General features: G+C 44.9%; 4 protein-coding genes across 6 annotated transcripts; 3 read left to right on the top strand and 1 right to left on the bottom strand.

Annotated features, from left to right (window-relative positions):
• Window positions 1-11,586: 11,586 nt before the first annotated feature.
• ANKDD1A (ankyrin repeat and death domain containing 1A) lies at window positions 11,587-24,363 on the top strand. The gene is made up of 15 exons (XM_054388181.1): window positions 11,587-11,620; window positions 14,149-14,252; window positions 15,003-15,101; window positions 15,688-15,786; window positions 15,957-16,061; window positions 16,871-16,969; window positions 17,376-17,474; window positions 18,606-18,704; window positions 19,045-19,143; window positions 19,378-19,476; window positions 20,376-20,474; window positions 21,835-21,930; window positions 23,106-23,307; window positions 23,965-24,096; window positions 24,302-24,363. Exons 1-15 carry the CDS (start codon window positions 11,587-11,589, stop codon window positions 24,361-24,363), a joined length of 1,527 nt encoding a protein of 508 aa, XP_054244156.1.
• A 1,935-nt stretch (window positions 24,364-26,298) lies between these two features.
• SPG21 (SPG21 abhydrolase domain containing, maspardin) lies at window positions 26,299-35,875 on the bottom strand. 2 transcript variants are annotated; one of them, XM_054387940.1, is made up of 8 exons: window positions 35,813-35,875; window positions 31,508-31,669; window positions 30,654-30,734; window positions 29,921-30,066; window positions 29,320-29,428; window positions 28,741-28,848; window positions 27,859-27,999; window positions 26,299-26,911 (listed from the first exon to the last, which is right to left on the bottom strand). In XM_054387940.1, exons 1-8 carry the CDS (start codon window positions 35,873-35,875, stop codon window positions 26,789-26,791), a joined length of 933 nt encoding a protein of 310 aa, XP_054243915.1. In that variant the 3' UTR covers window positions 26,299-26,788. The 2 variants fall into 2 exon arrangements, with proteins under 2 accessions (XP_054243915.1, XP_054243916.1); XM_054387941.1 differs by lacking the exon at window positions 30,654-30,734.
• A 5,578-nt stretch (window positions 35,876-41,453) lies between these two features.
• CLPX (caseinolytic mitochondrial matrix peptidase chaperone subunit X) lies at window positions 41,454-63,822 on the top strand. Of its 2 annotated transcripts, XM_054388392.1 has the most exons (14): window positions 41,454-41,523; window positions 45,452-45,612; window positions 47,054-47,171; window positions 53,038-53,192; window positions 54,006-54,165; window positions 55,344-55,385; window positions 56,417-56,593; window positions 57,458-57,622; window positions 57,968-58,056; window positions 58,591-58,755; window positions 59,645-59,944; window positions 60,426-60,518; window positions 60,728-60,834; window positions 61,951-63,822. In XM_054388392.1, the coding sequence occupies exons 1-14, from the start codon at window positions 41,454-41,456 to the stop codon at window positions 62,039-62,041; spliced, it is 1,893 nt and encodes a 630-aa protein (XP_054244367.1). In that variant the 3' UTR covers window positions 62,042-63,822. The 2 variants fall into 2 exon arrangements, with proteins under 2 accessions (XP_054244367.1, XP_054244368.1); XM_054388393.1 differs by lacking the exon at window positions 55,344-55,385.
• Window positions 63,823-64,043: 221 nt separating this feature from the next.
• PDCD7 (programmed cell death 7) lies at window positions 64,044-68,737 on the top strand. The gene is made up of 5 exons (XM_054388059.1): window positions 64,044-64,790; window positions 66,051-66,189; window positions 66,506-66,742; window positions 67,401-67,488; window positions 67,866-68,737. The coding sequence occupies exons 1-5, from the start codon at window positions 64,044-64,046 to the stop codon at window positions 67,981-67,983; spliced, it is 1,329 nt and encodes a 442-aa protein (XP_054244034.1). The 3' UTR covers window positions 67,984-68,737.
• Window positions 68,738-68,994: the final 257 nt, after the last annotated feature.

The following is a 68,994-nucleotide window of genomic DNA, read 5'->3' as shown; positions in this document are numbered from 1 at the left end:
AAAAAAAAAAAGGGCTTCTTAAAGGAGAACTGCTAATCAGTTTTAGATGCAAGTCATCTAGCACACCACCTCATATTGGGATACATATCAGTGAAACTGAGGGTCTCCAGAAGTCCAACAAATATGCAAGCCAGCATGACTAACTGGGCGAGCATCTGAGCAAACAAAACTATGAGTTCCTCTGCTATTTCATTCGCAAAAAGAAGTCAGTTTTGAAATACTGGCCAAATCCTCTGGGTTTGTTTAGACCACATCACCATGACAACAAAGCACTGCCCAGTTCTTCTTGCGTTGTACATCTTTGCAAGACTCAGTGGTGAAGGGGAAACGAAGCGCAAAGCAAAAAACATGGCCAGATGTCGTATGAGAGATCACAGGAGATAAGAGATTTGAACCTACACTCTCCAGCACCTGTCCCCAGCACACTGGACAACCTTCCTGTCCCAGCAACTAAGCCTCTCAGCAGCTCTTTCTCTGGAGCAACACTGAATTTTCAACAGCATGGGTTGAATTTCCTGAGCGAGGCAAATAAATTCCACTTGTTTTTGACTGCCAAGAGCTAATGAATGTCTGAAAGGTCATCAGTTCAAACGATAGTTATGGACTCGAATGACAGGATCGCGCTCAGCCTGCCCACGCTTCTGCTTTTCTATCCAGGCAGGTTCAAAACCACCCACCTCCAAGGGTGGAATCAGGGCCCCCATGGGAATGGCTGGTGAGAAATTTGATGACAAAACAGCACACTCAAACTGTTAACAGAGGGCTGCAGATGTGGAAAAGTGTCTCGGGCTAAAAAAAGAAAAATTAAAATGTAAAAAACAAAGCTCTGAAAAGTTGACATTTCGAAAGGGGAGAGGTCTGCTCTGCAGCATGAAAAGGCAATTTCAACACTGCAGTTAATTTACAATTTTTAAAGTGATTTACCCCAGAAGTATGAAATTACATATTTTGATGGAGTTCATGTGATTGCTCCCTGTCTGCCTACAGAGGTTTTGAAATTCCATCATTTTTTTGCCTTGTTCTAGATAGGGGAAGAGAATGCAAACCCTTGGGAAGGCTGAGAAGATGGGAAAGCTCTTTCAGTCCAACCTAGACAGATAGAATAAGATTCCTGTGCATTTCACTCAAAATGGGGCTCAGGGATCCAGCCTGGCTCCTTTGCTCCTCCAAGGAGCATCAAGTCATTTTCAGATGATCCAGTCAGACTATGGGCTGTGGTCCATTTGGTTTGGCTCAAGATGACAGTAGCTGCAGAGGTACAGGGCTGTTTTATTAAATGAGTCTGTCATTGCCCAGAGACAAAGTGCCATTTTCAGAGACAACCACTGTAAATTTACAGATGTCAGAAGAAGCAGTCCCTAGAACTTCTTGAAGCAGTCTGCTCTCATTCCTGCAACAAGTTTGCATTCAGAAATGTCATGTTCTTCTGGTAAGAGCTTGTCTGGAACTAAAGTATTTTCAGCACTAAACAGATGTAAATTCAGGGGCTTGCAGCCAAAGCCACCATTCCTATAGAACAGAAAGGGCACAGGCTTTTCTCTACAGCTCTGCACACTCCTGCTTGTCACAATAGTGACAGAGGCAGAGGGCAACTTCTGCAGCAGCCCTGTCCCTGTTAGACATCACCCTTGTGGAGTATGAGACATGTCAGCAGAAGAGAAGGAATTTTTAGGCCTCTGAATCAGGACCTTTGGAGCACCCCTCCCATTCACCACCATGAATAACAGCAAATTGAAATGCAGCCACTGCCTACCCCAGTTTCCTGGCATCTAGTGGCCACTTGCATTGGCTAATTATCACCAGTCCTGTATACCCACAGCTCCCCAATATTGCAACAAACTCCTTTAGGGCAGAACATAGTATCTACATACCATGGGAATAGCATCTGGGTTTGAAGATATAACATCTACAGCTTGGTTCTGTGAAACTGTGATGATGAGAGGAGTCAGTCCTTTGGGGTTTGACCGCAATTTCTAGATTCAGCAAACAACAGAGGCCAACAGAGTTGATTTTTTTTTTTTTCCAGAGTGGATGAGTTCCTCTGTCTGTAACTCAGCTGTGTTACAAGCCATCTCCAGCAAGAAGGCACTGGAGCAGGAGGTAATTGAGGGTTGGCTCCCAGAGGGAATTTTCCCTTAAAAGGATAACTACATTGTCAGGATGAAACCAGCTTGCTTCCACTGCAGACACGGCTGCCAGAGCTGGGGGCGGTGGTGAGTATTAACAGCAGACACAAGGAGCAGCAGGGCAGTGGATGCTCCTCTCTCAGCCATGATCTCCTGTGAAAGGCAGCAGGACATACAAGCAGCCTCAGAAGGTCACTTCAGTGCCACAAAAACAAGAGACCAGCCCCTACCTTCTGCTCAAGATGAAAAGAAATCTAAGTGAGGGAATGCAACCAAAGAGACCAGGCTCACAAAAAGCTCTTGCACTGAAAATCAGCAATATTTTCAGAGAAGGGCAGGCAGGCTGCCAACTGAAAGCATACCAAGGTGATGCAGGAATTTTTCCAGTTAAATATTTTTCCACGAGAAAATAACCGAAACCCCAGCTTTTCATGTGACAGACCATGGAACAACTCTGATCAGTGCTCTTTAGATGGGATCGAGGAGAATGATGAAAGAGCAGGGCCCTAGTGCGGCCTCTCACCCAGCAGCAGGCTACTGAGGAAAGGGAACCAGATTTCAGGCCAAATCCTCCTCTGGGAGACTCAGAACCAGCAACTTGAACTTCACCTTCCCATAATCCAGAGGAAAACAGCTTAACACAAACCCAGCTCTAGACCCAAGATACCTCCCTGTCCTCTGGACAGCCCACCCACCTGGAGCTTTGCACTGTACTCTCCTGTGCAGTGCAGGAAGGGCTGCACTGTGGTTTTGACATGGAATGAGGCTGAAATGGGAAAGGCTGGCTTGGCCCAGCTGTAGTGGCAGGCACTGATTCCCACCTCACAGCTAAAGCCTCCCTAAGCAGACCTCGGGCGAGGTTTTCAGATCTGACTCATGCTCATGCGGTCTCTAGCACAGAACAACCCACCCACCACGCTGCAAGAGAAGGAACCAGGACCCAGTGTTTCCTTGCACCCCAGCAAACAGACAAGATATGTACAAGTGAGCAGCAGCCAGGTCTTAAATGAGAAGAAACTCCTGAGCTGGCATTGCAACAAAGACTTACACAAAATAAACCACCATCCCTTCCTCTGAGGCAGGTTGCAGAACCTCAAGCAGCTCTGTATTACAGTGGGCAGTCATTACACAGAAGCCCAGAGAGCTAGTGAAACAGATTACTGGTCACCAACAAGCCATCATGGCAAGAAGCATAATCTCCTAGCACTCAGCACCACCAGTGACTCCCTCCAGAACACAAGGGTCAGCTCAGGAGCTGTAGGACCTCTGCAGCTCTTCCCAGCTCTGCATGGTGGTTGCTCCACCTGGTCACAGTCCATTGCTATCCTTGAAATGTTGGCTTGAGACAGTCCAATTTCAGGAACTCCATGAGATTCAGCACACTTTCTCTTAGCTCTAGGGGCAGAAAACTTGATTTTCTAATCAGTCTGCCTCTGTAGAGAGAAGCGTTAAAAGCTTCAGCAGGGTAAGTGTGTTAGTGCCGATAAACAGAAACTCCTCCAGAGATTAACAGCAGAAAGCTGGAGAATTACAGGTGTCTACAGGCACAGACTGGTTGCCATTTGGCTTTCCCTTTCTATGAGTAACAGCAAGAAAATGAGTCAGGCTCTACAACTGAGTCACAGTAAGTGAATATAAACTTCCCTTCAGACCAAGAGAACCTGGGCAGGTGGAGGAAGAGCTCTGTATATTCTTCTGCCCTAGATAAACACAGCATGGTACATCCATTGAGCTGCACAAGTCCTGCTGCTGGAGCTAGGATCTGCAAGCCTGTCCCAAAGGAAGACCCTGTGGTGGAAGCATATGATAAACATAGGACAACATCTGTCCTCTGTTTCCTGTACTCTGTAGAGATTATCTCTTTCCACAGATAACCTTGTCCTCAGCGAGAAGGCTGGGGGTTGTGCTTTTTTAAACGCTGCTGACACCAGCTACTATTTGCACCAGCTCATTCTGCATCTGTTCTCAGACCATTTGCACCACCACCTCTCAGCATCCTCAGCTAAACACTCAAACAACGTGATTACACATCTGCCTAGGGCTGTTTGTTCCCTCATGCCTGCTTCCACGAGCACTCTGCACTGGAGCTGGAAGGGGGACAGGCACGTTGTTTTCTGTGTTCATGTGTGCTCGCCCCACAAACAGAATAGAGCTGACGCCCAGCTGAGCTCCCCCACCTCCTCTCCACTGATGTCATTATTTTCCATGTTGCTTGTTGTGCCCAGAAGTGAGGAAGCCCCTGGAATGCAGCAGCCTGTGTAGGAGCTGTTCCTGCATGGACCACCAGCAGCTCTAGCAGCAGACTTTAAATGGAAGCCCAGTGGGCTGCAAGCAAATAAAAGTCACCGGGCTGTGATTTGACATCGGCAGAGCTCCTTGGAGAGCACAGGACTCCTGCTGCTGTTCCAGCCCCCTCCCCCTGCCTGCAATTCCAAGACCATGAAATTACTCATTAGGCTTGGAACAAAACTCTTTCAGTGCACTTGCATGTGGCTGGAGGCAGAGACAGATGTTTTAGGCTCTGGAAGAAAATTGCTGAGAGAGAGAAATGAAATGCTTCCAAAGCTGCCCTGCTGCCTCCTAACAGTGCTCTCCTGCTCCTGTTGCACTCCATGCAGATGCCATGCTCTCACTACAAGAAAGGCATCGAGGTGCTGGAGCTGGCCCAGAGATGGGCAATGAAGCCGCTGAAGGGTCTGGAGAACAGATCTTAAGAGGAACAGCTGAGAGAACCAGGGTTGATTAGTCTGGAGGAAAGGAGGCTGAGGGGAGACCTTGTCACTCTCTGCAGCTGCCTGAAAGGAGATTGTAGTGAGGTGGAGGCAATTTTTTTCTCCCTAGTAACAAATGATATCACCAGAGGAAATGGCCTCAAGCACCAGGGGAGGTTTAAGTTGGACATTAGAAGAAACTTGTTCATTGAAAGGGTTCTCAAACACTGGAACAGGCTCCCCAGGGAGGTGTTTGGGCTGGAGATGTTTCAAAGTGTGAGAGATGTGATGCTAAGGGACATGGTTCAGCACCAAATTTGGGAGAGTTACTTACAGATCTTCTCCAGCCAAAATGATTCTGTGATTCTATGGTTCCACAGTGCAGGGTGGGGTCAGAGACAAAGGGAGCAATAGCATCACAGCTTAGCGATGCTTTGCTTCCACTTTGCTTTCATTAAATGCCCAAACACAAGATGTTTTGTTTTGCATCAGATTTTGTATTGAGCCTCACAGCACAGCACAAGAGCAGCTCAGGGCTGTGCCTCTGGCAGTAGGTTTCAGCACTTCATGTTTATGGTTATAAGATCCTGCATTTCAGATGCACTTTTGTCCTAAAAAAAGCATGGAAGAAATTGCCTTTATTTAGGAGCCAGACAGTCCTCAGTGGCCCTGAAAGCAGAGGATCCTCCCTCTTTTTACACATGCAGGAAAGATAGAATAAAAACACTGCCTGCAGGCATTCCAGCTAGGGGATTAGGATTCAGTGTCCGATTATTGCTTGGTTTATATGATGCAGCCGTTCCCACCTCCCATAACCAAGCACTTGCTAAGCTAACCATCACTCGAAGGAGAGGGTTGGGACCCCAGCTCCATCACACCATTTCTCACATTCAGGAAGGAAGATTTTCTGCCCTTTAGATCCTTCCCTGCTACATTTGCTATCTTCCACATAGTAGATGTTTTGAGACATATTAGTGATCCTGGTTTTGAAAGACCAGTCTCCACTATTCCAGTAAGGGCTACAGTTCAAAGCAAGGCCAGGGTAACCACTGCAACCTGATCTTCGCTGTGAGACAGAGGTTGTCACACAGTAATCACAGAATGCATTGGGTTGGAAGGGACCCTTGAAGGTCATCGTGTCCAATCCCCCTGCAGTGAGCCAGGACATCTCCACCTAAATCATGTTGCTTGGGGACCTTCATTGTCTCCATGAATGGGGCCTCCACCACATCTTTGGGCAACCTTTTCTAGTATTGCAGCACTCTCACTGTGGAGAATTTCCTTCTTATGTCTAGCCTAAATCTCCCCTGCTCTACTTTCAAACCATTGCCCCTCATCCTATCACTATGAGCCCTTCTAAACAGTCCCTCCCCAGCTTTCGTGTAGGTCCCTTTCAGATATTGAAATGTAGGTCTCCCTGGAGCCTTCTCTTCTCCAGGCTGAACAACCTCAACTCTCCCAGCCTGTCCTCACAGGATAGGTGTTCCAGCCCTCCAGTCATCTTTATGGCCTCCTCTAGATCACTCCAGCAGGTCCATGTCCTTCTTGTGCTGAGGGCCCCAGAGCTGGACACAGTGTTCCAGGTGAGGTGTCATCAGAGCAGAGCAGAGTGGCAGCATCACCTCTCCCCATTTGCTGGCCATGCCTCTCCCAGCTATTGGTCAGACCTGGGCTTCATGCATTAAGTTTGAAGCCAATGGGCTCATACAGACCTCTTCCAGCAAAGTATCACAGAAATGAATTTCTCCCCCCACCACAGTATTTTTCTAAGATATAATTCGGGTACAAATGACAATTGGCATGTGGGTTTTGGTTTTTTTTTTTTTTTTTTGCTTCTCCTGTATTCCTGCAGAATAGATGTCAGCTCAGTTCTCTGCAGCTGGAAGAATATACTGAGCTGCTCAACTCAGTGAACTCATGTCAGCCAGCTCTGTGTGAAGGTCAGGGATCAATGGGAGTGACCTGATGATCAGGAACAACTCTGGCAACAGTGCTAATTGAGTGTAAGCTTCACTTTCAAAGCTACATAGAAGCTTAAGCCCATTTATCTTTTCAAGGGATTTAAAGGCCTATCGGCTTTGGGAAGTGAGAGTGATGGGAGGGGGAAGTTCGAAATCGCCAGCTGAAACTTCCAGTTGCTGCTGAGAAGGGTTGAACTATCAATGTCAACTCCATGCAGCAGCATCTTGCCAGGCAAGCCTAGCTCCCCACCCTCTCTGACATTTCCTTGAGACTTCTCCTTACAAATAAACAAACCCTTCAATGTTTCTAACACGTGGTTTCCTCCCAATCCCATAATACTGGATTATTCCTAAGCCTAAAAGAGAGAACATCCCTTTGTGATACAGGCTGCTTCCTGAGCTAGGAGCAGCAGCTCTGCTGAAATACCTCACTCTGTATGAGGATGAGCAGGGAAGACAGGAAAAACAGAATTACAGGCTCATGAAATGGACACTGACAAAAACCTGAAGTGTTGAGCTCATTCAGATGCTGTTTGTGTTTAATCCAGTCATCAGACAGTCTCTGTTTAACTAAATATTTGACCTAAGAATTGGGCTTGAATTATTATTGGCAGAGCTTCCAAGCTCCACAGGTCCCTCTAACAAGCTGCTCCTCTGTGGAAGTCTTGCAAGGAGCTGAATACAGCCTTTGAGGAAAGTGCTGGATCCCTTTGCAAGCTTCCAGAGTAGGTTTGTGGAGTCCCATTAGGTGTCCAGGGTTTCTGAAAGCTTCATATGTAGACTGTTAGAAGCTACAGGGCTGATGTTTGTGTGCACTGCTGGGATGTTCCCAGAGGAGTTTTGGCTCTGCAACATGTCACAGCTACAGACTTATCAAAGAAAGCACAAAAATAACCTAGTCTACAGGACAACTAAAAGCACAGCCCAGACAAAAAATAAATAAGATGGAGCCACATATGAAGTCGTGCAGCCAGAGCTGTAACGTGTGCCCCATTCTGTTGGGATGGACATGAAAGTGCAGTTTGCAAGCCAGGACAAGGAGCTGGTAAAGTCAGTCCTTTTCATACCCACAGTAGGAACATAAAGCAGCACAAACATTCAGTTCCTCACAGCATCAGTAGCAGCCATGTGCCACAGTGCACATGTGGTTTAGGTGCTGCCATGCAGAGCCCCTGGTTGCTGTCTCAGCACAATGTGCTCTTCGACACCCAGTCATGGAAAAAAGAATCCATCAGCACCAAAAGAGGAACATGGTCATTCCCCCTCCCATGTAATATTCAGTTTCCTGACTGTGGCCAGAAAAGACAATCCTCAAGGGCTGGAGGCTGTTCCTCAAGCCAGGCTCCCTACCGTTGCCAGCTCCAGGCTTGACTTCCTGGTCTACAGGCAGCTGCAAGCAAAAGAAGTCACCTTCCAGTTCTGTTTCCAGAGGAAGTTTATAAATTAAAGTCCAATTTGCTAAACCTTTAGGTAAGCAACTGTTTCTGCATAAACACATACTGGTTTGTGGGCTGTGTTACATGGCTAGCTGCAAATCTGACCGACTTCAAAAATCACAGTGTATGCAACCGAACCAGAGAACAAACAGAGGTGCATCTGAAAATGACACGGATTCAAGCAGCCTGACTCACAATTTTTGAATGGAAATTGAAAATAATGATTATCCTAAACTAGCAAGGCAGGAACACAAAATGCTGTCAGAGAGCTTCACTTCCAAGTGAGAAAGGGCACGGGGCACGTAGCTGGCTTAGCTAAAATTATTCTTCAAGTGAAATAAAGTCAAAGACTTTAACACTTTTCTGAAGATGGGGTCAATATGTGGAATATATGGCAAGAAGAGCTCAACTACTACCTCCCCTGTCATTCTTTATGCTACAGCATTAGTGGAAAAATCCAACAGCTCTTTTAGGTCTGTTAGCTAAGAAATGGATGGCTAGGCAAGTATTCAGTGTCATTAATAAATCTTTACAGCATTCTGCAGCTGGTATCAGCAGAAAGTCTTTGTCCCTTCCATCCCTGAACACGTACCTATTTAGTAAGGACAGAAGAACTGCCTACATGGCCTTTTTTTCTGCCTGCTGGAAACACCCAAGCCCTGAAACAGATGTGAACTTTCAGTGTTACTTCTCCTCTGAGGTCAGCATTAAGCAGCAGAAGAGCCATAGGGGATCAGTCCTGGCTGATTCAAGCTCTGGAAGAGGAGCAGAAAATGACATTAAAAGTGGCAGGCTAAATCCAGACAGCTTTCCATCCAAGAATCTCTTACAGTGTAACAAAAGACTAGCAAGAGCCAGTGGTCCCACCCAAGGCTGGGATGCATGGACAATCATGGATTATTCCCTGCCCTATTCAGGGCTGTGTCCCCAGCCCCCAGGCGCAGAGTACCCAGTGGGAAGGGCTCAGCCCTTCTCAGTCATTCCTTCTGGCACCGTTCCAATTTGTCTAACGACACTTAAATATTCATTGTGAGAGAGCAAGACTCTGTCTCGCCGGGTGCACACACTACTCTCTGGGGAGATGGGACACCTGTCTTCTCCACTTTCTGCTCCATCAAATCATTAATTATTTAAAATAAGAGGAAAGAGCAAGAAAAACTCTCTGTATCAGACATGCTCACAGCCTGCTGTTCACAGTACTCTCTGGGGTGTTGTGGAGACCAGGGTTTGCATCTCCCCTCTGGCAGAAGCAAGGATCAAACCTAGCTTTCTCCCTTCCTCAGGGAGGATGATTGACCCACTGACAAAAGAAGGGCTTCTCCTTTATCCAGACAGACCTTATGTTTGCTTTTCCTACCAGAGAGGGTGTCTTCTTAAATTCAATTTGAATAAAACAAAACACAAATCCCAAGCTCTGAAACTGGCAGCTGGCCACAGACCCTCACACAATCTGTGTTTGCTCAAGAACTGAGGGTACAAGACTCCAGCTCACCGAGCCCTGCCTTTGGTCCCTCCAGTGGGTCAGCTGCACCAGCACGGTGCTTGGCTACAGAGACTCTCGGCAGTGGGCTTCGATGAGGTGGAAACATCAGCTCAGGCCTGCTCCTTCCTACCCTAAAGATTGCCCTGGAGTAGCTGCGCTCACAGAGAGACATTGCTCAAGTAGCAGAGGGTCTCTACATCCCTCTGGGACGCTGCCTGCCTCCCCACATCTCCCACCACACGCACATCTCTCACAGGAGCAGCACAGAATCACAGAAGGGTCCCTGGCACAAGAGTGTTCCCCGAAAACAGCCCTGAGTGCAGGGAATAGCTCTAGCTAGACCCTGGAGATCATTGCTCGCTGCAGCAAACCGTGGCCGGTGAACTGCACTGGCACCCTCATGTGGTCGCTGGGTTTGATGTCTGCTTGCAAGCAAGACCCGCAACAGAGAAGCTGGAGAGCACGGGAAGAGCCCTGCTGAGAGAGGGATCCATGCCAACGACCAAGGCTGACCCAGGCCTGTAGACCAGCACGGTACATGCAGGGAATGAAAAGATGATGCTGCAGGAAACATGAGATGAAATCAGAGTAGCAGGGTTGGAAGGGGTCTTGCAGGGTTGCAGAATCACAGAATCTCAATATGATAAAGTTGGAAAGAGATCATCTAGTCCAGCTCCCCTGATAAAGCAGGGTCACCCAGAACAGTTTGCACAGGATCACATCCAGGTGGGTTTAGAAAATCTTCAGAGAGGAGGATTCCACAACCTCTCTGGGGTGCCTGCTCCAGGGCTCCGGCACACTCACAGCAAAGTTTTCCCTCATGCTCAGATGGAATATCCTGGGTTCCAGTCTGTGCCCAGTACCCCTTGTCCTGTTGCTGGGCACCACTGAAAAGAGTCTGGCCCCATCCTCTTGCCCCACCCCCTTTAGATATTGATAAGCATTGAGAAAATCCCCTTTCACTCTTTTCCAGGCCAAACAGCCTCAGGTCTCTCAGCCTTTCTTTATCAGAAAGATGCTCCACTCCATCTTTGTAGCCTCTGTTGGACTCTCCCCAGTAGTCCCTTGTTTCTCTTGAAGTGAGGAAACCAGAACTGGAAATGGTACTCCAGGTGTAGCCTCACTAGGGCAGAGTAGAGTTGGAAGGGAACCTCCCTCCACCTGCTGGTCACTCTCTTCTTAATCCATCCCAGGATACCATTGTCCTTCTGGGCCTTTGCTGGCTCACAGTCACCTCTCTATCCTGTGACCAGCAGCAAAGCACCCCCTTTTCTGCAGTCACCTCCTCTTTGGTGTCTTGGCCACTGGGCAGTCCTACACAGGAAAAACCGAAGTCTTGCCTACCATGATTAATGCTCACGTCTCTAAGTCCTGCCCATCCTGGGAATTTTCTCCCAACATCCAACCTAAGCCTCCCCTGGCACAACTTGAGGCCATTTTCTCTTGTCCTGTTGCTTGTTACTTGGCTGAAAAGCCTGATCTCCACCTGGCTCTAACTTCCTTTCAAGGAATTGTAGAGAGCCAGGAGGCTTCCTCTCAGACTTCTTTTCTCCAGGCTAAACAATCCCAGCGCCCTGAGCCGCTCCTCACGAGATTTGTTCTCTAGACCCTTCACCAGCTTCATTGCCCTTCTCTGAGCCCCCTCCAGGACCTCAGGGTCATCCTCAAACGGCCCGAAAACAACCTGTGTGTCCGAAAGAGGCTTTATTTCATTCCGTTTTCCTTTAAATAACAGCTGAAGAGGCGCTCTGCGGCAGCGAGGCGGCGACAGTGACCCTGCCTCTCAGGCGGCGGAGCTGCGGCTGCCAACCCGCCCCGCGGCCGCCAGTCTACCCTGCGGGCGCAGTGAAGGGGCCGGCGGCTTGCGGCATGGAGCACGACCTGGCCTCGGAGGACGACAGCCGTGAGTGGGGGCTGCCCAGCGGGGCGGGGAAAGCCCAGCTGTGAGAGGGGATTTGTGTGGCGGGAGAGGGCAGGCGGAGCACCGGCCGCAGGCGGCCCCGCGGGGGGTCTGGGGGCGGGACCGAGGTGCTTTAAAGAACGACAAGACATACAAAAATCTATTCGGAAGCAACGTAGGTGATTAACCCACGCGGGAATCGTGCCTGCTCTTACCTCAGAGCATCCTGTATCCTTAGGAGGCTTCATACAACGCTAGTACTCTCTATTTCGGCCTTTTTGGCCCCTTTATTGACCAGTCCCCGGCTGTCCTGGATTATCTTTGTGTCCTGCAGCCTCAGGCAGCGCTCAGCAGACAGCTTTAGCGCGTTCCTTTGGGTGCCTTTTGTTTCCTTTGCTGCTTTCTAAAATCTCTTGCATAATAAACTGCTAGTGAGGGTAAATCACTGAAATTATTTTCCAGTGCTGTTTGGGATAACTGAAGTTCTGTCTGAACATGAAGAGAAACATCTTTGCTGTGAGGGTGCTGAAGCAATCTGCCCAGGGTGGTTGTGGAGTCTCCTCTGGAGAGATTCAGATCCCACCTAACATCGTGATCCTGGGCAACCTGCTTTAGCAGAGAGGTTGGACTAGGTGATCCCCAGAGGTTCCTTCCAGCCCCCACCATTCCACAATTCTTTTATTCTGTGATTTTTCAGTGCCATGAGGTATGAAATACCCTGGAACTGGAACTAAAAAAAAATTAGGAAAAACTGCTAAGTATCTGCTGAAATGGTGCTGTTGGACAGGTGCATGCCATGATGAGGAGTGCATTTACATTTACAGGGCTAGCTTCACCAGGCTGACCACTAAGTGGGAAACACAGACCATCAAATTGTTTCCCATGTGCGGCTGAAAATAAATAAATTGGGATTTCTACAGCCTTAGCAATGTGAGGTTTGTTATTGCACCTTCACAGGTGAAGGATAGAATAGACAAATCCAGGAGCAGTTTGACATCTCTTGACAGTGATGTTTTGTGTGATCATAAAATGTAAAAAAATAGATTTCTGTCATCTGAAGAGCAGTGGCAGCAATATCTGCTTAGATGAAATAGAGGGTCTACTCCACTGAATAAGGTGGTATATATGTAGCAATTGGTGTTAATATTTGACACAATCTCCACAGGTTTTTCCCAAGTTCTCCTGATATTTCCTCTCAAATGAAGGGTCCATGTGGTGTGGAAGTGCAGTCCTGTTAGCACACCTGACCAGATGAGAACAGGCTCTCAATATACAGTACAGAAAATCCTAATCCTGCAGAAATCAGTATCCAAATCCTGCTGCCCTCATTGTGTCAGCAAGTCCAACAGTCTTGAATGATCCTATCTTGAATTATGATTAGTGTTATTTGTGTTTTTCTTGAGTTAAATGTTTTTGTCTGAAGGTAAGTGGAATGGAAATTGGAGGATGAGGTTATACCTCTGCTGCCCTGGGAATCCATGGAGGAATGCATTCCTTCTGTGCTCCCAGAGAGGATTGGAGTAGTGCTATTATAGACAGCAAGTTTCCTTGTTTATCTCCTCAGTATGGTGGAACAGGAATATTAATATATTTTGATGCCTATTGTATGGCATATAGTTAGTGTCCAGTCAATACACTGATACAAACTGAAGTTACATTGAGCCTCTGCTACCCTCAAACTGCAGCTTGAAATCTGAAAAAATGTAGAAGTGAGCAGAGCATCCAAGACAGCTCTCCAGCAGGATGTGACAGGTTGAGGGTCTGCCTGCCTCAAGCACCTCTTGAAAGAATTCTCCAAAAGCCCTAGGGCAGAGACAGAGTCACAGCCTGGCTCTGGTTTCTTGGCAGGAAGGTTTGTCCAATCAAGGAGAAGATTGCTGGGACAAGGTTCAGCTTGGAGAGTAAACATCCTTAAATTGTGCCTAACTGTGCAGGACAAATACTGCCAGTTGTGACAAATTATGCCCAGAACTGCCATGGTTTATTATGAGTTGCAATACTAATCAGAGGCCAGGCTAGTGGTTTTGTGCTGCTTGGCTGATTCAGGCTGTGTGGAGGTGTGGAGGGACACAGCAGGACCATGTGAAAAGGACTCCTTGTAGAGCAGCAGGATGTAAGTGGGGAGGGATGGAGGAGTGGCTCTGGGTCTGTGTCATCAGCCCAAGCCCTTACACTGGCTCTTACTCTCATCATCTTCAGATGATGCCCAGAGGACATATACCTAATGAATCAAAAAAGCTTTGGGGCTGGAGCAAGCCTGTGCAGAGAAAGACACTGAACTGGAAGAGAAGCTGGTAGGACTGAAAGAGCACTGATGTGGTACAAGGGTGCTCAGGGAAGGGAAGACAGTGGGAGGGGACAAATCCAGCAAACATGCCAGTGTCTCTAGGGCTGGAGTTCTTGCTCAAAGAATCTTTCTACAGTTATCCTTGGAGCCACTGGGGCTGGTAAGATGAAGGGCAGGTATGTTGGGGCATGCTGCTCTGTGCTTCTTGTCAGCACTGTTGTCCACTCTTCTCTGTCTGCTGCAGTGCTTCATTCAGAGAAGGAGTTCCATGATGCAGCAAAGCGGAATGACATGGCCAGGATGGAGGAGCTTATCAAGAGAGGGGTTGACATCAAAGCCAAAAACAGTGTAAGCCCAGGTTTTTTCCACCTCTGAATGATATGGCCAGGATGGGAGAAGCTTAACAAGAAAGGGGTCAACATCAAAGCCAAAACCAGTGTAAGTCCAGGTTTTTGCCACCTCCGAGCTGCAGGAAGAGCTGAGGATGTGTTTCAGAAGTGCATCTCCTTAACACTACTCATTTCATCAGCTGCTTGTTTGGTCAAAGCTTTTGGATACACCTCCCAGTGCTCAAGAGTGACTGTGGCCACTGAGCAGTTTCACAACCCACTGAAACCCACAGCACTATCATCCTGGCCAGACTGGAAAGTTGCAAGCACTGAGAGAGAGTGATAATTTATTGTTCTCTTTGGAACCCGTGTGCCAGATACAGCTGCAATGAAAGGCTTTGACTACTACCTCTGTACACCAAGGTGGTTGGAAGGATTTGGTTCCTGGTGCAGATCTCTTGTTGGGCAGGAGAGTCCTAGAAATACAGGATTGCACCTATCCCTGCTGTTTCAGTCTGTCCATCCCTGGATGTTTCTCATTCCTTTGTGGTTGTTATAGTCCAGCACTGCAGTGTCTGAGTAGAAGGTGACGAGCACCTGTCTGCATGACAGGAGAGCAAGGAGGCAAAGGGCTGTGCCCAAACAGAACTTTGCACAGTGTGTGGATTTCTGGCTCCATGGATGGCAAAGGAGACTCTGGCCTTCAGGAAGGCTGGTGGATAGACACTCTGCATACATCAGCCTTTTCATCTCCTTCCTTCCCTTCCAGACGGACCGGACTGCCCTGCACTGGGCTGCAGGAGCAGGGAACGTGGATGCTGTGCGGCTGCTCCTGGATCACGACATCCCAGTGGATGACAAGGACAGTGTAGGAAGGCAACTCTCCCTTGTGTGTCCGGCAGATGTGGTCTGTGTCTGTGGAGTAGTGGGGACTGGGTGCTGGGCTGGCAGTTACAGCCTGCACTGAGTGGTACAAGACATTGCTGTGCTTGGGAAGCTGCTGAAGCAGATACAGCACATTTCTGGAGCAATCCTTGTTTCCAGATGTATCTCTGCTCTGTCTTTTGGCCTTTTCCTTGGACAGTGACAGGGAAGTAGGCTGGTAGAATCTGTGGGGTTTTCCATATAGCATGGGCATGCTTGACTTCCAGTCATGTTGCTGGGGTTTGTGGGGAGATAGTGACAGCCAGCAAGTTTTCTCTCCCCCATAACAACAGGCTAATGCACACCATTGACAAGGAAGTGGCAGTCAAGAGGCAGGTCTCTGCTCAGCTGCTGCAACCATCTGTGGCAGGAATAATAGTAATAGCAGAATGTGGTGCTAAAGAAAAAAAAAATCAGAGAAAGCCAAAAGTATTTGGGAAAATTCATGAAGCTAGAGGGACACCTTCTCTCTAGGGTGGGGATGATGGTGGCTGCATTTTAGGTCTAAGCATATCTTCTCTTCTGTCCAGTTTGGAATGAATGCTGCTCTCCTGTCTGCCTGGTTTGGCCACCTCCATGTCCTGCAGATCCTCATCAATGCTGGGGCCAAGACTGACTGTGCCAATAGGGTGAGAGAATCTCCCTACTGCGGTCCATCATGTGGCTCTAGACAGCGATGGGAGGGAAAGAGGTGCAGGGAGGCATGGAACAGGTCTTTGCTAGCAGGAATAGGTTGTTCAAAGAGACTTTTCCCCAGTCTTGGACTTGTTAAATGAGTGATCTTTTATCTCCTCTGCAGGATGGCAGGAACCTGCTCCACTGTGCAGCTCAGAGGGGGCACATCCAGGTAATGGAGTTCATCATGGAGCACCTGGAGGACATGTGTGTGGATGAGACAGACAAGGTAGTAAAGCTCTTAAGTGCTTTGTTTCATGAGGGGTAAAGCTTTGCTGAGCTTAGCAGAAATGTTGTCCTTGGTCTTTGGAAGAGTCTCATGCTACTCCCAGAAGCCCTTGTGCATTGTGGGACTTAGAGATGATGGAAATTGTGGCTCTGGCCAAGCTAGGACTTCCCAATGTAGCCTTTTGCAGAATAAAGTCCTCCTCTCTTGCAGGTGATGCTCCAGGGTGTATTTGTAGGTAAGCAGTAACCAAGGGTAACCTTCTCCCAGTGTATTCCAGCATTGGTGATATGCTCCTGAGGACAGCATAAGAACACACAGGAACTCACACACAGGAACTCACACACACTCCTCTGCTCCATGACCTTCACAGATCCCAGAGTGATCCCCACTCTTATGCTTGGGAGTTAAATGAAACAGCAAGAGGTCTGCCTTTTCCTCCCAAGGGCTCTGAATCACTTGATAACTGGGGGCTCAGATAGTAATTAATTTTTTTTATCCTTAGTTGCTTTTAGCAAACCATTGTCCTCTATTTATAAGAAACCAACCCTGGAAGGCTCTCTTTTGCACTGTTTGGAGCTGTTAGCCTCAGTGGACAGCTCTGTTCATCTTGTTTTGTTAGGGTCATCCCAAATGTTAAGCAGAATAAAACTTGACAACAGTATAAAAGTTAACTATTTTTGAAGTGCAGCACTTTTTCCTCCCAGTGGGCTGGCTTTTCACCAAGGCATTATTACCTTCCTTGTAGCAGATGATGTAATCTTGTGCTTTCTGAGCCTTTCTGGACTCTGTTCCTTTGTTTCCTTTCAAAGATGGACAGGACAGCGTTTCACCTGGCTGCAGAGCATGGGCAACTGGAGGTGGTGGAGTTCCTCATTCAACTGGGATGTTTTCACAGTGCCACAGACAAGGTATGGGCACAAAACCACACCAAGAATTAAAGGATGTGAAAGTCAGGGATCAGGATACTAAATAAATACTAAATAAGGTTTATGCAGGCAATTGTCAGCTGTTGTAACAATGGTTCTGGTATATTAGGACTCTTCTTCCTATCCAATTCCATGCTACTTGGACCACAGTCCATGCTGGGTTTTTCTCCAGGACTTTTCAGGCAGGATCCATTACAGTATAGGATGCACACCTCCAGTTGAAGGTAGCTGGGTTTCTTCCCTCCCTGCTGCACCTTTAGAAGACTGTTTCAGACTTGTGCTACTGGTCACAGCCTCGGTTTTGGTCCTGCTGGATGTACTGTGCATGAGGTTGTGGTGTGTGAGCGCTCATCCTGTGACACACATATGAAGTGATGTTTACTTTCAGGAAGAAAACACAGCCTTGCATTTAGCTGCTAAAAATGGACACCTCTCTGTACTGCAGAAGGTTATAGATGTTGGAGTGGACCTTGATGAAAAGAATTCAGTAAGTACATTTCAATGAAATAAAACCCACATCAGTTTCATCCTCTGCCTCCCTAGCAATGCCCTCCTGCCACAGACTCCAGGCTGAGTAGTGGGAGGTCTAGGGGAGAGCTGATTTTATCTAAAGCATACGTGTGTAACTGCAGGTCACATTTGCTGAGTTTCTGTGAAAGACAACATCCTTCTTGGACCAAAAACCAGTTCTAAAGTGTTGCCATTCCTTCCTGCTCCATCTGCTGACCTGCCTTATTACTCCATTTAATCTCCCTTTTTCTCCCTAACCCTTGTACATTCAAGTGCCTAAACGGCTGTTGAGTGTGTTTTAAACTAAACTTTACTGTGCTTTATAATATTGACTTAGTCACTGAACATATGGACCTTCTGTTTGAGATCTCTCTTTGACAGACCAGCTTTGGAAAATGATGTGGCTGGAACACAGTTAATGACACAGATAGCAAATATTGGCTTAGTAATGCTGTTATTTATGCCAGAGCACACTCCTAATGAACTTTATCAGCAATTGTTTTAGTCTTACTTAGTTACTGTCTCTGAAAAGTGTATTTGATTGTGATTAAGATCTGAATGAAAGGAGAAACCACCTTCTGTGGTAACTGGTAGCATTTGTCTTCCCCTAGATGAGCTGCCTTTTGTGCAAGGAGCAATAATAAAACCAAATTAAATCACTCAGGAATTCTGCTTGTTTCAGTTTTCTTGTAAAGAAATGAGCTGCAGCACTCAGAAGGGAGAACCAGTGCTTGAGTGTCACAGATTTCTAGTCTGCCTATGGCTGTCTCTGGGCTTCTCCAGGAAAATTATTTGGCTTCAATGTCCACAGGAAATCCTTTTTTGTTTGCTAATGAACTGAAGAGAAGAAAAGATAGAGAACTCAGTGTCTGCCTCCTGAGCCCGTGGGCAGTTCCCAGTGGCATAAGGACAGAGCAGTACTGATCTATCAGTGGTAGACAATTGTGTCCTTTATTTTCCTAACAATTGGCTAGAGATCCCTGGCCTTCAGGACTGGTATTTTAACATGTCATAGATTCAGAAGATAGGGTAGAGGCTTACTTGTTCTACTGCTTTGGCCTGACCTTGTTACAGAAATACTGCTTGTCATCTTCTTTGCCTTGTCCAGGAAGGACTTACAGCTCTGCACCTGGCTGCTGAGGGGGGTCACAGCGACTCTGTGAAGCTGCTCTTGGAAGCTGGTGCTGATGTCAATGCCCAAACCCAGGTGAGCTCTGTGGAGGTGATTCCATTCCCAGACACTACTTTGTGGATTTTTAGCCAGACATGAAGCTCCCAGTGAGGCTCAGCTGTTACTGGGGGGCTGCATGGAGCCCAGCACTCCAGAAATAGCACAGGAAGCCCAGAGAAAAGTACATGAGTGCTTCTGGAGGGTGAAGCTCCATGACACCAGTTTGGCTGTGAAGACAGTCTATGAATTTGTCAGGACAGGGACATGTGGCTCTTGCAGGAGGGAAGCAGGAAGATCTCTGTGGACATTCTGTAATAATTGCAGCCTCTGAGAGGAAGGCCTGACTAATACTGATTTCTTCTGTTGTGCCTCTCAGAAGAGGATGAATTGCCTTCATTATGCAGCACTGCATGGCTATGAGGAGATAGCCAGGATCCTCACAGATGCAGGAATCCACACAGATGCTGTTAATCATGTAAGCACCACTTAACTTTCTCATCCCTTATGGAAAGGCAAAGCTGGTTTGTGGAGCTGTTCAAGAGCACAAAGCAACTCTGCAAGGACCAGTGCTGCTGTTGGGGGCTGTGCTTATGGGCCAGAATCTCCAGACCAAGCTGGCAGATGGGTTAATAACACATGCTGGACACAGCATGGTCCTTTTGGTACCATGAGCTAAGCTCTTTCTAAGTGCAGGGTCTTCTTCCCACAGCAAAATGCATCAGCAACACACATTGCAGTACTGCAGAACTTCCCAGCCATGGTCAAGCTCTTCATTGATGCAAAGTGTGACCTTGACATTCCAGACAATGTAAGACTGCAGCTTCTGTTCACTGTCTTTGAAATGTGAACCTGTTTCATGAGGCATTTGATCACCCTGGGGACAAGATTAAAGAGGAGTGCTTTAGAATGGGGAAAAGCTGGAAGCACAGCTTTAGGAAATGTGAAACCTGTGAAATGATTCTGAGTGTTGCAGTGAGTTGATGGCATTCAACATGTGGGCTGTGCCATGTCCCGGGATCTGTGTGCAGTGACATGCTATAGTCAGGCTCTCTCTTCCCTGCTGGAAGCATGTGAGAGACATTTGAGGCCAGAAGATGTTCTAGAAAATGTCTGGGGGGCTGAGAATGGGTGGCAAGCCTGGAGGTAGCTGGTTGTCCCAGCAGATTTTACAAGTTTTGTGAATGAGGGGCTTTGTGTGGCTGTTCCAATTGATGTTTGCTCTCATAGAGATGTTCCCTCCTGAAGGACACCATCAAATTGCCACATTTTGTGTTTGGTTTTAGTTGTTTCCATTAAACAGCTGCAAGGCATGCACAGTTTACAGTGCACACAATTTAACCCAGTCTTGTGTCTCAGGAATTGGCAGAGGTCCTTTCCTCCCTTGGCCAAATCGTCTGACTACAGAAATTATTTAATTAACAGGAAATAATATAGTTCTATAAGTGACCCTAGGAAGCTTTATGGAACTGAAGAGGTTCCTTCTTTGGACTGAAAGGCTTCTTAGTGCTGATGCTGGGACAGGGATGGACCCAATCCCAGTTAGAGGCAGGAGAGTGTTTGGCCCTCAGTTTAAAAAGGATAGAGAGGAAAGGAAGGCAGAGCCGACAGCATCCTTACAGTACTTCCTCCTGGGATTGTTCTGTCCTACCCTTCCAGCCTCACACTTACCCCTCTCTGAAATGTAGTCCTTCAACCCTCCTTCTTCAGAGGCAGCAGACTGCACTCCACATCGCTGCAGAGCATGGCCGGCAGGACATTGCTGAGATGATTCTCATTGCGGGAGCTAATCTGAAGCTAACAGACAAGGTAAATGTCTGCATGGGTTGAATAGATTCTGTGGAGGTATGGAGGGGGATTACAGATGGTCTCCACCACTGGGTTTCATATTTTCAATGAAGGCTTATGATAATATTAAATCTGGATATTTCCAGGGTTAAAGCCTTGACACACCGCTGAGTAGGTTATTTTTAATGTGTTTTCCTGGTTTTCAGGAAGGTAGAAAAGAGTTCACCCCATGAGCAAACCCTTAAAGTTGTTCTAGTTGCTCCTACTTCTCCTTGTCCTAATGTGCACCATAATGATCTGGTGGACTTGGCAGTGCTGTGTTAACTGTTGGACTTGAGGATCTTAAAGCTCTTTTCCAACCTAAACAATTCTAGGATTATTCTCCTGGAATAATGATAAATAATGTACCTCAAGGATTACAGGACACATGTTTTAATAGATTAAAAATAGCTGGTGGCTATAGACCTGGCACCAGTGTTCAGGGCTTTTGCCCTCTAATTAAATCAACAAAAGGAGTTCTAGAGGACCAAACAAGATGGTACAGACTGAAAGTTTGGGATATGCCAAGAAGATGCTGAAGGGGCTTGGGCAGAGGTGAAAATAGCATCTGCCACTTGCGATGGGCTAAAGCACGTACAGACCTGAAGCCACCCAGCTGAAACAGCCTCCCAGCTGCAGTGAGTCCTCCAGCAGTCTGTGGAAACACACTGAGACTCAGCACAGGGAGCACACTCACACTTTTCTGGGTTTCTGCTCACATCTGAGGCTAGAACTGTTCTTCCTGACATGTCTGATGGCTGGGCTGGCTTGCTTTCCTTCATGTGACTTTCCAATCTTGCTCCTTTCTGCCACGTGCTTTTAGATTTACAAATCCCCCCTGCCCAATCCAAAATGATGTTCATGTAAGGAGCACAGTTACACTTTCATGGTCACATGAAGGAGCCTGTGCTCCTAGGAGGCCATTTCTAATCATGCATATGTGGAGCCTCTAACATTAGTGAGGTTGCATAAATCATCTCAGTTCCATGTGTCAGCAAACCTGCTGCGCAAAAGGCTATAAAGTGCCTTGGATCCTGGTGCTGAGCTCCACTGTGGGTTACAGGATATGTTCCCACCCACTCCTGCCGAAGGGGCAGATCTCTGTGGAGGGAGAGGAGATGCTGCAGAGCCTGGAAAATGTCTCCCTGTGCCCTGTACAGGGTAGCTCAAAGCTAGCTCACATCCGAGGTATTTACTAGAAGAGAACCGGGGTCCTTTGTCCCAGTGGGGTGTGTCACTCAAAGGCCGTGCTGCTTGCGACTACAGACTGCCAGGGCATCCAGGTTGTACCTCCTAAGCATCCAAGATCCTTTGTAGCTCATTCTCCCTCTTCTCATTCCAGCAAGGGAAAACATCTCTGGATGTCGCCGTCCGAGGCAATCACATCAACTTGGCAGACATGATTATCAAAGCTGATCGGTTTTACAAATGGGAAAAGGTGAGCAGGTTACACCGCCCACCCTGCACCTCCCAGGGCAGCTGTAGCTTTACCCTCTCCACTGAGACTCCACATTAACAGCTGTCAAAAGGAAAAGAAATATAGGACATCCTGTGACAGGCTGACCTCAGCTTTCATCACCGTAGTTAAGAAAAACAAAAGTCCTCACCATGCCAACAACATCTCCTTAAGGCTCTCCTTATTTAAAAAAGCCTCTATTGTTAGAAACCCCAGGCAGTGCTGAAGGGAACAGGTTTTGGAGATCCTTTCTCAGCTGTTCCCAAATCCCTGTGGGATAGCTTTAGTTCCTTTTCCCAGAAGGAGACACTGAAGTACTGAGTAGGAAAATGCTTGGCCCAAGGTCACCAAACAGGATGTGGGGAATTTTTAAGCAGTGAAAGGCAGCCATCTCATGAGAGCAAAGCTGAATATGAGCCAGCAGTGTGCTCAGGTGGCCAGGAAGGCAAACAGCATCCTGGCTTGGATCAGCAGTAGTGTGACCAGCAGGAATAGGGCAGGGATCATCCTCCCCCAGCACTCAGCACTGGTGAGGCTGCACATTGAATATTGGGTTCAGTTTTGAGGCCCTCACTACAAGAAGGAGTGTATGCAGAGAAGGCCAGTGAAGCTGATGAGGGTCTAGAGCAGAAGTCTTGCAAGGAGCAACTGAGGGAAGTGGGATTGTTCAGTCTGGAGAAAAGGAGCCTGAGGGGAGATTTTCTGTGTCTCTACAACTTGCTGAAAGGAGGTTGTAGTGAGCTGGGGAGTCAGTTTCTTCTCACAGGGAGCAAGTGATAGGAAAAGAGGAAAAAAATTCAAGTTGTGCCAGGGAGGTTTTAGTTGGATATCAGGAACAATTTCTTCCCTGAAAGGCTTGTCAAGGCCTGGCCTAAGCTGCCCAGGTGGTGGAATCACCATCCCTGGAGGGATTTAAAAGCTAGATAGATGTGATGCTGAGGGACACAGTTTAGTGGTGGACTTGGCTGTGTTGGGTTATTCACAGTGTTTGCTAGCATGCTCCATTAGAACAGAGTGAAGCAAGAGAATAAAGAGAATTAAAAGGTGTGGTGCCAGAATGAGCCCCCAGCCAGCTGCAGCACCAAGGGTGTGGGAGGCTGCAGAAGGATAGATATGTCTGCAGCATCCCAACCAAAAACCCTCTTCTGGCTCTGCAGGACCACCTGAGCAGTGACTCCCACTCCTGGGTGGCAAAGCCCTTGAGCTTTAAGCAGGATCACAGACTGGAAACACAGCACATCCGCTCGGTCATGTGGAGATTAGCTACCAAGTACCTCAGACCTGGGGAATGGAAGAAGCTGGCACATTTCTGGAAATTCACTGATGCCCACATTCGGGCCATTGAGCAGCAATGGACAGGTATAAACCACCACCCAGGTATTCTCCTTCATACACTTGGGCTGTGTTTCTAAGAGACAGGTCTGTGGTAATAGCAAAGCTTGAAGAAAACCAGATATCTCATTTGAAACAATAACAAAAATAGTTTAAAAAGTCCTAGTTTTGATAAATTTGAATTATTTACACACTGGGGTTTGTCTAGGAGTAAAGTACACAAGCATGGGAGTTCTTGCCCCAGTTCTTCTCCAGGACAGCAGAAACTTGCTGGGTTTGCTTTTGGCTTTTAAGGAGCTGAACCAAGAGAGCTACAAGGTCCCATTTAGCATTGAAGAGAGAAGTTAGCAGAGGCAGGTTCTGTTTTAGAATCAGGTCACTGCTGACTCAGTTACTGCAGGGACCCCTGTAGTTTGTGTGATGCAAGAGGCTGTGCTGGGCTCTGTATCACCATGAAGGGCTGTCTGACAAGGCCACTCTCACCCGTGGCCACTCTGTTCAGTTTCACAGGAACACAGCAATCAGACCACAAGCAGGAGTTATGCTGAGCTGTACTTTAGAGCCTCCTAGTAAAAAAAAAGAGGAGAGAGAGTTGTCCAACCCCCCCGCCCAGGTCAGAAGTGGGCTCTGTCAGGGCCACACATGGTGAAGAGCAGGATTTTAGTTGTGGTTTGGTCTTGCCAGGCACCAAAAGCTACAGAGAGCATGGCCACAGAATGTTGCTTATCTGGCTCCATGGCGTGGTCACAGCAGGAGAAAATCCAATCAAGGGATTGTACGAGGGCCTTGTGGGGATTGGAAGAAGAGATTTAGCAGGTAATACTTTTGTCTTCCTTCAAATAACACACTGAGCACTGCCTGAATTCTGTGGTTACAAAGAGGAGTACTTAAGTGTAAGCCCATTGCTCTGCCCCCTTGCTACCATTATGTGTAATTCCTTTCTCTTCCTTTTATTTTGTTGGAAGCACACATCCTGGCACAGCTTGACGCTTCCTGAGCAGCAGAACCTTCTCTTTTACAGAAAGCATTCGGAAAAAAGCCAATGCCGACTCTGCCTCCCCTCGGAAGTGTGTGACAATGTAACAGCAGGACGGCTCCGCTGGGCCCTTCAGCTGCTGCGTCCTCGGCTCGTCTTGGAGCTGCAGGGGAAACACCTGCTCTGCTGCTCCTCAGAAGGCAGCTGCAACTCAAGGGCTTGTCATCAACAGCTGGAGAAGTCTCCTTCTCTGGAGACTTTCAAGGCCCGTCTGGATGTGTTCCTCTGTGGCCTGACCTAGATTGTATGGTCCTGCAGGGGGGTTGGACTCGATGATCTCCTTGGGTCCCTTCCAACCCCTAACATTCTGTGATCCTATGATCCTGTGAATGGCTGTTGCTTCTTTCTTGGGCTGAAATGTGAGGGTATCAGCAAACAGCCATGGTTTAAAATGCCTCTGTACGCAGAAGGGAGATTTGGCTCAGCTCTTGGGTGTGGTCTGAGTTCAGTGAATCAGCCTCACTGGTCAGACCGCGAGAGTCAGGAAATACTGGGTTACTGTAACTTGTTTACATCACTTTTTTGTATATATATTTTTAATTGTCAATTTTTTAAGTTATTGAAGGGAAAGCCTTTGTTTTCAGCAATGTTCTTTACTTACAGTTTTTGGGGCAGCAGCATCTGTGACTTGTGTCTTGGATATTTTCGCTATTAAAGTGGGAATTTAAGAAGGAAAATCAAGGCTCCACTTGGTCATTCTGGAGGCTTGAGGGTTGTGGTCTTTAATGTTTTGACTCTTCACAAAGTTGCAGAGAAGAAGGTTAACAAAGCCAAGTGCAAGGTCCTGTGTCAGGGTCAAGGCCATCCAAGGCACAAATGGAGACTGTCTGGAGGCCAGATAGAGAGCAGTCCTAAGAAGGACTTGGGGGTACTGGCTAAGGAGAAGCTCAACACGAGCAGGCAAGGTGGACTTGTAGCTCTGATGCTGCCTTGGGCTGCACACCCAGCAGCATGGGCAGCAGGTCAAGGGAGGGGAATTCTCCCCTTCTACTCTATTCTCATGAGATCCCACCTGGAGTACTGTGCCCAGCTCTGGAGCCCCCAACACAAGGACATAGAGCTGTTTAGAGGAGACCACAAAGATGATTAGAGGGCTGGAGCACCTCTCCTATGAAGGCAGGCTGAGGGAGTTGGGGTTGTTCAGCCTGAAGAAGGTTCCAGGAAGACTGTATTGCAGCCTTGCAGTATTTCAAGGGGGTCTGGAAATGGCCTTTTTACAAAGACATGAAGTGACAGGATGAAGGCTAATGGCTTCAGCTGGAATAAGCGCTATCTAGATTAGACATTAAGAAATTCTTCCCCATGAAGATGGTAAAATATTGGAACAGGTTGCCCTGTTGTGGAGGCTCCAACCTGGAAGTGTTCAAAGCCAGGTGGGATGATCTAAGTAGGTGTCCCTGCCCATAGCAGGGAGCTGGAAACAGACAATTTTTAGGGTCCCTTCCAAATTCCACAGTCCTGCGTATCTGTGACATGCAGTTTGTAAATGTATGTGGACAGATGTAGTGTTGAGACCCCAAAGAGGTGATTTCTAGAGCCTGACCCCAGGCTACAGCTTGAAAAGTGTGAAGTGAGGTGAGAATGATCATTGGTATCTATTCAGCCTCTGATGAGGACAGATTTCCTTACATTACCATTAGTCATGTGAGCCTTGATATGTATTTTTCACCATGCTTCAAGGGGAAAATAATGCCTCCATTTCAATAAATCCACCTTTTACCCTTGAAGGTGGAAGTTTTATCTTAGTATTTTGTAATGAAGAATGACTACAGGAATTTTACTCAGCCCTAAAGCAGTGCAACGTGGTAGTTCAAGCTGGAGGTGAGTTCCAGCAGAAGGTGCTGGTTTTCACTTCTAAAGGTGGCTGTAGAGGCAGACCAGGACTGGAGTGAGGCATACACTGCTATCCTCCTGTAGTCAAAACAACAGCCACTTAACTGGAAGTGTAGTTTTATTGAAAACCATTTTTAAACAGCCAGAAAGTTAAAAATTGAACTGCTTTATTTCAGATAGAAACTAACTTACAACACAACATATGAAGCGAGTAAGGGATGGCAACATTGGCACTTGAACATCTTTTAAACCAAATAGTCAACAAAAATAGAGGTCAGCTTCTAAGTACATGATCTGCATGTGGCAATATATACAGCTGAGTGAAAGTATAAAAAGAAATCTTGTTCTGTGTAAGAACGTGAGAGTGAGGACTTTGGTAGCAAAAATGTCTTTGTTTTTTTCTTTTAAAAGTGTAGTCTCCAACTGTGTTTCCTTGAATTCAAAGACTAAAAAATGAAGCAGATCTATTCCATCACACTGCTGGAGGTTGCCATCTGTGGGTCCTTCACTGACCATTGACCCTGTTGGAATCACACAGTGATCATCGGCTAACGCTAAGAGGAAGGCAGAGTGGGAACAGTTGATTGTACACAGGAAGACCACCAAACTGATTCTTTGTTTCCACCAGCACTCCAAAACCTACTGCTCTTCTTGCTCGTTGCTGCTGTGAAGGCTGATCTTCTGGACTTCCAGCTCTTCTGCACTGACCATGGAGGGATCAATGGCTGCATAGCGGGTGCCATGGAACTGCAGTAAATGGATCTGTTGGACACGGACAACAACCAGAAAATGGGTAGAGAAGCAAAAGTGTCTGGTGAAAGAGAAACATTCCTTCCAAGTAATTTTTGTGAGGATGAACTCATAGTTCCAGAGGACTATGCAGAGAGAAGATAGAGGAAACAGCCAACAGTTATGGTTTGTGTTGGAAGGGACCTTTAAAAGGCCATCTAGTCCAACCCCCTGACAGTGAGCAGGGACATCTTCAACTAGAGCAGGTTGCTCAGAGCCCCATTCAACCTGACCTGGAATAGTTCCAGGGATGGGGCATCTACCCACTTCACCATGCTGCATAGAGACATTTCAAATCACAGAGCAGATGGTAGGACCTGGCTAGCACATGCAAGCATTGGCATGCTCCTCCCAGGCTTATCTTCAGCAAGCCTGGTTTTATCCCTTTCCTCCTTCAAATCTGATTTAAAGCTCTTTCAATGAGCCCTGCTGACAGCTTTGCAAAGATCCTTTTCTGCCTTTGAGAACAGTGCACTTTGTCTATTGCCAGCAGGCCTTGTGTTGTGTGGACCAACCTGTAAATCAAAATCCCCAAAGTTCTATTGGTGACACCAATTTCAGAGCCAGGTATTGATCTGCTGGCTCCAGTTAATTCCCTCTTCATTCCCTGCAACTGGGGGGGGGAATTGAGGAGAGCACCACTTGTGCTCCTGACCCCGTAACCAGGCACAAGGCATTGAAGTCTCTCTTGCTTGCCCTTGAACTTCTTACAGCAGCTTCATTGCTGCCTACATGAAAAAAAAAAAATTAAAATCAAGACTAGTGTGCCCCAAAGCCAGCCCTCCATAAATGTGGCTCTCTGCTTCTGTATCAGTGATCTAGGAGCCAGGCAGGTTAAGAAGAGCAGGCACAGAAAAGGAGTCTCCTACTGCAGTTCAGCTATACCTATTAGTGGATGGGGTTGGAATGCAGAGACTCACTTGAATATAGAGGTTGACCTCAGCACTCCTGCAGAGATAAGGGAAGTTGCCTCCTGTTTTGAGATGAGCTCTTCTGGCATTAGGATAAAGCTTATACATTTCTTCTTTTGCCTCAGTCGAAAGTGCGCTTTGGTCAAACACCTGCACGACAAGACACAGCAGTTACTTCTGAACCTCATGAAATCAGTGCTGCTGCTCCTCAAAGCTGTTCTCAGCTTTGCTTGTTCCACAAGCACATTGGGCATTGACAGCCAGAAAGCTAACACTAAAATGTCTAAACATATGGCTGTGATACTGCACAGAATACCCAATTCATGAGGTAGCACAGAAGAACCAGTGTTGCCCAGTCACTAGTAGTCTTATCTAAATATGAAGCTAGATGCTGCAAAAAGGATCACAGGATGTTAGGGGTTGGAAGGGACTTCTGAAGATCTTCAGGTAAAACCCCCCTGCCAGAGCAGGACCATAGAATCTAGCACAGGTCACACAGGAATGCATACAGACAGGTCTTGAAAGTCTTCAGAGAAGGAGACTCCACAACCTCTCTGGGCAGCCTGTTCCAGTGCTCTGTGACCCTTACAGTAACGAAGTTCTTCCTCATGTTAAGGTGGAACTTCCTGTGCTGTAGCTTATATCCATTGCCCCTTGTCCTATCACAGGGCACAAGCGAGCAGAGGCTGCCCCTTCCTTCCTTACACCCAGCCCTCAGATATTTAGATATATTTAGATTCCCCTCTCGGTCTTCTCCTCTCCAGACTAAAAAGCCCCAGGTCTCTCAGCCTTTCCTCATAAACACTCAGCTGCTAACAGAATATTCAGGGCCCATCTAGCAAAGGGAGAAAATGGTGTTTAAATGAAAGGATGAGGTTGAGGTTAACTTACATCCATAATGGTTACAGGGATGTCTCGGATTTTATGAGGTTCTACATAGGAGTTCTGGCAGTTGAGGGTAAGTCTTGAAGCAAGCTCACTCTGGCCCAGACTCTCCAGCTTTCAGGAGAGAGAAACACTGATTAGCAACATATTTCACTGCAGGCCTTTAATGCAACAGTAATAATACAGCCAAAGAGAAGTTAATTTTAAAGGGACACAACTGCACTGCAGATGAAGATTAAGAATTCCAGCTTGCTATTACTCTGCATGAGACATGCTTACAACATGTTCTGTTAGCAGCTCCTGCCTCTAGAGCATGGCTTGCAAACGTATCCCAGCACTTTCTCTTCCTCCTCCACCTCAATTTCTTAACTTCCTCTGTTCTGGCTTACATAAACAGAACTGTAAGGTCACAGCACTGGTTAAATCATGGGGGCTGTGACAGTCAGCTCCTGATAAGGATCCACTTCTTACTCCTGCCCTCTGGGTAAGGATATGAAGAAAGCAGCAGAAATATCTACAACTTCCTGCTAAGCAAATCCTCTACAGAGATTGACACCACAGCCACCAGAGGACACAGCTACCTACCCTGTCCACCATGAAATCAATTCCATCAGCCATCTCAGGATCTAGAGGCCCAGATGCAAAATTCCCAAGGACAATTTTTTTCAGCATAAAGGCAGGCATCAGCCAAAAGCTAAAACAGAAACAAGATGTAACAATCTTCGAGCACTCAGGACTCCAATATTAAGATGCTTTGCTGCAAGCACTCCTTTTCCTTGTACCAACTTTATGCTTTAGCTTCAAATGAAATCCTGAAGGAGCTTCAAAAGTACAGAGATGGAAAACCTGGCAGTTAGGTCCTTGAAATGCTCTGGGAGGAGTCTTACATTGCAAGAGTGGATTTTAAACATACCAATAAAAACTTTTCTCACTCCAAATGGTTTTGCTAGAAAACAGAGCTCTTAAATCTAATCACACATCTGCAGAGGATCAAATTCCACACTCCCAAAAGTGAAAATTTCCATTTTACTCATGGTGTGGCTTTAAAATCCCAAATAGTCCATCCTGCACCTCCCTCACCCAGGCTGGAAACAGGTTTGCCACATGCCCCAACCAGATCAGTGTCACAGTTCACTGCAAAAAGATTAATGGTATGACTCTGATTGCTTGTCTACATCTTCCTTACCTGTTTGCTGTCCATGTCTGATTGAAGATAGAAGTGTCACTAAAGGAATTGCATAGGATCAGAGACTGAACTCTGGGAGATTTGTGTGTGTACTCTGCAAATTTCTGAGCTAGAAATCCTCCCAGAGAAGCTCCAAAAAGGTGAACCTAATTCAAGGAAAAAAAAAAAAAACAAAACACCACAACCAACCAAACACAGATCATATTACACTTGTGAAGTAAATGACCTGTAAGCACAAGGTTTCATCACAAAAAATAAGTCATTCAAGTTCTACCCTGCCCTCATAACCCAGTTTTTTAGAAGAATAAAGCTCTTCTATTTAGCTTCTGGTCTTGTGTGTGATATAAACATGATAAATACTGAAAGAAGGAAGTGTTCCAGGATAGCAATCAAATTCTGTTTGCTCATCAAGATTAAGAAAAACCCCAAACATTTCACTTGTGTTCAACAGTTATCCCAATCCAAGACACTTCATTGCGGTATTCCATGAGTTAAGAAGGATAACTACTTAAGCAATACTTTTTTAATAGGCTTATTAAGTTAAATTTAAGCCAAGTATGACAATCTTCAAGCGTATTCACCTTCAAAACCAAACAGGTTTCAGAAGTAAAATTGCCACAGCCTCTTCATTTATAGGCTGCATTTTTGTGTCATATTTGTACACTTTAGACTCTTTCAAACATTAGGTTTTTATGGCAGCTAACTGTCCATTTCCCCAGCTTGAAGCACTCACTTTATCCAGCTGAAGGTGGTCTAACAGTTTCCTGAACCCATCACAGAACTCAAGGTGATCCCAGTACACTGGATACTGCAACTAAAATAACACACAATTAATAAAGCTGGTCAAGTCATAACAGTTCTCTAACATTAAAGTGTTCCAAGACAGCAACCTGCCTTTCCTGTACCGTGAGGTTCCTCAGCAAGGTGCCTACTGGCACAAACACCTCCCCTTTGCAAAAAAATACACAGGTGAAAGCACTGCAAGCAAGTTTGTTGGGGCAAACAGCACTGCTTCCCTCTGTAATCAGGGGAAAGAGAGGCTGGAGTGATTTTTCAGTGATTCCACAGCATGCAAAGGTACAGAAACCACTGAGTGCTGTGAGAGGAACAGCAGCACCCCTAGAGCCATGCTGTTCAGCAGAACTGTTACACAAATCAATTGTGTCAGTGAAGCCACAAAACAGCATGCTGTGAGGATTTAAGGAGTGACAGCACTGGCAGCTATGCAGGTTAAGAACCAGGTTATCCACCATCCCCCCAGGGCAAACCAAACCCCTTGAACCAATACACTTGCCTCATGGCTAGCAGATCCAGCTGGAGGCAAGATGACTGGTGTCCAGGGCACACAAGGGAGAACACAGGCTGAGAAGTTAACAATGTGCATGCATAAGGCTCTGGGTAAATGCTGCCATGAACATACAGCAAATTTCAGCCTGCACCTGCATGCTGCACACTCTGGAGTACAACTTCACACAAGGGTTTTGGTGGATTCGCTTAGACAAATGAAGTTCATCTTCATTATCTAAGCTCTGATTAGAGCAGCAAGCCCAAGTACATGAACTTTGACACAGGGCTGAGAATACTCACAGCAATAACTCTGTAACCCCATCCAGTCAGTGCCAGAATTTGCTGGAAGAACACGTCTGCAGTCCCACTTACAGGAGGGAGAAAGATGAGCGGGCACCGAATGCTCCTCGGTCCCGCATCATACAGCGACCAGACTTTACTGTCATCATCATCTACTATTATCTGCAAGAAGAGAGGCATAGTGGGGAAAAGAAACACAAGACAAATGAGGTTCTTCAGCCAGCTTCCAGCATTCCTTCTACACAATTTCTGTGATGTAGTAAATGTTGTAATACTCAAGACTCCTCTGAACAAGACCATCTTTTACTCCTCTTCCCAAAAGCTTTCTTCTAAGGCTGTTTACTAACTACAATTACGATGTCTGTGTGGATACAGCTGGAGCAGAACTGCAGCCATGCACTTTCAGACCTAATGTTCAGTGTCTAGCAGACAGGAGCAAACAACCACCACACCTTGAGAAAGGATTGACCGTGGTGCCATGGCCCAAGGGAGGCCCAGGAGGTCAGTTCTAGCTACTGGAAGCAATAACTATAGGCTGGAAGAGCCAGCACTGCCCCCAGGGACAGCTTTTAAACAGTCATCAACACTTACATTCACCAGACAAAAGATGTTAGGGGTCTGGATAACAGGGAAGCCTCCTGAATTAAGCAGCTAACACCACACATTATTGATCTGAAACAGTTACAGCTGTCTGCCAGAGACAGAGGCACACACAGCTCCCAGAGCAGCACTGCCAAGCTGACCTGGAGAGAAAAATGCTTCCATCATCTGGCAGCGTCTTGGGAGTGTCTGGCATGTCGAGGACAGGAGCTGGCTGAAGCAGATCATTCACAGAAGAGCTGTGATCCTTAATGAGCAGCTCCTCATGCAGTACCCACAGAATCACAGAATTGTTTTGATTGGAGGAGATCTTTTGAGATCATGGAGTCCAATCATTTGGACTGCCAGCTCACCACTAAATCATGTCCCTCAGCACCAGGTCTACATAGCTTTTAAATCCCTCCGGGGATGAGGACTCCACCACTACCCTGGGCAGCCTGTTCCAGGGCTGACAACCCTTTCAGGGAAGAAGTCTTTTCTAGCAGTGCTGGAGCCTGATTTGTTTTCACAGGGCCTGTTCTACCAGCAAACTGGTTTATGTATTTTGGGTGCTCTTTCAAAGCTCCACAAGCCAGCAAAAGTGTGCAGCTCATACAAGATCCACAAGCACAAACCTCTGGGGAAAAGCCTGTGGGAATCCATCTCCTCTCTGTCAAAGTTTTATAGCTTTTTGAACAGTGACATACAAGCACAATTCACTCTTCCATCACAGCAGCTAAGCTGCTTAGGGAATGAGAGGGCAGTGTATCACAAATCAGATTTGCTTGACTAACAAATCTGCTTGTAATAAAGCCACTATTGCAGACTCTGGGAGCATGTGAGGAATCACATGATGCTGTTGTTCTGTAAAGTCTTTGCAAAAATAAACATCACATACCAGACCTTCCAGATCACTGAAACCAGTTAAACCTTATGCAAAAGCCCCCCACAAATTGGCACTTGGTACCCAGCTCCAGAGCTCTAGGCCTCACTGCTCTCAGCTGTCATTCCAGCAGTAAAGCTGGATCCATTCAGGGTGCCTGTTGGTGGCTACTACAAAGTTTTACCTTTTAGGAGTATTTCCAAAGGTGAACCATACCCCTTGAAGTCACAAAACCGAAGTTAGTTCATGCCTGGAGAACTGAGGCTCAGAGATAACATTTCTTTCCTTACATCACAGAAAACATCCACTTGGAAGAGACCTCAAAGATCATCCAGTCCAACCTTTGACCCACCCAGATGATGAATAGATGAGTTCAGACAATTTGATCTCCAGCCACACACTGCACCATTTAACTCCAGCACCCAGACAAGGCTACGTGCTGGGCAGATAGCAGCGAGGTTAACTGCCCAGCTGGTGGTCACCAGCCGCCTTCTTGTTCTGATGGATCAATCAAGCATGCCTAGATTACATAAAGGGTAACATCTGCACTGCCCTAAAACAAGTGGCAGAACTTATTCCCCATCTTTAGCAGGGCCAGGGTGTCCCAGTGAGGAATTCTGAAAGGACTTTTATCACTGCAAGTGTACACAAATAGAGGCTGACAGGCAAAAGCTAAAGACTCAACTCCAAAATGTTCTTTTCTATGCTGTACTTCCTCTATCTGACAGAAACAGGAAGGGTGAAGGAGCTGTGCATTTCCTGCCCTATCAGGAGCAGCATTTTAGCTAGTTTTCAAGCAAACAGCTCTGGCTCTGCTTCCTTAGGTCAATCTGACAGCAGTGACATGCGCTCACCAGCAGTAAGAACGGTCACTCATTCCTTCCTCTGTAGTGCATGTGCTTCACCTGCACTTCAGGGGGGATAACACAAGCAAATGTATTCCTGAAGGCAGCTCCAGAGATTAATGACATCTTCAGATTGGGGGGGGGGGTTTTTTGGTTGGTGGTTTGTTTGGGGTTTTTTAGGTTGTTTTTTTTCTCCTCTTTCCGGAAGCGAGGACTAATTTATTTCTACTTTCTTCATACCCCACGTTCATCACTGTAGCATCATTTTATCAGGGAATCAATCAAGAGGGTCAGGTATTCCCTAGTCTGAAGGTCACCAGGTCACCAGCAGCTTCAGTTTACACGTGTCCCTGTTTATGAAATGCTGAGCAGTCAGCAGCAGCTGCAGGCAGGGGCTCCTGGCACTGAGCTGCAGTGTCTGTCACACAGTCCCCATGGCAGCAACCCTGTGCTCTGTTGTAATCACAACCTCCAGCTCCTTCCATTTACCCTACAGCATCCCATAAAGCAGCACCTCAGACCTCCCTCCCCCTGAAATACTGCTCCTGGCTTTGAAAACAAGTGTGGCACAAACAGACTCAGCAGATCTACTGCTGGCCAGAAAGAGAGAAGCTGGACAGCCAGAGCCTAGGCAATGGATCTTATTTACAGAAGACACAAACTGGCAAAAAAAAGAATAAGAAACTGAAAATCCTGCAGCCCTTCCACAAGGTAATTTCTTAGAGAAAGCAACACACTACTCAGTGGAAACAATGCTGGGCACATTTAAGCTTTGTTCCCTAGGTTTGGGGACACAGTTGGGCCCTTTGGTTTGATGTTGAAAGAGGTAATGCTGCTCTTGCCTCTGCTGCCAGAACCACCCTGTGCTCCTGCAGCCTGCACAGCCACCCAGATTAGGGAGCTGAACCAGCTGGAAGGCAGCCTGGCTCAAAACCAAGCTATAAACCATCACTCTACACTCCCCAGAGCTGTCCAGGTCACTGACTGCTTGGCTGGTATGGTCACATGAGCAACCATTCTTGCAGGAGCAGCAGCCTGGGGTTGGGGGGAAGGTGAGACTGCCTCTCACTCTGGCAGGAGCCTGGGCTGCTGCTGCACATTAGGCTGTAACCACAGCCTCAGCAAGCCTGCCTGCACAGCTACACAACAGCTGGCCCAGGTCAGGAGCTACCTGCTCATAGTGGTACACTCCATGCCCTCTACCACTCAGCAGAAGCTGGAGTACAACACACCTCAAATACTCTCCTGGGGTTTGGTGAAAGGAGATGGAGAAATCCAAGTGAGAGAGGAAAACAGTTGAACAGTGTTATCAAGCAGAAGATACTGTACCAGGGGATGTTTAGTTTGAACTTTACAAGAAACTTCTTCACTGAAACAGGCTCCCCAGGGAGGTGCTTAAAAGATGCAGAGATGTGGTGCTAAGGAACATGGCTTAGCACCAGACTTGGTTGATTTAGATAATGGTTGGACTTGATCTTGAAGACCTTTTCCAACCAAAACAATTGACAGCTAAAGGACACACAGAGGAAGAAACAGTTTGGTTTTTTCCGCTGTGGCTAAGACATCTCTCCACTCTCAGGAACCCTGCAAGCAGCCCAACAGATGAGAGCTGCCTTCAGATGCTCTGCTTTGGTCTGAGGACAATGGATAGCAACTGTGGAGGTGGCTTGCAGCTGGGCCAGCTGTTCTGCCTTGGCTCAGTGCAGGGCACACAGGCAGCTCCACAAGAGGCCATACACATGGTCCCCACCACGCCATTTCCTCTGAGTCTTCTCAGGCATGGCTGGCACCAGGACTCCAGGCACTGATGTGCTGGCTCACAGCTGTGAACCTCTCTGCTCCCCACCACCACAGGTGGAAGTGACCTCCGAGACACATGTGAAAATCAAGAGTGTGCTTCCTGCAATCACACAACACGTGGGACAACAGCTCAGGAGATAAGCCAGGTCCCCTCCTACACAGCAGGAGGAGCTAGAAGTCAGTCACAGCTGTACGCACCTTTTTAAGGGGAACTGTGCTTCTGAACCAGTTGTAGTCAGGAGAGACTTTAATCTCTCCCATGATGTTTAGAAAAAACCCTCAGTTTAGGTCAGCCTGGGGGGATAAAAAAAAAAAAAAAGAGAGAGAAAAAGGCAGAAATCAATACAACAACTTTACTACAGGCACTGCTCAAAAGCAGTGCATGAAACATTTGCAAAGGTGAATTTCTCTTATCAGCTGATTGTGCTACCTCTGTGTCACACCAAGTTTACTTACCCTCAGTTTTCACCACAAACCATTTAATTATTCTCCCAAGGGGCAGTCACCTGACTGCTATACCTTATAATGAAAGGATGAGGCTTTTGTAACAGCATTCCCTTCTAACAGCTCTGGAGAAAGACAACTGTGTGGCTGGCTGCTAAGTGGCCTATAAAGCTACAGCACTTTTCCAGTTTGTTTTTAACTTCTCAACTACTCCAAATTTATATCTAATAAACATTCACACAATCCACTCAGCAGTTCACATAACAGACTTGCATTATCTCACAAACCTACAGCCCAAGTATTCAGACCATGTTCTCCCTCCTCAGTATAACTGACCCAAAGGAGTCCCACTGCCCACTGGGAACATCAGCTGACTGAGGCTTAATTTACAGAAGAGCACTGAGCTTTTAATTCTATTCACACAGAAGCTGACTCTTGTCAGGAGTTACCAACAAAGGTGTCTTTGAAGCACACCAATTAACACAGAACAAAATGATTCAGAGTTGAAATGCCACTAAGTCACCCTGAAGTCTGAATGTCCTTGCTACACAATGTCTTGTAATTCTCCACTAATCTGTAACAAACACTCAAGTACCCTCTAGCTTTTAACTATTTTAAAGCAGCAAGAAACCATCATCTTCCATTTGTACAATACCTGGTATCAAACAGTTTGGAAACTTGCAGACTCAAGAGCTTTACCTTGAAAGCCAGCTGCTTCAGGAGATTACTTTCATGTGTTCACACACAGCAGCAAGTACAACCAAAGCAACTTTTGCTCTTGCAGTATACTTCACAGTTGCCAAGTATAAATCAATAGGTTTTGTTTCTTAATTTGTCATAAAACCAGACCTTGGTATGTTCTGAGTCTGTTCAATTCATTCCTCCCTGTAGGAAAGCTGATGGTGTGCAGGCTTAACTAGCTTACTGGGTTACAGATGGATTAACAGTTTGTTACAATTTCCTCATCTTTCACTCTTTGTTTGCTTTGTCTTCAGCTTTTACTTCCAAGCACAGAAAATGTGGATTTTAAAAGAGAAATTGCAAGACAGGACACATCTTCCACAGAGCATATGAAACACTTCTTGTGCTCAGCAAGGCTTTTGAGTGAGGAAATTCAGCTGCATGGCCACTGTTTCAGCTTTGTGTAGCTCAGTTTTGGTGCTTGATCATTGTTCTGCTCTTTGTCACAGTCTGGCAGCAGGTAAACATACAGTGAAGGTAAAAAACATCTCTTCCAGCAGCCTGCAAGGCAGAGCAAGTCCAGAGATGTGTTACTGAGCTAAGAGAGGCAGCTGGGTCTTTAGAAAAACAGCAGCTTAGTCTAATTCCTCTCCATAACCATTCATTAAATGGTTATCAGAAAGCTTTTCAGCAAACCACAGTGTGACAAAATTACAGCAGAAATAAATGATAGCATATGCTTTAAACCAAAACGTCCTCTTTGAGTGTCATATTACAGCAGGGCCAAGAAGCACGAATCATGGTCAGGCCTCACTACACTGGGCAGTGTGCAGACATAAGAAAGCAGGGAGAGACCTGCTAATAATTTGGGTTGTCATAAAGAGTTTGCAGTATCTTCCTGCTCTGATCACCTCTTTTTCTGCCACCCCAGCCCTTCAGCACCGTCAAGCTCATTTTTGTGGGCTGGCATATCTCTTGGGAGCACAAAGCTGTCCATAGTTAGGACAGGTAAGGAAAGGGCATGATGCAGATGAAATTTGTCCTTTCAGTGTATTTTGGCTCACTCCAAAGTAGGCTGAGTCCATCTGAAATCTAAATAGTGAGCTTTCCAGTTCACCTCTTACCACTCAAGGAAGCAAACTGCTGGTCACCTGGGCTAATGTCCCCCAGCTCCTTGCTAGCTGATTTCTCCCAGCTCCTTTCTTGCGGGAATGCCTCTGTGACCACCACTCCCAAAGACTGCCCCACTTCTAATGCAAGAGTAAACAGTTTTTCTTTATTACAGAAGTTTTTGCTTAAGTCAAAGCCCCATTACTAAGGCATTAAATTTGCACACACAAATAGTCATGTCAACAACAGCTATGATCTCTTCCAGCCACAGAAAAACTGGACCATGAACTCGTAACAGGGAACCAGCCACTGAAGGGAACACAAAGAGCCTGATGCTGTTCATGCTCTAATGACCCAAGTTTCATTTTTAGAAAAACCAAACAACCTGAAGAATTCTAACCTCTTAAAAACGATTGTTCTAAAGGAAGAATCACCTATGGATGTGTTCAAAGCATTTTATATTAATCTCCTTTTGAGTTATCCCCATTGCACTACTGCCATGATTTTTTGCTCATTATTGATTTAGTAAGACATTGATCCTGCTACTAGAGAGGAAACCCCTGTCAGAGTGCATTAGATGAGCAGAAACTCTCATCTGTCTCGCATGCCATGTCCGTATGAACCAGGGCTGCTGCGCAGACGCTCTCCCACTGCACTAGCAACGCAGCACCCACTCCCATGGGCCAAGAGACCTGAATCAGCAACACCAGCACCAAGAGCCGATGGGGGCTGCAAGCAAACACCAGGAGGTGCAGGGGAGATGTCAGAGCTACCGGGGTGGGGGGGGTGGTGTGTGTGTGTGTCTGAGAATAATTATGGATATGCAGCAGAGAATAATAATTGGGACACAGCAGTAGCGATTTTTTTCATCCCCAGAGCTGTGCCCACTAACCTTGACCCAGCCTGGCCGTCGACTCCAGCCTCTCCTCCGTACCCCCTTCCCCAACCAGAAGTTTGCAAAGAGAGGGAGGCAAAACCCCATTCAGCACCCCCACCCTAGCCTCTTCTCCCCACAGCACAGACTGAGGCTTCCCCTTACCCTGAGAGTCCCCCGGGGAAGAACTCGCAGGGCTGAGCTTTGGGCTCCTTGCAGGACCAAGTCCGAAGCGCCTCTCCTTCAGCCCAGGGCCTCTCAGGGGTCGTGATAACCTTCCCCCGGCCCGATACCTACTCATAGCCTCCCGAGTCCTCGGGCACAGCCTCATCCATGGGTAATGCTGTACCGGAGCTTGAGAAATGTACATACACACCGGTCTCTCCAGGCTCCTCAGGGACCACCCGGCCCCTGAGAACTCCCTCCCCGGTACGGGGCTTTGAGAAAAAGGGACAAGCCTGTCCCCTCAGCGACCACGCCCCCCACACAAAGCCTTTCCCTTTCGCTTCTCGGCCCTCACCGGCTCGGCTCTGCTCGGCGCGACCCGCGGACAGTGGGGACGAAGAACTGCCGCTCTCCTCCTCCCGCGGCGCGCCCAAGCCGGGGCACCCGCCGCCGGACGCTACTTCCGGGTGCTGCGCCCGCGCCGGCCAGGTGACCGCGAAAAGGCAGGAAGGCGAGGCGGAAAGCAGGCAACCGCCATTGCTGCTGAGGCGGAAGTAAGCGCCTCGAGCGCCATCGCTACCGAGGCGAAAAAGCCACCCGCCCTCGTTGCGGGGTGGTGATTGGTCAGCAGGCTGTGAGGGGCTGCGGTCGCCATTAGCGTCCCTCAGACCGGAGCGTATGAAGTGTTGGTTGCTGCTGTTGGCCAGTTCCTCACAGAATTGGGGTTAAAGCTAGAAAAAAAAAAAAAAAAAAGGCATGGAAGCGCTCTATTCCGCTTTGTGCCTCCGCTGTGCTTGGCGCAGGCGTGGCAATAACGGGCCGCTGCCATCCAGCGGAACAGAGAGAGCATCATGGTTTCGATAGATACGGTAAATCCTGAGTGATTTCAGTGAAAGCGCTGGTGAGTGAAACGTGTGCTGAGCTCGGGACCTGACTTTAAATACAAGAGTTTTTTTTCAGCTCCATTAGTCTTGGGTATTTTCATCATAGAACTGTTTAGGTTGGAAAAGACCTTTAAGATCATCAAATCCAACCTTTAAAAAGGCTGAATTCAAGGCTATGCTAAAAACGGAGTTACATACGGTCAGATAGAAGGTGCAATAGCACAGCTTGCCTTTTGTACACAAAGAAATATCTGCAGTTAAAGCACTGAGCTAGGAAAATTACATGTTTGGGTAATTTTTCATGAATTGCATTTTACTGGTTTTATTTTCAGTATGCCAAGTTTAAGGGGAAGCTCACAGGAGCAAGCTAAGATCACAATGGGTTACTGTGAGTGTTCCAGATGTGCTATGAACCAGGGGACAAAACAGTGTGCAATCAGTACCCACTGGAGATGTCACCACCCTGCCCTCTGTACTTTCAGGAGGTGTGATCACAAGGAAAATGTCTTCAGCCAACGCATGTCAGTCTGTCCCTGATCCTAACCTGCCATTCGTGCCTGACTCCCTCAAAAAGCTCCTAAGAGAAAACACTGTGGTGTGTTTAATGCAGATTAAAATCAGCAGCTATCAGGCTGTAGGTGGTGGCGTTAAACCTGTATTTTACAAGAGCTTGGCAGAAGTTAAAAATGCTGTTCAACACTCCTGCTGCATGCAGCCAAGCAGCACAGTGTGTATTGCTTGTTGTTAGTGTGGTCTGGTGGTGGTGGTTGCTACAGGGCAGCTCAGGATAACTAAGGAGAGTGACAGGTGATGTGTTCCTGTCTCTGAGTCATTCCTCAGACCAGTTGGGATAAATTAGCTTCATTTAATTGGTATGTGTTAAATAGGAGTTAATTCATAAAATTATTTAGGTTGAAGAAGACCTTTAAGATGATCAAGTGCAACTACAGACGACACAGAGCTGTGTCCACACTACGCCGTGTTACTCAGTGCCACATCTACATGGCTTTTAAATTCCTCCAGTGGTGACTCCACCACTTTCCTGGGCAGCCTGTTCCAGGGCTTGACAACCCTTTTGGTGAAGCGTTCAACTCACTCTTCAAGAATCAAGAAGGTTGGAAGAGACCTCAAAGATCATCGAGTCCAAGCTGTCACCCTACACCTCATGACTATCTAAACCATGGCACCAAGTGCCATGTCCAATCCCCCCCTTGAACTCCTCCAGGAATGGTGACTCCGCCACCTCGCTGGGCAGCCCATTCCAATGGGCTAAGCTGAAAGGAACAAACTGATATCTACCTGTTCCAACTGGAACGATTCTGCGGTCCTACGACTTGAGGGATCTCCTGAGGAGACAGATAGCCCTTGCAGGCCCGCCGCTGCTCGGACTACATTTGCCATGATGCAGTGCGGCCAGTGACCAGGCCTCCTCTCACCCCTAGCACTACGTTTCCTATGACACCCCGCGCAGCTGCCGCAGGGTAGAGGGCTCGGCGTTCCGCAAGGTGCCCGCTGGGAGCAGCAGTCCGTGGAGTGTGCGTGGTGACGCCAGGCGGCAGCGCACTGGCGTCAGGGAGGCGGCGCCGGGCGTGGGAGGGGGTGTTTACGGCGCGGGTGGGGCGCGCAGCGAGGCCTAGTCGGCAGCGGGGGGAGCGGGCCGGGCCCGGCCCGTGGCAGCATCATGTCCGCCTGCCACAGTTGCGCCGCTGCTGCCCGCCTTCTGGGCTCCACGCTGCCCTCTGCGCGGAGAGGTAACCGCCGTCCTCTCCCCTCGCCGCGGTCCGGCCTGACGCTGCTCTCCGGTGGGGCTGGGCCCTCTGGGGCCCTCACTGGGCCGGAGCGCGGTGGCCCCTTCCGCTACTCTTGCCGCCTCCTTGAGGGCTAATTCTGTTCCCTGCTGCCGCCAGCCGGCTGTCAGCTCTCTCCGCCCTTCCAGTCCGGCTCTACTTGGGGGGCCTGGGAGCGGGGCCCGCCGGGTCACCGACGAAGCGGTGTCAGCTGGGAGCAGCCGCGCTCCCTGGGGCCGAGAGACGGAGCCTTCCCGCGGGGCCTGGGTTGTTCCGTGCTGCAGCGCTGCGATAAGGGCTTCGGTTTGGCAAGGGTGGCTGCTTCGGCCTTTTCTTTTTCTTTTCTCTATTAATCTTCTGCTAGTCTCACCCTGGGGGGTCGGTATTACATGGTGTGAAGTTCTGGAAAATTAGCCCGCACTGGAGTATCTTTTGGGAAATGTAATGCGAGAACAGAGTTTATTTCAGTGGGAGTGATTTTCAGCAGCAGTTGTACAGTGTGTGTTACCCTGTACTGCTACTAAATGAACTTAATTATCACATTGATTAAAATCCTGCCTTGTTTGCAACCTTTGCTTGAAATATTTCTCATGAAGACTTGTGCTCAGTTAGCAAAACAGTGATTTGTTTGAAACTTGGAAGAGTGAGGCTGTGCAAACCACTTACTGGGAGGGAAGCTATTACTTTTTAGTACTTTTCTCCCTTTCCTGGTGATTTTGAGGATAGTAAGAGATGACATACCGTATGCTACTTTTGGTGGAAGGCAGACCACCTCCAAACTGTGCTGAAAATGTACTACTGCTACATTTGCAACAGTATTTTGAATGATGATATTCCCAGCAACAGCCTGACCAGTCTGAGGTGATTAATTACGTATGTGAGGTGAGTTAAATAGGTGCAGTTTACTTTGCATTTCCATGTCTGATGTCACCTGTGATGAAAGACTTAAATAAGTACTTTCAACTCCACCCTGTCTGGCCTCATGTCAACCCACTGAAACAATAAACTTTAAAGCAAGTAACATTCTGAATCAACTTCAGAATTTTCCTTTTCTGCATTTGTATTTTTTTGTTAGAACTAAGATTTAAAATGGATGTACAAAAGGACAAATTAAACTAAAACACAGATATAGCATAATAAGATTGCTTATACATCACCTTCTAATGAAAGTTCTTTTAAAAATTACCTTTTTGGTGTGTTTTTGTTGTAGCAGATTCTTTTCTGCGAGATACTTTGCTAATTCTAATTGGTGCAAACTTAAAGAGTATGTAGAGCAGATGGATCGGTTTAGTTGATCAAGTGTTGTGTGGGACAGGGAGGAAACTTCTCTTTGGCCCTGTCACTTCCTTGGGCACTAGATTCTGCCAAGATATTGATGAAGCTTGGCCCAAAAGTTGGTATTTCTTTCCTTAAGTATCAATAAAAGGCTAATAAGGTGTAAAGGAGCCTCCTGTGGATTCCTAACACACTAATCTATTTGCTGAATCAATGCCATTGCTGCTATCAATATTTTCATGTGAGATACATGTCCTTTAGTTGTACTCCTTCAGAACCCCACCCAAGCACTGACTGCTGGCTGTGTGTGTGAGGAAACACTGCTGTGCTGACCAGCAGCTGTGTATTTGAGCATTTATCAATATCAGGATTATGCATAGGAAGTTGCCAGGCTTGGGGATGGAATGTTGATTTCTCCTGAAAGTCTGCCCCTGGGTTTATTCATGCAACAAAGTAGCAGCCTTAACTTTCTTACTGCTTTGTTCTTAAATTGTACAATGATACTTTGTCCAAAACAATGCCACTCAGACCTCATGATAAGTGCAGGAATGAGGCTTATGTTTAGCCACAAGCTGATGCAGCAGTAGGACAATATTTTTTTCCCCCTAGTTTAGTCCTTCTACACCATTTAGAGTTCACCACATGCAGCAGGGTGCATTTGATGTTCCTCAGAGGCTGGCAGGCTAACAGTAGATTTGGCAGCAGTAGAAGTGCAGGTGTAATGGCTGCTGGCTGGCCTGGATCTGTGACCAGTGTCCAGCTAAGTTCTGAAGGTGAAGCCCCACAGCTGCAGTATTTCTGATCAGTATATGGGCACAATGTGGCACTTACCAGCGCAGCACTTGACACTGTGATAGTTTCTTCATACAATAGAGCTTTTGTTGCATTTCCAGTGTTGTAGGGACTTCCTGAATTACAATTGGTGATCTTTTACCGGGTGCGGTGCTTAGTGGTAACATGTTTCTCTGTTAGTGCTTCATCCTTTATCCACGGGCCAAATCTCCCTGTATTGCAGGAAAGTTGTGACTTCAGGTTCTGACCAGGTGGTTTGGGTTTTGATTTTTGTTAAGGAGTGTTTTCTCAGTTCCCTTTTGAAATGGTAAACCAAATCTTGGTGAAGGAGCCATCTGTGATGAATAAGCCCTGAAGACAGGGAATTAATGCAGAACAGCTATTGGCATTGTAAATGCTCACCACAGCTTATTCCCTGCTGATGAACGCACTCCTGTGCACGTAGTCATCAGAGTGCTCTGCAGATTCAGTTGGCAACACAACTACTTGTGAAAGTGAGCCAGTATTTTTGTTTACTGTGGTATTTCCATGGTTTATCCTGTGGAATCTGAAGTGTCTTGCCGTGCTGCAGTGGCACACAGCAGAGGAATTTAAAATTGGAAAGCACATTGATCATTATTCCTCCCTCATGTTTATAGACAGGAGTAATGCCATGGTAGCTTTTTTAAAGGATGACAGTTTTAGTTGTGTTACAAGTAACTGCAGATCATCTTCAAGTCCAGGAATCTTAAGCAGCATATGAATCAATTAAAAAAAAAATCTTAGAATCTTGAGACTGTGGTCTTGGTTGTGACTTTGCAGAAGCCTTTTTGTTATCCTGTTACAGTAGCAAGGTGAATTTTCTCTCAACTAAGATTCCAGCTCCTCATTGTCATTGTTACCTCTTTCTAAGCAAATGAACTCTACTCCTCTCTCAATTCTTGCTGGTTTTATTCAATTTCTAGAAGTGTTTTGAAGTTTTCTCTAGAATTCTTTCATCTCTAACAGTAAACCCATGTGGTATAGCAACAATTTGCTGATACAGCTATTCTGTCTGTAAGTCACAGAGTTCTTCTCAAAACCAGACAGCAAGTGAGAAATTTGCCACTTTAAATGAGCAGTGAGAGATGTTTAAATCACAAGCATGACATATGCTGATTCACATCATACCTAGTCATGAAATGTAATCCTACCCACTGTTGCAAGAGGAGGAAGAGGCTGGTTAGTTTCTTGCAGATGTTTTGGTCCTGTTGGCAGTAAGTTATTTCAACAAAGTTGAAGATCAGACTGAATTTGTGTGTGTCTGTCAGCACTTGCCAGATAGGACACTACCTTTCAGTTTTCCTCACGACAACTTTTGTCAAGCAGTCCCTAAAATCCTTGGAAACTGTTTTTGAGTGGAGTTCACAGGGTAAAGCCCAGTCCAGATGTACAGTCTATGACTCTGAGATACTTCTTGGGTGATTTTTGCATAAAAAGGCGATATTTCAAAGTTCTCTTTTTCACTTTGGGGGCTGAATTAGAATCATGGAATTCTTTCACTATAACTGCTGGATGTTGATTCCATTTATTTATTCTGGCAATCAATTTCATAACTGAGATGTTATCTCTTTTGTAATACTCTTGATTGCCTGATGTTAGAAGACCTGGAATTACTTTTGGGTCTCTTCTGGACAATCCAGGCAGCTTTTGGGAGATAAACATAGTGGTGAAGAGAAATTCTTTTGGATAGCTGAAACTGGGTGTTCAGAGTTGATTGAGTTCTGTTGTTGAAACCTTAGAGCTTTGGCATTAGAACTGGAGTACTTTTAATGTTTAAGTGTCATGTTTTCATGTTTATTTTTAGGTATTACTTGTGGTCGTACACGCATCCCTGTTTTAGGAAAACTTGGGACTTTTGAAACTTGTTCCCTACGACGAATTCCTCTCAGAAACTTTTCAGAAACACCAGCGTACTTTGCTTCAAAGGATGGTGCAAGCAAGGAGGGTTCTGGAGACGGAAACAAGGTAATCTCCACAACATGAGGTTTTTTTCAGTAGTTTATAAAAACATTTCTCAAATGTTTTTAGTGGATTTTTTCCTTAGTTAAAATTAACCCTCTTGAAATCTGTTGCTAACTGTTGCCATTTCTGATCCTTCAAATTGCTACAACTGGCAGAGGAATGAAAATGAGCTTAGTAGCAGATGGAACTAAAGCATCGCATAATGCTTTTCCCAGTTGTATAGATCTTAGCATAAAGGAACGCTTGAAACTTTGTAGAATCTTATAAATCCACAACAGGTTTGAGGATCTCAGGGAAAAGTAGCAATCAGAACTGTTCTCCTTCAAAAGCCTGCTGCTCCCAAGTGGGCTGCTGAAAGTTAAAGTACATTTAAAAATGGTTGTTTCAGCACTGATTCTGCAACTGTATTAAGCAAGTCAAGTTCATGAGGAGACGAGCTTTATTGTTAGTAATCTGTTTTCCTCCTAGGTTTTCTATAATTATAGTTAATAAACAGCTTCTTCAGATAAATGATTACCTGAGGGTAAAACTGCTCTTTAGTCGGCAAATGAGATTTTGAGAGTTCACAGCCAATAACTGTCCTAGTATGGTGTGGCGTGATGCCTGAGGAACTCTCCAGGTGACACAGGTGTGTTCTGAGGGTTCAACTTAAACTTCTTTTAAAAAGAAAGAAGGAAGATAAAAATTGTAAAGCTTTTAGAAGGGTTGCAAGGAGAAACGAGTAGGTGAGCAAGGTTTAAAAGGAATGAGGAACTGCCTTTGAAAAGGGAAGAGATCTTTGCTGTTTCCTAAAGTGTGATCGCTTTTATAAAAGTACAAAGACAGAGAACAGATATAGATTTAAATAATGCTAACCTTGAACATCACTAAGCAGGACAGCATGAAGACAGACAAGTAGATCTTTGGCAGGGAACTCTGCCTTAGAAGTAAAAGAAAATATTTTCAAGCAGTTTGATATGCTTGTTTTATAGGCCTTATGTGTCCTACAGCCAACTGCCAGCAAAACTATATCCATCAAGGACATGAGTTTTAGCTTCAGAAACCTTTAGACTCAACACAGCTGTGATAGTGAAATTGCTCTCTAAGTAAGATTTTTCTTGTTCTCTGGAGTTATAATAAATTACATTGAAATATATTATTAAAACATTCTTGATGTGTTTTAGCTTGTTACTGAGCATCCCAGTTGAGCAGTTCCAATGTTTATGGAATACCTATAGAAGAGGTATTCCAAGTGGGCAGACCTGAGAAATGCAGATATGTATACGCTTAAAAATGTTTATATCTTGCTTTTCTAACTTACTGAAGCCTTTAAGAAGCCTTGTCAGTAGTTATTTTGTCATTCAGCTATTGCAATGTTGACATGGCAGGATTCCATAAGCGCTGCTAAATACCTGATGTAATGACTCCATTGTTTGGGGCTAATTGTCTGAAAATATCTTTTCAGAAGTCTGTCAGTGAAGGGGGTGGTAAAAAATCAAGCTCTGGAAACTCTGGGAAAGGAGGGAACCAGCTGCGCTGCCCGAAGTGTGGTGACTTGTGCACACATGTGGAGACCTTTGTGTGTAAGTTTCATTGAATACTTTCTTTAAATAGATGCAGATGTGTGTTTCAGTCTAATTAATACAGCATCAAAATGCTTGTTACACTTGGTTTGGCCATGTTGGTGTAAGCATGGATTATCTGTGGATACATTTGTCTAGTTTACTGTGTAAACTAGAGCAGGCTGTGGTAGTGGAATTTGGACCACAGCTGTCAATATGCAGTTGTGAAGTAGTGTATTGTGTTTTATGCAGTGCAAAGGATGCTCAGATTTAAAAACTAAAATCAAACAACCAAAAAAAACCCAAAACCCAAATCACACTTTAACTACTGAGAGTAATTAAAATGCATGTTTATCTATGTTTTGTGATGTCTGCCCTTTGTTTACTGTATAATAAAACTTTGATCCTGCCTGTACTATAACCAAAGAGATTATCCAGCAGAGGAATTGGTATATGACAGATGGCTTGCTCAGAATAGTCTCCCATGGCAAAGTCAGATCCCTTAATACATTCCAAAAATCCAAACAGGAAATCCAAAGTGTGTCAGACACCTGGTGTCCAGCAGCAAAAGCTACTTTTATGGAAGTGCAGCCCAAAGTGCTACCTTCGGGGTCTATACTAGAACCAGTGCTGTTTAATATCTTCGTCAGTAACCTAGTGGGATCGAGCACACCCTCAGCAAGTTTGCAGATGGCACCAAGCAGAGTGGTGTGGTTGACAATGCTGAGGGATGGGATGTCATTGAGAGGGACATGGCCAGTCTTGAGAAGTGGGTGTATGTGTACATCATGAGATTCAACAAGGCCAAGTGCAAGGTCCTCCACCCGGGTCAGGGCAGTCCTTGGTATCTGTACAGGCTGGAGGATGAAGGCTTGAGAGTAGCTCTGCTGAGAAGGACTTGGGGGTGCTGATAGATGAAAAGCTGGACATGAGCTGGCAATGCACGCTTTACAGCCTGGAAGCCAACCGTGTCCTAGGCTGCATTCCCAGCAGCGTGGGCAACAGGTCAAGGGGAAGGGATTCTGCCCCTCCACTCTGCTGAGACCCCACCTGCAGTGCTGGGTCCAGCTGTGGAGTCCTCAGCACAGGAGAGACATGGGCATGTTGGAGCAGGGCCAGAGGAGGCCACAGCAATGATGGGAGGGCTGGACCCGCTCTGCTGTGAGGCCAGGCTGAGAGAGTTGGGGTTGTTCACTCTGGAGAAGAGAAGGCTCCAGGGAGACCTTCTTTCAGTACTTAAAGGGTACATCAGAAAGATGGGGCAGACCTTTTAGCAGGGCCTGTTGCAACATGAGAAGGGATGATGAGTTTAAAAGAGGGAGATTTAGACTAGATAGAAGGAAGAAATTTGTTGTGCTGAGAGTGGACAACCTGGGCCACTGTCTCCTCAGAGAGGTGGTAGATGCCCCATCTCTGGAACTGTTCCAGGTCAGGTTGGCTGGGGCTCTGAGCAACTTGCTCTGATTGCAGATGTCCCTGCTGACTGCAGGGAAGTTGGACAAGATGACCTGTAAAGGTCCCTTCCAACACAAACCCAGCTGGGATTCTGAAATTAACGCCAATTATGCTCTAGTTTGTATCAGACTTGGAGGTATTTCTCCTTATTTCAGTGCTAATGAGACCCGTCTAAAAAGTCAGAAAGCCATTGTTAGCTGATAGGGCTCAGGGAGGAAGTATCAAGTCATAATCAGACTTGTGAGCTAAGAAGCTTAAGACAAGGTCAGTATAAACTTGTTGAGCAGCTGGTGAGAAGAATGAGCAGATGTGCTGTTACTCACTGCTCATGTAGAATAATAAAAAAGATAGAATATTATGAACCAAGAGAACACTATAGCAGCAATGTATTTGTTAGATAAAAGGATCAGGCCTCAGCTGCTATACCAACAAACAAAAAAGCTTATTTCTGTGAAAAAGAAACTACAGGCAACAAGGTTTTCTGACAAGTCTGGCACAAGTTGTTAGAACTAGAATCTTGTGTTGTCTGCAATATGTTGGCCTCTCCCTGGCCTAGGTGTGGTTGAAAACAGTGGGAGGATTTTCACCCTCATTTACCTTCTTACCAGATGATTCATGAGTAGACAGACATTTTGAAACTGTCACTTCACTGGTGTGTTTACTTCTTATTACTGGAATTTGTGCTTTTATCTGGAAGCACAATTCAAACATTGCCCCAGAGTGGAACAATCACTGTGCATCCCAGGAAGGCAGAAGCATAATTTAGTGACTTTTATTAATCTTGAAGACAGCAATCTTCAGTTTTCTGTTAATTGGTAACTTAAACCAAAGATTACAATGGTTTTGAGTTCACAGAAATTCCTGTGAATCATGGTCAAGTTTTCTCTGGACCTGTGTCCTTCTGGTTTAATCTGTTAATTTGAGTATGTTGTTTCCCAGCCACACTGTAGACTATAAAGTGATAGGAAAACAAAGAGCTATGTTTTAATTATCTCAATTATTAGTTTTGTTTTCTTTTTAAAAAATCTCTTCTGTTCTGCCCCAAATGAACAGATTGCAGGTTACACTATACATACCATAACTTGATTTTCCAGATAAGCCTTCAGTGTTGCTTTGTCAGGAAAAATGATGAATTCTTTGAACTGCTGAACTTCAGAGCCCTAAATAAATATCTAAAGGCAAAGGAAAACATGCAATGAGCATTTCAGTTTTTAAACAGTGGGATTTTCAGTCAGTTTGAGAGAAATAGGGCAACAAAATACTAAATAAAAGCCACATTTATTAGCAAATTAATTGCCATTGAGTGGCAGTGTGACAGACTGGTTGGAGTCTGTGGAGTTTATTAATGGGGCTTGACTTTGTATCTGCAAATCTTGCACAAGGATTTGCTTGGCAATGGTTTTCCAGTAATTAACAATTAAGGAAGAATATGACACAAACCCAAAGGAATTTTGCTGTGACACAATTTCGCAGCAGTTCCTGTATTGTTTTTTGTTGTGAACCTCTGTAAGGAAAGGAGAGGCTTGTGATCAGTGAAATAAGGTATGAGCCTGGGATGTAGAGTGAAATCCAATAGCTGCAAAGCTGATTGACATAAGAAGCCTTATCCAGGAGCTGCTTTGTCTCAACCTGATGCCATCAGGTTGGCTCCATACCCCAAAGCAAGACTTCCCTGACACTGTACACATTTAATAAGCAAGAAGCTTCCCTGCTCATTTTTCTGATGTCTTTTCACCTTAGAGCAGTTTAGTAGTAGCCCATTATCTCAACCCTGCAACTGTGTTTAAGATTAACCTTGTTGTTGTTTGGCTTCCTGTGTGTGTTGTACAAACCCAACCTTTCACTTTGGAAATTCAGCTCCTATGGACTGTAGAGACCTCTTTGCAAATGCCTGAACCAAAACCATTGACCTGCATTTTACCACACAGTAAATATTTGCAGAGGTCTTAGTGAGGTAATTTGGCACGAAGGCTCTTTGCTGTGCTTTTATGTGGTGCTAAAAGCACACAAGAAAACAGGCCAGTATTTAAGAATTGCAAAGTTGCAGTTTTAAGGAAATAGTACTTGAACTTGGTTTCCTTGCTTTTCAGAGCAAACTTCTTTTTTTTTTTACTTTTGTTCTGTTAAAACTCATATTGATCCTTTTTCCCACATTGCTGTGTAGAAGATAGAAACTGGCCCGTTTCACAGCTGTGTTTTGATAACTGTCTCCTCTCCAAGGCACCCCATACATCAAAGTTTCTCTCTAACCACAAGTGCTATTGGTCCTGCTGAGAGTTAGGAAGCTCTCTAATTGCCTTTCTGTGTGCTGCTTGGAGTTATTGATAAAAGTGTACTCTGCACAATAATTTTTTTCCAGTGAAATGTGTTTAAAATGCACAATAGTATTGCAGAATTGCCTGATCCCATCATGGTTGGGGTCGGAAGGGACCTCTGGAGGTCATGTAGTTCAGCCCCCTTACTAAAGCAGGGTCACCCACAGCAGCTTGCCCAAGATGATAATGTCCAACTGGGCTTGGAATCTTTCCAGAGAAGGGGGTTCCACAACCTTCCTGGGCAGCCTGATCCAGGGCTCCAGCACCCTCATTGCAAAGAAGCTTTCATCATGTTTGGATGGAATCTCCTGGGTTGTAGTTTTTGCCCATTGCCCTTTGTCCTATCCCTGGGCACCACTGCAAAGCATGGTCACATCCTCCCCACCTCACCCTTCCCCCTGCTAGCTATTGATCACCATTGATAGGACGCCCTCTTAGGCATGTGACCTCACCAGGGCAGGGCAGAGGGGACATTCTGATAGCCTGCTTTGTTTGCCATTTTTCTTTTTTAAACCATTCCCATGGATCTGTAAAAGAGACAAGTATTCTTATGACAACTCCTTCTAAATAAAGCTGAGTAGTAGCAATGCATAAAGAAGGACTGACAGCCTCATGGCATGAATATCAGATGTTTTGAGTGGTAACTGGGAGAAAGGTTGAGTTTTTTTGCCTACAATGTTGTTGCTAAAGAAGAGTTATGTAAGAAGTGTGCATGCAAGTGCATCTCCATCATGTTCCCGTCAGGCAGATAACAGTAATTTGGAAGGCTGCCAGCAGGACTTTCCAGCTGTTACACAAATTTTCTTTGGAGTAGAGTTAATAAAGCTGTCATGGTCACAGTGTAATGTACTACATTCTTAATCTGCTGGTCTTACTTAGCCACTCACAAGCTGTGTGTAATATTCAAACAAACACCCACTCCTCTTTCGCTGATGCCAGCACTACAGGAGGCAACAACAAGTTATAAATACACAGCTTGTTTGTTGCTAGAGGCTGTTCTGAAGTCAGTTGGTACCATAGTGTTCAAGCCATTCTATAAAAGCTTTCTGTGATTTCAGAAGTTTTGGCATTGAAGTTTTTCATATGGGTGTTTTGCTACATTTACTTTGCTTTTAATTTAATATATTTACTAGTATATTTAAATCCTGGATGAAGCTTTGTGCAGCCTGGTCTAGTGGAAAGTGTCATTGCCCATGATAGGGGGGTTGGAACTCGATCTTTAAGGTCCTTTCCAACTCAAGCTATTCTTTGATCAGTCCTGTTGCACATTATTTGTGTTTAGTAACATAGTAATATGGTCAGAAAAGAGCTATTTTGAATTGCACATTTATTTTCCTTTGCTGTCTGGTTTGCAGGCTTCTGAATCCAGTCTTTGCAGATAACACAATTTCTTGAAACACAGTTCACAAACCCAGCTGTGGGAGGGTTTGAGTTGTGGAATTTGAAAGAAATTTGTTCTGCTCTTGACAATAAAAATAAATAAGCAAAAGAACTTGCAAAACATCAAAGCCCTGATCATTTGTTGCATACCACAGCTGCCTCTTGTTGGGATGAGCCCTTTGTGTGACCCGTCTATGCTCCATGCTCTGTGCTTAGGTGACTTAAGCATGTTCCATGGTGTTCCACAGCCAGTGGGATGCAGTGACTGGGAGCTGCAACAGCTGTCCTTTCCTGAAGCTGCTGCATTCTGTCTTTGTGATTGCATTTTACATCCCTCCACTTCAAAGTTGTCTGTCCCTAACCACGGGGGTTATCTGCTGGTTTGAGAGTTAGGAACGACTCCTGCACAGTTAGAAGCCCTCATTAACTTTGCATTGCTCTGAGATACAAACTTTCCTATTCCAGGTACAGTGCTACTGAGACAGATTTTTGCTTTTTAATCTCTTGTCTGATTGCTGCTCTGTGTTGAGACTTCTTGGGCAAATTGTATTCCCCATGTGACACTTCGTAGCCTGATAATTGCTATGAAAGCTGCTGAGGTGAAGGAAGGGGAAGTGTTGTGTAAACACAGAGGTGGCTGTGCTGCCTTACAGCTGCTTGTCTCGTGTGTGACAAACTTATACATGAGTACTGCTTTAGCAGTTCTTGTCGAACTTCTGCTCTACCCTTTTCTGCAGCTTCCACCCGTTTCGTGAAGTGTGAAAAGTGTCATCATTTCTTTGTGGTCCTGTCAGAGGCAGACACGAAAAAGAGCATCATTAAAGAGCCTGAGTCAGCAGCAGAAGCTGTGAAATTGGCATTCCAGCAGAAGCCGCCACCTCCACCGAAGAAGGTATGGATCTTAATTCCACCCCAGGGTTTCCTTGTGTTAGAGCAGGGTGAAATGGTTTACTGCTTGATCTGCATCAGGTGTATATAGTGGTCCAATGTGACAGAGCACCACAGAGAAAGAGGATTAGATCAAGATTAAACCTTTGAGAGCTACGTGACCTGGTACAACACTGATACAGGGAGCAACTAGATCCAGTAAAAACAGTTGGGTTTGTTTTTCTCTGGCTTTGTCTTATGGTTGTAGTCCAGTACCTTCATCCATCTTCTCCTTGTCACTCTGAGGGTAACTTCAGCTCTCGCCACCTGTAGTGCCTTTATGTCCTGCTATGACTTTGTATTCTGCAGTGTAGTATTACTAGCCTCTTTCTGGAGCTGCAGAACCTTTTATTTGCCGTGCTTCTGTGTGAGAACTGGGCTTGGTCAGCTTTTGGTGATGACCCATCCTAAGTCATTTGATTTACCTCTCCCACATAGTTTATTGTGCTTCTTAGTTCCTAGTGGACAGTAATGATTTCTGAAGCTCTGTATAGTTCCTAGATAAGGACTTGTAAGACATTAACCATTCTTGTAATTTCTGTTCCTCTTACAATTTTGGGTGAAAAGTGACAATGGGTTTAAATATTAGTAGGGGAGAACAGATACACAATATGACTGGTTTTATGTAAACTTGTCATCAGGAATATATTCTGTGTTTTAGATGTTGGGTTTCTGTTTCTGAGTTCTGCAGTGGTTGGTTTAGATGAAAGTCCATCTTTGGCACAATGTTCTCTTCTCACTTCTTTGCTGCTGTTACTAAAATGAAGTTATTTTTCAGATTTATAACTACCTCGACAAATATGTTGTTGGTCAGTGTTTTGCCAAGAAGGTGCTTTCGGTTGCTGTGTACAATCATTACAAGAGAATCTACAATAATATCCCAGCTAACCTGAGACAGCAAGCAGAAGTTGAAAAGCAGACTTCTCTAACACCAAGAGGTTGGTATGGTGGTTGGTACTTGCCTGGTCAAATAAAACTTAACCATTTCAGGGCTCTGATTTTAACCTGAGAAAGGTTTTACCTTAACATGAGCTGTTCTGTAGTTGGAATGAGCTAAAATAATTTCTATTAAATTTAATTTTTAGACTTGTGTGATGTAAAAGCAATCCAGAAGGTTTGTGATGCTGGGCTATTGTTTGCCATGTTACATGGTTAGCTTTTGCTCCTGACCTATGTTAGTAGGTGTCTAACTTTATACAAGCCTCCTAAACTTTCCTTTCAAATCTTATTTACTGCTTAGCAGTAAATCTGCTGCTTAATCTGCAAGCAACAATGCAGATCACAAAGACAATATTTTGCGTGGTGGATTTGGCAAATAGCTAGCTTTCTAACCTCACTTGTTGGCAGTGTGTTGGTCACCATAGTATTGTTCCATATCTAGCAGGTGTAGATGGAGTTACTCTTGGCAGTACTTTTGCTACTGAGTAAGTGTGGAGCTATGTTGATCTAATTTATTTTTAGAAGTAGGATTAAGTTGCTGTCTCTGAATCAAAGTGTACCTTGATTTTTTTTTTTATTTTTTTTAAAGGTGTTTTGTTCTGTCTTGCAATAGATACTACACTGAGCAAAAAAAATCTTTGTTCTTTGGATTTATGTTAGAAAGTATTTTAAGTGATGGGGGAAACATTAGTAGCAGTGTTCTGGTAATGGTAGGAGAACAGTTGTATACCTGGCACAGAGAAGTTCCTGATCCTTTCCAGGAAGATAAAATGGTGTACAGCCAGAAGGACTGGCAGTAAACATTTGTAATGGACACTGCTTTGAAAGGGGTGCTCTTACATTTTAACACTCAATGGGAGAGTTTAAAGAAGCCTTTTCAAAACAAAGTTAACGTTGTAGCTTTTTTGCCTCTTTCTATAGGTGGCTTTTAAATGAAAATCTGATCAGAGACAATAGTTACTGTTTTAGACAGCAGAAAGCTTGCTGTTACTTTGAAAGCATATAAATTGGGTTTGGGGTTAATTTTGACAGCAATAAAAACTAATTCATGTGGGGAGTCCTTGTTAGAAATTCATATGCACTGCTGAGATATATTCAGAAGAGGGCAAGAGGTAGAGAATTTATAAGCTTTTTTATAAACTTATTTTTTTATTACTGTTTTCATCCTCTCTCTTAGAATTAGAAATCAGAAGACGGGAGGATGAGTACAGATTTACAAGTAAGTGATCTCTCCCCTCATGTCCTCCTCTGCAATATCTACTCTGTCAATGTAGGATAGTCTCCGTTGACCACTAGCTTGAATTGCTGGTGAAAATTCTGTTTGTTTTTCTTCTGTAATTAAATTTAATCGATGGCATCAAGGTGACTAGGATTTTACTCTAGTGGAAAGCAGTGAATTGTAAAAATACCTTTTATGAAGTTGATTAAATTATTCTTAGTACACTAAAATAGAATGTGTTTTTGTAACTTAGATTTGAGATGTTAGTAGTGTCATGCAGCATATGATGTGAGTGAGATAGTAAAGGAGGTTATGCAACTGTTTTCTGCAGTTGTAGTCTTAAAGCACTGTCACCTTGTACCTTTTCTTATTGTCTGGATGATGTCAGTTGTGTTTATTTTCAGTCCACTGGAACTCTCACTGACTATTGAACTTCTTCTTCAATCTGGTGTAGATCAATCTGTAATCCCAGTTACACCTTCTCAAACCAGTTTTCTTAGTCCTCAAAATTCAACACAACAAATTAATTAAAACTAGGGCTCTGAAAAGAAAGAAAATCCAGCTCCATATCCCTGTGTAGAGACAAAACCTGTAACAGCTGTGAACTGAGACAAGCCTTTAAATCTTGAGAGTAGACCTGTGCATTGCTGTTGTAATTTTTAGGTACCAGTTCTTGTATTCTTTCACCACAGAGATGAACATTTTTGGTTTATTTCTGATGTGTTAAAAAATATATTAAAAATTACAGTTTAAATGAGATAATTTGTAGGGACTGAAAATTTCTCGTTTTTAATGTAGGGGACTATTTTTAGATAATGCACTGTACCACAGGAAATCATTTTCATAGATGCTTGTGCAAAATTAAGATTGGAACTCCTGTTTTTGTCATAATTGTTCCATATTTCTGTTGTGTAATTATCTGTACAGGTAGAATTATAGATTTGCAGACCCAAAAAGAATCAAGCTTTGTGTGTTTAAGGTAATGGCAGACTTTGTCAATGCTCAAACAGTGCTCTTGCTGCTCTTTCCAGAGCTACTGCAAATTGCTGGAATCAGTCCACATGGAAATGCTTTAGGAGCATCAATGCAGCAACAAATGAACCAGCAGATACCTCAGGAAAAACGGGGAGGAGAAGTATTAGATTCATCCAATGATGACATAAAACTTGAAAAAAGTAATATTTTGCTGCTTGGACCAACTGGATCAGGTACAGAGCTGCATGAGTTTTGTAGGCATCAGGTTTTTCTTAGAACTGATTGTTAATGAGTGATATTTCCTTTTTTGTGATTATTCCAGTTTGGTGTATAAAAAGCTAAACTGAATTCCAAACTGGGATTTTTGTGCTTTCATGCCATGGTAACAAGCTGAGCTAAATGGCCTTGTAAAGGAAGGAGGTCTGGTCGGTCTGGTCATGTGTTTTCTTTTTCAAGTGCCTATGTTGTTTGCTAACTGATTAAAAGCTGCAAGTTCTACTAAGCTGAAACAAGACACATTTAAAGTTTCTCTGCTTTAGATGGCAAGTCAAGGTGCTGTGGTTAGTGTGGTTTCACCTCTGGGACAGAGCAGTTATGGGGGGTGGATGTTCAAAGAGAAGTTATATTTGTGTGCTCATAAGTAGTGAGAGTGTTTGTACTGAAGGGATAAGCATTTTTTCAGACTATTTTGGAGAACATTCACTAAATAATATTTTAATTCTGTTTCTCCTCAACTTCAAAGCAGGAGCAATTGGACTTTGCACTGCACCCTGAGTGTCTGCAAAGGACTACTGATTTATTTGATCTTTAATCTATGCAAGTACCTGTATTTTGGTTTTTATATTGTGTGACATTTGTGATAACTGTATGCATTTCAAGCAGCCTCAAATCTGTGCTGTTAGTCTAATTCAGAAATACATTGGCAATGTAAAAACCACAGTTAATGAAAACTGAGCTCCTTGGAAAATATTCTGATATGAATTTATGAACATTCAGAATGTCAACTAAGAGTAATGATGACCCTGTGGTAAATATTTGGGGTTGTGTGCTCTAAAGAAACGCATTGAAATTATAATGCAGAGTTTTTGTTTTGTCAGGTAAAACCTTGCTGGCTCAGACTCTAGCTAAATGCCTAGATGTCCCTTTTGCCATCTGTGATTGTACTACCTTGACTCAAGCTGGCTATGTTGGTGAAGACATTGAATCTGTCATTGCAAAACTCCTGCAAGATGCCAACTACAATGTTGAAAAAGCTCAGCAAGGTAAACTTTGATGTGCCTCCTGAAGTTCATCCATAAACTATTTCTATCATCCGAATGCCTTGAACTTTGAAAACACCATTTGCTGTAATTAAAACACAGTATTGCTGTAATTTAAATTGCTGAGTTTTAACACATTAAATCAGAAATAATAAACCTGAGAGGAGCTTTAAGCTTATCTTGTAGTATCTGTTCTTATCCATAGCTGGATGAGATTAAACACACTTTTGCAATCTACAGAGTGGAAATAGAACAGATTTCTGCTGTCTTACACACAGGAAGACGGTTATGCAAGTTTTTTCTTCTCTTAAATGGGGCCTTTCTTAAGTCTGTTTTCTGTAACTGCAGGAATTGTTTTTCTGGATGAAGTAGATAAGATTGGCAGTGTTCCCGGTATTCATCAGTTACGGGATGTTGGAGGAGAAGGTGTTCAACAAGTAAGTGCTTTAGAATGGTTTTACTTTATAAGCAAACAGCCCATCAAGTCTACTATTGTCCTATCATATATCAAATAGCACAGGAGTGTAGAGGCATAGTTCTTCAATTCCTTAATTATAGCTTTGAAACCCTTATCTTTCCTCTTTCTTCATTCAAAAAAAAAAAACCAAACAAAAAAACCCAAAAATCCTCACCAAAAAAACCCAAACAGAACAAAACCCCCAAACTCAGAAGCAAATTGGGACTGCTTCATAGAAACATTCTGCACAAAGAACATCTTTACAGCATTCTAATAGCTTGTGGCATAGTGTAGGCAAGAAGAGATAATATTTAAAGGAATTTTTTTGCCTTTCCTTGAGTGGGATTGTTTGTCTTGTACAGAAAATTGATTTCTTTAGAAAATTACTGTTACTATCAAGGCATAAGGGAATAAAAAATGTAAATACATCTGTGGAAATAAGCACAGTGTGGTGTGCCTTCACATATGGTGTTACACAATGGAATTTTATATTGCTTGTTTCTTTCCATCTTAGGGCTTGCTAAAACTGCTGGAAGGCACAATAGTAAACGTTCCAGAAAAGAATTCTCGTAAACTACGCGGAGAAACGGTGCAAGTTGACACAACAAACATCCTCTTTGTAGCTTCTGGTGCTTTTAATGGCCTTGACAGAATTATCAGCAGGAGGAAAAATGAAAAAGTGAGTGCATCAGGTTGTGTTTCAACTAAAAAGCTGTCTTAAAACCAGATTATATTAAACAGTTCTAGCAATTAGGATTTCTTTCAGTTGTAGTATGCAGAGTATGAAACTGAGAGAAAGCTTTTTCCTATTGATATCCAAAGGTTTGCTGGTGATACTTAGGTAGTTAGAACAAATGGTACTGAAAGCTATCACCATCTTAAAATGCTTAGTGATGTGGTTCACTATCTTGTGTGTTAATGTCTGGAGACAGGATTCTTGCTGAGACATCTTCTGCTAGACCAGGTTGCTCAAGGCCCTGAGTAGTCCAGCCTGGCCTTGCGTATTTCCAGGGATAAAGCTTCTGTAACTCCTCTGAGAAACCTGTTCTAGTGTCTCACTACCCTCATAGTAAAGAATTTCTTCCTAATATCTAATCCAAATCTCCCCTCTTTCAGTTTAAAACCATTACCCCTTGTCCTATCACTACACTCTCTGATAAAGAATCCCTGCCCCATCATTCCTGTAGGCCCCCTTAAAGTATTGAAAGTGTGCTATGAGATATCCCTGGAGCCTTGCCTTCTCCAGGCTGAATAGCCCAAATTCTCAGCCTGTTCTCACAGCAGAGGGGTTGCAACTGTCAGGTCATCTGCATGACTTCCTCCAGACCCTCTTGAGCGTATTTGATGTGCTGATACCTTACTGAGGGAATTAAGTGTTAAAAGAAACCGATTGTGTGCAAGGCATCTATAAATAATATCTTGATACTATAAATAACATCTTGGACTTAACAGTCCAAGCAATAACATAATCAGTCACTCCAGGTTTTCCATGCACATGAAACATGATTTATTACGTAAATAAAAGTTAACTATTATAATTCTGTAAGCTTTCCCCACTTATTTTGCAGTATCTAGGATTTGGCACACCATCTAATATGGGAAAAGGCAGAAGAGCTGCAGCAGCAGCTGATCTTGCCAATATCAGTGGAGAGTCTGATCCACATGAAGATATTGAAGAAAAGGATCGTTTGCTGCGTCATGTGGAAGCCAGAGATCTCATTGAGTTTGGCATGATTCCAGAGTTTGTGGGACGTTTGCCTGTGGTGGTTCCCCTGCACAGCCTAGATGAGAAGACCCTTGTACGGATTCTTACTGAGCCACGCAACGCTGTGGTTCCTCAGTACCAGGCACTCTTCAGCATGGACAAGGTTTGAGGTTTTTATTTGGCAGCTCTTGAGTGTTCTTGTTTAGAAACAGTGTTAAAGCAATCTAAATCATCAGTTGAAATCACTTCTTGCCCAGTGTGTGCATTGCTGAAAAGCAGCAGTCCCGCTCATTAAAGCTTGGCTGGTTTAGACTGGATAACTGTGTGTCTATGGGGAAAGTAATTTGGAGGTGGTTGAGGTCTCTTTGTGTTAACATTCAAATGAGCAGCCATGACCTTGTCTAATAGGCATCAAGAGCCACTCCATGTCCTGTAGAGGTACTTGTTGTACAGAAGGGACAGTCAATGCTGGTAACATTAGCCAAGAGTAAAATGTAGCTGAAGTCTTTACCTATGAGGCTTAAATGTTCTGCCCTGTAACAATCTCTATTGTTTGTTGTTTTCAGTAATGCTTATACTGTCTCACCCAACACACTGAGTTATAACTGAAATAATAAACTAAACTTAGCATTTTCTCTCTATAGTGTGAGTTAAATGTAACTGAAGATGCATTGAAGGCTATTGCCAGACTGGCCCTGGACAGGAAAACTGGTGCAAGAGGTCTTCGATCTATAATGGTAAGTTAAGTCTCATTAATAATGAGTAAATGAAGCTGCCAGTGTTGGTGTGTATGGAGATAATCATGACAGTTTTCAGTCAAAACTACTGTTCTGGGTCTTACATGAACACGATGTCTCTTTCTGAAACCATAGGTGTTCAGAGTTCTTCTGAGAAAACCCAGCTCCAAAAAAAAATCACTTGCTAACTATATTGTATTTCCTTTTAGGAAAAGCTGCTGTTGGAGCCTATGTTTGAAGTGCCCAATTCTGACATTGTATGCGTGGAAGTTGACAAAGATGTTGTAGAAGGCAAAAAAGAGCCAGGATACATTAGGTAAACCCATAACAGAGGTATCAGAACAGAGGAGTAATACAGCTAGACAGGTACTCTGATGTTTGCTCTAGGAACAAGCATCTAAACACCAAACCATGCACACAGCCTGAAAAGAATCTGATTCTCTCTATACTGTACACAGCTGGATTAGTACCTATTCTGCCCTAGAGACCTTGGGGTTGTATTGCTTTAGTTTTTAAATAGACATTTAAAAATAAACTTGTATATGAAGTTCCTATAAGCCTTTTGTGTGTGTGTGTACATGTAGAAATAGAAGTAAATTCCAAGCATCATATGTTAGTGGTAAAAATCTAAAGTTTAACTGTGACTGTGCTGAAATTTGTGAAACAGAACTTTTTCTTTCCTCCTGCTTACCACTGCTTTTTTTTTTTTTTAATGCAAGCTCTAGGCTGCTGCGGTTTCCTTCTCCATTGCTCTTGCAGCATTGGAGAGTCACATAGGCACATCTATTGGTTTGCTGAACTCTTGCTAAAATATTTGATTTAATGTTGTAAATAAGCTATTTAACATTACTTTAATCGTACTGTGGTAATGATGTGATGGAACACTGAAAGCACTGGACAAACTGGACTTAAAGTATTAATTTTAGTGAACAAAGGCTGGAGTTGAGAGGGAATGGGTCAGGTTTAAAAAAAAGGTCTGAAATTTAGGAGCTCTTGCTGGGTTTCTACCCCGACAATGTGTTTGAGTGACTTTCTCCACTGAGGTACATGCTTTGTATTCATCTGTGTTTATGCTGAAGCTTGGCTCAGCACACCTGGTCTCTCAGAGGGGCTGGTTGGGATGGAGGACACTGTGCTTGCACTCGTGGGCTTTAGGTGGTTTTGTAGAGCACCAGCATTTGTTTGCTGGAAACATTAAATTATTTAGATCAGACTACTTCACTGAGTTCAGTAGGCTCTTGATTTTCAGACGTGAGATTCCATATTGGTAGTGGTATAAATCACAGCACCATTTTCAGACCAGAAGGTCATTTAGCAGATGGATGCTGGTCAGAGCACTTGTCACTGAGGAATGTTTACCAGAAGCTATGGAAACTGTTTCCATTCTTTCTCTCCATTTCTCAAGTATCTGATCAGTTTGTTTTAATTATAGGGCTCCCACTAAAGATTCATCTGAAGAAGAGTATGACTCTGGCGTTGAGGAAGAAGGCTGGCCTCGACAAGCAGATGCTGCAAATCATTAAACACTGTCAGAATGCTCTGGGTTATGTCCTTACGGTTGCCTCTGGTGATACTAAAGGCATTGGATCTCTCTCAGATATGTGATGAGGAACTTCCTTAGATAAATCAGATGCTGTATTTTATTGCAACATCACTTTGATTTATTTGCTGGACATTGTGTGGACTCGGATGGCATAATGTTCAAATATGAATTGTATATTATACTTGTTCAATTAATGTATAGCAGATCTGGCAGCACCTGGATTGCTCCTTCTAGACCCTAAGCCAGCAATGTGGGTGCTGCCAATAGTATGATTTTACAACAACGTTACTCTACAAATGGGAAGTCAAGATTAATAATTAGTAGAGGGTGAATTAAACTATTAGCTCCTCGTATGCCTCACAGGGGGTTACTTTCAGGTCAGTGTTAGATTTCTGCTGGTGGGTGCTGGAGTGACTTGTTACATTCTTGGGAAGTGGGAGGGGAAACCCTTGTTGCAGCAGGGTTTGGGAAAAACTGGGACACACTTTGACACTGCTGAGAAAATGTGACACTAGTTTCTTGCAGGAATTTGAATGCAATATCAAATGATATCCTTTCCTTCACCTCTCCATCAGGAGTAAGTTTCAGTCACCTTGAATACAGTGATAGAAGGTGAAGTCAGCAAATTGCTGAGGGGTGAACAGGATTTCCAGGAAGTGGTAAGCCATCGGAATTCGGACAAGAAGTCAACATTAGATTTTTAATGTTCTAATATAGCACATATTGTTTAACATATTGGAACTATCATGCATCAATTTTTTGGTGCCAGGTATTTGCCCAACCTATCTTATAATGTTAAGAGATGAATGAAGTAAATGTATGATATTTTTGATGTAATCAGTAGTAATTGTGCACATGACAGTGCTTTAAGTTATAAGCTTAATCCTAGTCTTGCATCTTGTGGAGGTGTCTTTCTTTTTGTTTTTTAGTCACTGCAAAGCAATCTTCCCTTTTCTGTTCTACACCACAACTAACTCAATTCTTGTAGGAAATTCTCTGAGAAAAAGAAAAGAAAACCAGCCCCAAACCAACAACCCCCTCCCCCAAACCAATGCTAAAGGACCTGTATGGTTTTGTTCCAGGAATTAAAATCATTGCATACAACTTTTGTTTTGTTCTTTAGTGATACGTGGACTTAAGTTTTGCTGACTCTTACTTCCTACAATTTGAATTCAAGCTATTTAAAATAAAACTTTCCTCATTCTTTTCAGGCTAGTTGATGTTTTAGGACAGGAAAGGACACTGCAAGTGTGTTAACCCTATTTTTGTTTTTAATCTGTCATGTAAATTTTATGTAATACTTGTGTTCTTCCCCAGAAGCAGTGTGATGTGCATTTGTAGTCAGGTGCAACAGATATTTCCCTTAGGATTTCAGGTTAGATGACCCACTAATGGTTCAGATCAAACTGCATTTGAAGCTGAGGATATTTCTAGGAGAAGCTTCATCCCCTCACAATGGGAATCTGTGGTGAACTATCTGTGACTGCATCCTTACTTTTCCTTTTTGTAGAGTGAATGAAATATAATTGCTTTTAATTCTGACTCCTTTACTTCAACCCTTTTTTAAATGGATTGGAAAAAAAAAAAAACAAACCTGACATTTTAGGTGAAACTGTTCAACAACTTGGTTTTGAAAGTTGTTTGGAATTATGTAACCAAGAACTGTTTTTAAGGAAACAAAATGCTGTGTAACTACAGTTTGTACCACACCTCTGGCGTTTGAATAAAACAAATCGACTCTTCAAGCAGCGGAGAGTTGTAATCCCTGACGTCATCCCGGAAAGTTTAATTTTGGAGCTTTTGAGGGTTGTTTTAAAAGGGATTTTCTAGGAAAAATCAAAGATGCTTTGGCAAGCTGCGTCTCCTGCTGCTCCTCCACGCCGCTAGGGGGCGCTGCCGGACGCACTGGGCAGAGTGAGTGCCCTCCGGGTCGCCAGGCGTCGCTGCGGCACGGGAGGCGGCGGCGGGCAGAGGTGGGAAGCATGGCGCAGCCTCCGCCACCCTTCGCCGGCCGCTTCCCGCCGCCGCCACCACCGTTTCGGACTTTCCCGCCGCAGGCCGGCCCCTTTCCGCCGCCCGCCGCGCCTTTCCCTGGTCCTGCCGCCCGCCCAGGACCCTTCGGCGTAGCGGCGCCAGCACCTCCACCCTTCTTGCTGCCGCCGGCTGGAGCTGATGTCGACGCGGGGCCGCGCTTCCCCCCGGGCAGCCCTTACTTCCAGGCGGCTCCGCCGTTCCCGCCGCGGCCGCTGTCTGAGGAGGAGGCGGTGGCGGCGCAGCGGCAGCAGGACGAGCTGTGGCTGTCGCAGTTCCTAGGCCGGCGTCGGGCCGCTCCACCTCCGCCGCCCCCTCCCGTCGCCGGCAGCCCCAGCAGCGCCCGGCAGCTGGCGGTCGAAGCGCTGGGGCGGGTGGCGCGGCTGGCTGCCCTCTGCCGCACCCTGCGGCAGCGGGAGGCCGAAGGAGACGAATCCGGCTGGGCCCAGGCGCGGGAGGAGGCGGAGGTGGTTCGGCTGGAGCTGCAGGAGGTAGTGCGACCCCTGAGGGAGCCCGGCTACCGGGAGACCCTGCGGAGGAAGACTGAGAGGGCGAGAAAGAGGAGGCTGCGCCTGCAGCGGAGGAAGCAAGAAGCCAAGGCAGCCAAGGAGGAGGAGGCCGCCCGGGCTGCCGAGCGGGAGGCCAAGATCGACCAATGGAGGGCCAAGTGCATCCAGGAGGTGGAAGAGAAGAACCGGGTACGGCCTCAAGCAGCCAGATTCTGCCTGTCCCAGCTGTAGTGTGACCTCTTGGGAAGTCCTGCGCGCCCCTCTGGGGCTTAAGGCAGCGTCGTGGGGCCGAGGGAGACCTGCCCGTAACGAGCTTGCAGCTGGCTGTTCCTGCCTTGCACTTGCCTTTGGTCCCTGCGGTTCAGTAGGTGCCACATGGGTTTGCTTGCTTGGAGACACACTCTGTCAGAGGCCCACAGCCCATAGTCTTTAAAAGCCTTGGTGGCCGTTTCAGTTTTGCCATATTCATGTCCTAAGCCTTGACAGTTAGGGTTTAAGTTGTTTCTAATCTCTGGGTTGTGTTTGGAGATCTTCCTCCCTGGTCCCAAGATGTCAGCCTGCCCTGAGCTGCTCACAGCAACCCTGTGGCCATCAGCATCGTTTCAGTAACCCTAAGCCTTGCCTGCTGTCTTTTTTCTTGTAACGCTTGTTGTTGGCAAACTTTTAGGTCTCACCAAGAAGTGTAACAGCTCCAAGGCATACCCTCCTCAAATTAGGCTTGCTGGGAAGTGCTGTTAAAGTCACAAAATCATTGAATGGTTTAGGTTGGAAGGGACCTTAAAGGTCATCCTGTTCCAACTCTTGTCATGGGAAGGGACACCTGCTAGACCAGGTTGCTCAAACGCCAATGTTTGTGTTGACTGAAGAGCTGCCCTTCTGCTGGTGCTTGTTCTGTCACTGACATGGCACAGAACAGCTGCTGGGAGAAATTGTGTGTCTGGACTGTGGCATGTCTTTGATTGCCAAGCTGCAAAATTTGGATGGTTTATGCTTGTTAGTGTTTTTCCTAGATTTCTGTGGTTAGAGGTTATCAGGATTTATTAATTCATTAGCAATTTGCCCCAAATTCATGAGTTACTTGGCATGCTGTGGTCAGGGGCTGCTTTTTTGGTCAGGCGTTGGAATAGGCTGCCCCAGGATGTTGTGGAATCACCATCCAGGGATAGATGTGGCACTTTGGGACATGGTTTAATGGTGGTCTTAGGTTGAAGGTTGGACTCTTCCAACCAAAACAATTCCATGATTCTCTTTTTGTTTCCTGAAGTCTGTCGAGGTTCAGCTTTTTCATAAAAAAAAGCCAAGGTTGGGTGGTTGACTTCACTTGGCTGTGGCTGCATTAGTAGGAAGTTATTCCACTCTCCAGCCCTAAAATTTCTGAAAGCATCATTCCATTCCTGTCTATGTGGGGTATTTCACACATCATATCTCTTCTTCTTCTTTCTTTTGTAGGAACAAGAACTCAAGGCTGCTGCAGACAGTGTCTTATCGGAAGTACGGAAGAAACAAGCAGACACAAAGAGGATGGTGGACATCCTGCACGCCTTAGAAAAGCTTCGGAAGCTGAGGAAAGAGGCTGCTGCCAGGAAAGGTTAATCACGAGATTTTAACCAAACATTTTAATTGCATACCTAGCAAAAAAGGTGATGTGGGTGCCCTGTGCTGACTAGCAAGGTGCAGCTTGAGAAAACTCTGTTTGTTAGTTTTAGTTACAATGTTATGCAATAAGAGCTGTAAAATGATTACAGTGGTTGTGTGTGGACCTTTCCAAGCTGTCTTGACAGAAGAATTATTCCAGTAAAGCTGTTGCTAGCAAGGCTAAGCTCATGTTCCTCTGAGATTTTTTTCCTGATGATAACAGCCCTTTCTGAATTCGAAAATGTAAAATTAATTCTCTCTCTGTGTAGGTGTTTGTCCACCCCCCTCAGCAGATGAAGCCTTTGAAACTCAAGTGGAGAGTCTCAAAACATTGCTCAAAAAGCGCACAGAGCTGTATGAAGCTGAGGAGAGAGCACTACGAGTTATGTTGGAGGGAGAGCAGGAGGAGGAAAGGAAGAGAGAAATGGAAAAGAAACAGAAGAAGGAAAGGGAAAAACTACTACAGCAGAAACTTAAAATTGATTCTAAGCTATTTGGAGATCCAGGTAAATTCTGCATGCCATACTTTAACAGCAGTTTTCCACACTGCAGTCTCATAGGCACTGGGTTTAAAGTGTTGGCACAAAAACAGCTGAGAGAAGTCAACCACTGCAGTAATCTGTGGTCTGAGGAAAAGGTGGGATAAAGCATGATGTTAACACGTGGTATAAGAAGAACTTTCAGCTCTTCAGCATAAACTGCAGTGCACCTCAAGCTGTTTCTATTATATTTTTCAAGAAGAGGTTGTAGATGAGACTAAAGTGAGATTAAACAGAATAGACTGAAAATCCAGCACCCAACAGATAGATTAATGTGATGATTTGTTTAGTGTGACTCAGGTAACCTGTGAAGATTCAGTGTCTTATATGTTCCCCTTGTTCAGAGGATGGAGATAGAAAAAGTTTTGCTAGTCCTCACTTGCCTTTGACAGTTCTGGTAAGGGTGAGGAGATGTATAAAACGTAGAATTATAGAAACAGTTAGGTTGGAAAAGACCTTTAAGATCATCACATGTAAATAGTCCTTAATATATTATACAGGGATGTGATTTCAAGGTATAGCTGGGGAGCAGCAAATGTGTTGGCAAATACGGGACTTCCAAGACTTTCTAGAATGGAAAGTCGTTCTGGTTCATCAAACTGTTCCTGTGTTTGTGTTTTAACAGCTGAATTTCCTCTAGCCCACCTACTGCAGCCCTTCAGAGACTATTACTTACAAGCTGAGCATTCTGTAGCAGCTCTAATCCAGATCAGGTAAAGCCAAAGTCTTTATTACCAGAGATGACAAATGTTGATTGTTGAGATGATAAAATGATTGTTCTTTTTGGTTCAATGTCCAAATATGGTTGTGCAGAGAATTGCCCTGTGTTTTTTTCAGCTACTATCAGGCTTCTCACTTGATGGAGGTGATTCCAATAGATGTCTTTGTGAGGCAGAGTGCACTTCTGTGCCTAACCATTCCGTTTCATATAACAATGCATTCATTTTTCACGTCTGTGATTTGAAAATCAATTTTCAGAGTACAGTTGGAAATGGTTTATGTATTGACCAACATGTAAGAATACCTCTGTGAGTATACAGTAAATCTGACCAGACTCTTACCATCTCATACAACTCTCTGTCTTTTAAAGGCACGAATGGGATCAATACTTGGTGCCAGCTGATCACCCTGAAGGAAGCTGTATCCCTCCAGGATGGGTTCTTCCAAGTCTCCCCACAAATGACACTTGGGCCAGTGCTGTCAGATGATTAGTAAGAAATTATTTTGATGTTGGAGGAATGTTTTGTTAAAATTATATGTGTAAACATGAGAAGCCTGAAGTGGAAGTGTCACCCATCCTCTGTTTCAGTATTCAGGTACTGGAATGTCTTGAAGAAAAGTGTAAGAACTGGTTTTGCTGTCTGAGCCTGCAGGGAAATGCCTGAGCAAGCCCACAGCTGCCAGGCCTCTCGTGGTATGGAGTTACTGTCCCGCTGCGAGTTTTGTTAACAAAGCTCAGTCTCAATAAAGAAACATTTCTGACAAGGGTGTTTGTGCCAGGATTAACATCCTATTTTTAGGGGCTTTTATCTTTACAAGCCTAAATCCCAATGATGAAATCTCCAGAAATACAGAAGTTTAAAAGAGAGAGATCATTAGTAAACATGTTTTTCTTCTTAAACGAAGCATGTCAAGCATCGCTGTCAAAATATTTCCTGTCTTTCTGTGTGTGGCAACAGACCTATGGCAAGTTTAAACAAATTCTGAAGCACAAACAAGATGGGGTTTTCAAGGTCAATTAAAGCAGCTGTTGACATTTTACTCTGGTGGACTAAAAGTGGTACCACAAGATGGAAAAAATTCCCTGTTGTGGTGAAATCAGTCAGCCATGTGAATAGATACAAAATTTCATCAGTGAAGCCTGCTGGAAAAAAAAATCCACAATAAAAGCTGAAGTCTTAATTTGCCTCTGTAGCTGGTTTTGCATAGACACAGGTTGTATATATAATTTTGGATTTTCTAAAGGTGTTTTTTGTACAGAATAAATAGTAAAAATGGTCTATTTTTTGTTGTTTGAAGTGTTTTTACTCTGAGGGAGAGATTAGTTGTAGTACCTGGCACCAAATACAGCTCCAGTGTGGAGAGAATTGCTGGTAAAAGGTTTGTCTGAAGGAACTTGTTCCTCCTACAAGGTAATCAAAGCATCTGATTTTGAATCTCTCAATGTTCTGGACAGTTTGGAGTAGTTGTGAGCTGTGTGGGTTTGGGACTCTGCTGGT

Source organism: Indicator indicator, chromosome 16 (genome assembly GCF_027791375.1).
Source record: "Indicator indicator isolate 239-I01 chromosome 16, UM_Iind_1.1, whole genome shotgun sequence".
NCBI lineage: Eukaryota > Metazoa > Chordata > Aves > Piciformes > Indicatoridae > Indicator > Indicator indicator.
Note: the sequence above shows the minus strand (reverse complement) of the source record. Positions and strands in the feature narration are given on the sequence as shown.

What these genes read in the sequence shown, in the direction of transcription:
- SPG21 (XM_054387940.1), bottom strand. Translation starts at nt 35,875, where the DNA reads ATGGGAGAGATTAAAGTCTCTCCTGACTACAACTGGTTCAGAAGCACA. An exon ending in ACCACCTTCAGCTGGATAAA is followed by an intron (nt 30,067 to 30,653) that starts GTGAGTGCTTCA and finishes TCCTTGAATTAG; the next exon opens with GTTCACCTTTTTGGAGCTTC. An exon ending in TTGATTTCATGGTGGACAGG is followed by an intron (nt 28,849 to 29,319) that starts GTAGGTAGCTGT and finishes CTCTCCTGAAAG; the next exon opens with CTGGAGAGTCTGGGCCAGAG.
- ANKDD1A (XM_054388181.1), top strand. Translation starts at nt 11,587, where the DNA reads ATGGAGCACGACCTGGCCTCGGAGGACGACAGCC. An exon ending in ACCTTGATGAAAAGAATTCA is followed by an intron (nt 17,475 to 18,605) that starts GTAAGTACATTT and finishes TGCCTTGTCCAG; the next exon opens with GAAGGACTTACAGCTCTGCA. An exon ending in TGGAAGAAGAGATTTAGCAG is followed by an intron (nt 24,097 to 24,301) that starts GTAATACTTTTG and finishes TCTCTTTTACAG; the next exon opens with AAAGCATTCGGAAAAAAGCC.
- PDCD7 (XM_054388059.1), top strand. Translation starts at nt 64,044, where the DNA reads ATGGCGCAGCCTCCGCCACCCTTCGCCGGCCGCTTCCCGCCGCCGCCA. An exon ending in AGGTGGAAGAGAAGAACCGG is followed by an intron (nt 64,791 to 66,050) that starts GTACGGCCTCAA and finishes TTTCTTTTGTAG; the next exon opens with GAACAAGAACTCAAGGCTGC. An exon ending in GCAGCTCTAATCCAGATCAG is followed by an intron (nt 67,489 to 67,865) that starts GTAAAGCCAAAG and finishes TGTCTTTTAAAG; the next exon opens with GCACGAATGGGATCAATACT.
- CLPX (XM_054388392.1), top strand. Translation starts at nt 41,454, where the DNA reads ATGTCCGCCTGCCACAGTTGCGCCGCTGCTGCCCGCCTTCTGGGCTCC. An exon ending in GGATGAGTACAGATTTACAA is followed by an intron (nt 55,386 to 56,416) that starts GTAAGTGATCTC and finishes TGCTCTTTCCAG; the next exon opens with AGCTACTGCAAATTGCTGGA. An exon ending in AAAGAGCCAGGATACATTAG is followed by an intron (nt 60,835 to 61,950) that starts GTAAACCCATAA and finishes TTTTAATTATAG; the next exon opens with GGCTCCCACTAAAGATTCAT.